Source organism: Gossypium arboreum, chromosome 7 (assembly GCF_025698485.1).
Source record: "Gossypium arboreum isolate Shixiya-1 chromosome 7, ASM2569848v2, whole genome shotgun sequence".
NCBI classification, from domain to species: Eukaryota; Viridiplantae; Streptophyta; class Magnoliopsida; order Malvales; family Malvaceae; genus Gossypium; species Gossypium arboreum.
The window spans coordinates 79,798,247-79,870,335 of record NC_069076.1 but is presented as its reverse complement, the minus strand read 5'-3'; the positions used below and the strand labels follow the sequence as shown (position 1 = coordinate 79,870,335).

Genomic DNA, 72,089 nt, shown 5'->3' with positions numbered 1-72,089 from the left:
CTTGAATTTTATATAATTTAGTAACTCAATATTTATAATGTCCTTAATTAGTCTATACGATATGTAAGGTCCAATTTCTGTCCAACCCGCTATAAACCAAAAAACAAAAAAAAATATTAAAACAATCTAGTATTACATGTCCATTACACCAAGACCAAAACAACTAAATCCTATGGCCCAAATTAAAGACCCAACTACAAGCCTGAATACAAGTTAACCCAATACCCAAATAAAACAACTCTGGCCCAGGTGGCCCAAGACCAGATTATTCACAGAAACCCTAAGGTTTCTGCTTGCGCCGTAACTGGCCTCCAACGCAGCCTCCGTACAACCACTAGCTTGCCTCCGTATGCCCCACGCCGAGTGCCAGCACACGCCCGTACCTACAAGAAAACAAAAAAACAACAGACACAAAAAAATAGGAGCAAAAAGAAAGGCTGTAATTTTCTCATTCAGCTATAAAAAAACCCTTTTCATTTGTATTTTCTTTTTTACGCAATCGATAGCAATCAAAACAAAAAATTGAAAACAGGTGATTTTCGCTTCACATTTGCTATTGATTTCACATTCAAGTTTATATATTTCACTGTTATACGAAAAAGAGAAAAAGTTTACCTAAATTGGTCGATTCATTCACCGTCGGGGAAGGCCACGCTGGAAAAGGAGAAGAAACTAGGCGTTTCTTTGTTGCTCTGCCAGATTTGGCCGGGTTTTTTGAGGTTTTAGCCTTGGACCCTTGCTCTACGTGTGAAGGAATTCGAAAAGGGGCTGTTTTGGAACTCCGACCACCGTGTACAGTTGTCGATGGGCAGTGGCCCAGTGACCAGAGTTTGGTCGGACATAGGGAGGCTAGAGAGAAAAGAAGAGTTTTTTTTTTTTGAGAAACCAAATAGAAATGAAATTTAAAAAAAAATGACTTTTATAAAGCCTAGAAACGGTGTCGTTTTAGGCCATGTGTTCAGGTGTTGAAACAGCATCGTTTAGCCATGGCTCGATCCGATTTACCCGACCCGCTACGGGATCTGCGTATTTCAGCTTTGATGGGCTATTTGCGCAAAAAGCCCTTCCGCATTTTTTTTAAATCAAATCCTATTTATTCTTTTTAGTTTTTAATTCTACACAAGAACATTTGCGCTCATTTCATTTTGATCCATATTGAAACGTTGCGTTTAGGGAGGCTTGGGAATATTGCGCATATAGCCCTCACTCGTTGTTCGCGTGTTTAGTTAGGTCTTCCCCTTTTTCTTTTATTTGTAATTTGCCCCAAAATCCCTGTTTTACAATTCGATTTAATCATTTCTGTATTATTTTCGTTTTTCGTTATTCTTTTTATTAAATAATTAGTTTAATATTATTATCATTATTATACTTCCTTTTGTTTGTTTTATTACCGGATCTTTGAATTAGTTGTTTTAGTATTATTATTATTATTATTATTATTATTATTATTATTATTATTATTATTATTATTTACTTTCATTTTATCATTTATGTACACTCTTTGATATATTTTAAAATATATTTTGTTTTTCCTTAGATTTAGTCCTTTTCTTATATTTAAAATTGTTCCTTTTTATTTTTGTTTTCTTCGTTTGTCGTTTTTTTTCTATTTCTTTTTGTGTTTTTGGTTATCAACCATTTTTACCTATTCTTGTACCTTTTTATTTTATTCTATTATATTTTAATGTATCCTTATTGTTTTTGTTGTTGCTTGCATGATTATTATCATTATTAGTATTGTTGTTGTCATTATTATTACCGTTTTCCTTGTTGTTACTACTATCATACTATGCATGTTGGAATTGTGACCTATTATTGCCATTATATTTGCAAGTTTTATTATATTTTCAAATCACGTTGCATTATCGTTCCTCATTGAACCCAACGTTTTTGTAGGTTTTAAACGCTTTTCGTATGATCAAACTAAGCATATCGTTTTAAGAGTTACATCAATTTTCACCTTAAAATTCATAAAAAAGAGATTCTTTGATAAATGCAATATTTCGTGTTTGGAAATTTGAAAAATCGTGCCCTAACATGCTGGGTTTCGTTTCACTGTTTGACCAAATAACTGAATATCCTTTCAAAATATCAATGCATGAATTTTGGAAATCATGAGATGATCATGGTATCGAGGGTTTGAAATATCGTATCCTAACATGCTGGATATGATATTTTATTTCTTCGGAACAAGAGAATCTCAATATCCACTTCGAGTTATCCAAATTTTTTAAACGGATTATATTTTGAAATCTTTTCAAATTTTCGACATTAGGACATTAATTAATCAATAAGGTACCAATTTTGGGTGCTGCGAGGGTGCTAATCCTTCCTTGCACGTAACTGACTCCCAAAATCGTTTTATTAAATTTCGTAGGCCAAAATTAATATTTTAATAAAATAAAATGTTTTATAGGTGACCCGATCACACCTAAACAAAAAGGATTGGTGGCGACCCCATATTTTTATTTTCAAAGTCGACTCCCGTTTTCTTAAAATACATAAAATATGGTTTCGACAGCTTGGCGACTCCACTGGGTACTAATAAGAGAGTCAAGCTGTAAAATTAATTATTTTCTATCCTTTTGTCGAAAAATTGAAAATTTGATTTGAAAAATCATGATTCTTTTATTGCATTTGTTTGTGATCCTTTTGGTTGCTATGGTTTAAGTCTCGTAGAATACTCTTGCATTACATTGCATGACCGTTGTGGTTATACCTTTTAAGTGGGAGTGAGAAGCTATGCCTTCGTGAGGTTTTCACCTCCGCATGGGCTAGTGGACTACTTCCGGGATACATCCGTACCTATGTTTTCGTGATATTTTCATCTCTGCATGGCCATAGGTAAATGTATTCCCCTGAACTAAACTCGATCCATGTGAGCCTATAATGGGTGAGGATTGAGAAATCTACTGGTTCAGGTACCCTTTCTTTAGAACTGAACTGCATATAGCGAACCCTAAGAGCCCACTCTAGGTAGAGCTATGCTGAACCTTAGCGGTTACCCAAATAGGTGTTTGACTATTTTTTTTCTTTGTTTGCTTTGAATTTTATCATTTGTATATGATACTGACATGTTGTGTTTTGTTTTGGCTATAATTTCATGACATTGCATATTTAAAGAGGTGTATACATCAAAATTGTGGGACTTCACCCATATCAACGTCACACAAAATGAGCTTTAAGAATTGAGAGATATATGGGCCCATTGGGATGATGAGACTAAGCAGTTATTCTACCATAATTATGGTGATCTACCTTATCTGCTCGACATCAAGGTGGATAAGCATTTATTTCAGGCTATGGCTCAATTTTGGAACCCTGCCTATAGTTGTTTCACTTTTCGGAAGGTGGACTTGGTGCCCACTGTGGAAGAATATACCACCTTGCTTCGTTGTCCAAAGATCCAAGTCGGCAAAGCTTACTCTAGGGCCACTAATGTCCCAAATTTTGTGAAAAAGTTAATAAATATTACCGGGATGAGTGAACAGTGGGTTACAGCCAAAGTTCAGTAAAAAAGGGGATGGCAAATACATTCATTGGGTGAGTTCGAAGGTTCTGGTTTTAGCACATCTGGATGTAAAGAAGAAAGTTGACATCTTTGCCTTGAGTATCTATGGCTTGGTAATCTTTCCTAAAGCTTTAAGGCATATAGATGAAGAAGTCACCGATTTATTTGATCGACTTGATAAAAGGGTCACACGTGTACCTGCAATTCTAGCCGAGACATTTAGATCTTTGAACATGTGTCTGATGGCAAGTGAAGGCAGATTTATCGGGTGCGCGTAGCTATTATTGGTATGGTTTCATGGTCATTTTTAGAAGGTGGACAAAGTCTATTATCGAGTCTTCTCTGAGAATTATTCCCCATTAAAGGAGGAAGCAGCTACGCAAACGAGGGACGACATATCAGAGGAAAGGTGCATGGCAATTCTTCAAAATCTCGAGGAGGATGTTAAATGGAGAGCCCTTTGGATGGTCCCCGACGAGATCCTTTATCGGTGTAGGAGTTTCGATTGGGTACCTTTGCTTGGAATTTAAGAAGCCATTGGATATGCCCCTTTGCTCGTATTAAGATAGTACAAATCAAGGCAGTTTATACCGGAGACACACGGGCTAGCTTAATGTGAGTTCTCGTATAAGGGGGACAATTATAAGAAAAAGGTTCGAGAGATTTCTGATGCTTGGAAGCAAACCTGGTGGATGAAGAGATTGGTTGTTCATTCAATAAAGACTCTTGAATACAACGGATGGTTTAGTAAAAGAGCTAATGATAATATCCCTGGGCCGAGTTTGGAGGGCCCTCAATCAATAGAAGAATACCTTCAAGTGGTTCCATCAGAGCTAAAGATCATAAGCAAGACTTCGAAAGGAAGAATTCAGAGCTCGGTAAGAAGATAGAACAATTGGAAGATGAAAAGATGCATTTGAGACTAGATGTTGATGTTTAGAAATTAGAGACTGAGAAATTAAGAAAATGAAAGAATAAGGCCGAGGAAGATTTGGATAGCCTCAAAACGGATTACAATAAGTTGCACCTATCGATGAGAACCGCGGGGTTGGGGAAAACGTTTGAACAATGGTGACATGAGATCTAAGAAGAGAAGGCCAAAGCTGATCGGTGGGAAAGGAAATTTCAAGAGGCTCAAATGCGAAACGAGGCCCTAGAGAAGAGTCTGTCGGAAGCCCAAAATGAGAAGATTGGGTTGAAGGCTAGAATAGCCGAACTAGAAAAATCGCTTCATCAGCATCGTAGTTGGAATTCTGTAACGGATCTAAATGCGAGCTTGGATAAAATTGAAGAACTGAAAAGGAAGGTCCATGAACTTGAGATTGCGTTACAAAACAGTGAGCTCTGGGTTGAACTACTTAAAGCAAGTAATGAGCAGTGTAATGAGCAACTCCATCGATCTTAGGGTCAAATTAGAGACAGAGACTACATTATGGGTGAGGCTGTGGCCCAAATTCAAGAGGTAGCCGACCATCTACAGACTTTAGTAATTCAAGCAGATATATTAAGTGTGAAATACGAGCTAGAATCAGATTGGGGCCGGGAATTGGCTTGGTTTCTTAGGAAAGTGAAATCTTTGAGCCTTAAGGCTAGGCCTATCTGTAATCCATTTCTATGTAAAGAACTTTGTTTTCTAGTAAAGTTTTTTAAATGGGATTGAATCAGAATCGAAGCCCTTTTGCATTCATTTCATACATCTATATTACATTACATCATATGCATTAAAGTCCACCGAAAGATCCTAATTAATTAAAAAATTGATTCAGTAATCTGGAAACCGACAAAAATCTACCAAGTACACATCCTTACAGTACACGAAGAAAAACCAAAGCAATGGATAAAGGACTAGAAAGGTTCGAACAAATGCAGAAGGAGATGCAATAACAGATGCAATAACAGATGCAAGCACAAATGCAAGAGCAATTGGCTAAAATCCAGTAAGATATAAATGACCAAATGCTGGAATCACAAAGAAACATGATAGACCAGTTAACACTACTACTGACCAGTGGGCTAGACAAAGGAAAGGGTCTTATGGTCAATACTAGGAATGATAATGAAGATCCTCTCTACCCCCTAGTTTCACCCCGACAAATGCTCAAATGCAACCCGAGATGTACACGCGAAGGCCATCCGTTACTGAAAATCCTCTCTACCCCCTAGTTTCACCCTGACAAATGCTCAAACGCAACCCGAGATGCACACACGAAGGCCATCTATTACAATCAGACCCCAACAATTTCAGGCCGATGCCTCGATGCCAATCAACTATCAAGCAGGCTCAGGCTCTAATACAGGGGATAACCCAACTAATCCTGTAGTCCCCGATCTGGATGACATGGTGGAAGCCGAAAGAGATAGAGTGGAGCTCTCAAAAGAATTTGAGGGCCGATGTAGGTGGTTAGAGGAGAAGTTCAAAGCAATGGAAAGTGCTGACTATCACAGTGAGATCGACGCTAAAGATTTGAGCTTGGTTCCAGACTTGGTGCTTCCCCCCAAGTTCAAAACTCCAGAGTTCGAGAAGTATAACAGGACTACCTGCCCCGAGGCTCATATTACCATATTTTGTAGGCGAATGGCTGGGTATGTCAACAATGATCAGCTATTGATTCACTGCTTCCAGGACAGTCTGGTTGGGGCAGCATCCAAATGGTACAACCAATTGAGTCGTACCAAGATTAACTCACGAAAAGACCTAGCTCAAGCTTTTATGAAACAGTATAGTCACGTGACGGACATGACCCCTGTAACACCCCTAACCCATATCCGTCACCAGAATAGGGTTACAAGGCATTATTGAATTTATACACTAACATTTATATAATATCGAGTCAAAAATTTGCATTCAAAATAAAAAATTTTCATATTTCACCATAAAGTCCCTATTATGGGCTTAGGGGGCCCAATACATGGTTTGGAAGTGGTTCGGGACTAAACCGGAAATTTTGGAAATTTTGGAAATTTTACCTAGAAGATAAGGGCACACGCTCGTGTGGCCTGAAACATGACCGTGTGGCCAGCCCGTGGGGTTCCCATAGCCGTAGGGCCAGGCCGTAGGTAGATTTGGCTTGCACACACGACCGTGGAGACAGCCCATGTGACTTGGCCGTGTGGAAACATGATTTTTGACTATTTTTAAGCTATTTTCACATGATTTTGACATACGGCCATGCTTGAAACCCCTGTTCTTCACACGACCAAGAAACACGGCCATGTCTTTAGCCCGTGTACTATCTTGACCTCACATTTAAGGATGCAGGGGACACATGGTCATATCACACGCTGTGGGCTTACCGTGTGTTACACATGGCCTAGACACACGCTCGTGTGTCTTACCGTGTAGAATAAAATAGGCTGTTTTAGGCCACTTTTCTCACCCTTCCATCCATTACCTACACCTAAACACAATTATATACAAATTACAACCAATCAACCAATTTATGCCCACAATATGAACTTTATATTAACACATTATTACTACTTAACCATTTAACTAACTTTCATATACATATGTCATCCCTTTATATATAATATAGCCACCTATAACTTTATACAACCAAATACTTATACATGCCATATAAATCAAAAGATATTAACCCAAAAACTACCGAAGAATGTCTGGATAGTGTGGTTTTCAGTGATGATCCGATCCTCCATGTCCACGTTAATCTACATGACATATGAAACATATACAAGTAAGCTTGTGAAAGCTTAGTAAGTTCATAGGCTTAAAAATAAACTTACCAAATATGGTAAAGCATTCTTATCATATATAATTCACTAATTTCTCCTAACATCCACAAACAAATCAATTACACTTAGTATTATTCAATATTACTCACATTTAAACTTCATTCTTTTGGGCCCATATCGCTTACCATCTCTTTTCAAATTAAGAAACTATACGGAATTGAGTACTTCGTCTTCACTTTGCCATAGTAAAACTATGGACTTACACATGATCACATTTCACTTTCCGAAACCATGACTCAACCATAGTCTTACACGAGTCACATATCATACCGATGCCATATCCCAGATATGGTCTTACACGGGAACACTTATCACATTTCTTCGATGCCATAGCCTAGTTATGGTCTTATACAGATCACTTGTATCACTTTAATCTGAAGCCATAGCCCAACTATGGTTATATACGAAAATCACTTATCACTTGTTTTCCGATGCCATAGCCCAGCTATGGTCTTATACGGATATCACTTATCACTTGCTGCCATGGTCCAACCATGGTCTTTTTCCGTCAATTCATTGTTTGTCACTGGACAGAAGTACTCAATCCGATGTTTTATTCAATTTGATTATTTCTTCAATTTCATATTTTTACATTGTTCATGGTTTTATCATAATCATATAGTATAGCTCAAATTATAAAATTCATAAGAACAACAATGATCACTAAAATTTAGCCACATGAACTTATCTGGTCTAATTTGCAAAACTCGTAGAAATTTAAGTACTATTCTTGCAATTTCTCCTTTCCACGTTTCACTTCGGTTTCTTAATTATCTATTATTATAAAATCATTCCTTCATGAGCATCCATTTTAATTCTATTCTACTTCACAATTTATGCCCTTTAATTCCCAAAATTACACTTTTACCCTAAATTTCACAATTTTTACAATTTGGTCCCTGACCAATTAACTCATCAATAAAGCCTTTTCTTCTCAATTAACACTTTCCTTAAACATTTTAAATTACTTCACAACCATTGAAATTTAGATTTTCCACATAAAACCCTAATTTCAAGTTCTTTTACAATTAGCTCCCTAAATATTCACTTTCTATATAATTCTTTCAATAAAATCAACATATAAACAAATTGAAGCTTTAATTCCATGCTAAATCATCATAAACTTCCAGCACTTATTCATGGAAACTTTCAAAATCAACCATGAAATCAAAAACTAATGAATTAGATGATAGGACCTAGTTGTAAAAGTCTCAAAAACACAAAAATTACAAGAAATAATCAAGAATTGAGCTTACATGTAATAAAAATATGAGAGACCAGCTTAAAAGAACCCTTCAATGGTGTTTTTTCTGGGGAGGATGAAGAAAAATGAAGAAAACTCTAGATATTCTAATTTAATCCAACTTTTAACTATTTAATTTCAACCTAATTACCATTTTGCCCTTAGTTCACACTATTTCTCAGCCATTTACTTACCCAACCATTCAGCCCATTTTATTTTGGGCCAATTTCCTCTTTGAGTCCCTCTTATTTATTATTAAAGCTATTTAATCATATTTCACAATTTTACACTTAATTCAATTTAGTCCTTTTTACCCAATTGACTACTGAAACCTTAAAATTTCTTGACGAAACTTTAATACTAACTTACTAACACTCCATAAATATTTATAAAAATATTTATAGCTCGGATTAATATTTCGAGGTCTCGATACCTCGTTTTTACTTTCAAATTATTTAGTATTTATTATAAAATACTATTCACTATTTCAATCATTTTCCTAACTTCACATCTAACTTATTTTCATTAAATTAATAATATTTTCTACTAATTTTTTATATTTAGTGATCTCGAATCACTATTCTGATACCACTGAAATTTGGGTCGTTACAACCTCGGATAGGATCACTTTGCAGAATATGGAAAAGAAATCAAATTAGAGCTTCCGACAATACGCCTAAAGGTAGAGGGAGGTTGCTATACAAGCCCAGCCGCCTCTCCTAGAAAAAGTGACCTCCATGTTGTTCATTAATACCTTAAAGGCTCCATTTATCACTCATATGTTGGGAAGCGCCACCAAAATCTTCTTAGATATAGTGATGACTTGTGAAATGATTGAGAACGCGATAAGGAGCGGCAAAATAGAGGCAGGGGATAGTACCAAGAGGTCAGCACCAAGGAAAAGAGAGAATGAGGTGAGCAACATGAGTACATACAACAAAGGTCATTCCAAGTCACTCATTGTAAACCAACTAAAAACGGTAACTGTCAACCACCAGAGCAATCCGAAACAAGAATCCAATATGAGGACACAGAAAGACTACAGTTTACTCCTATACCCATGACGTATAGAGAGCTGTATCAGAACCTATTCGATGCGCACGTAGTGTCTCTCTTCTACTTAAAGCTAATGCAACCCCTATATCCCAAATGGTATGACGCCAATGCTCAGTGTGAATATCACGCCAGAATCACTGGGCATTCCATTGAAAATTGTATTGCGTTCAAAAAGTTAATTGAAAGATTTATTAAAATGGGGATTGTAAATTTTGATGACTCTTCCGCACCAAATATAGCAGAAAACCCGTTACCCAACCACACTGACCAAGAGGTAAATGGGATAAACGAAGGCGGGTGCAAGAAGGTTAAACATGAGGCTGTAGAAGTCAAAACCCAATTAAGATGGGTGTGGAATGAGATAGTCAAGAGAAGATTGATTGTATTAGATTCAAAAAAGGGATCTGAAGAAAAGAGGAACTACTGTGAGTTCCACAATAAGGCAGGGCATGAAATTTAATAGAGTGGAAAGTTCAGGGCCCTAATACAAGACATGATGAACAACAAAGAAATAGAGTTTATGAAGAAGCCAAAAGCCCCGAAGAGGGAAGTATATATGCATCAGAACGAGAATTGACAGTATAGATCCAAAAGGTCAACTACCCTGTGGTCATTATATCACGACCCAAAAATAATAAAGCAAGAGCATGAATGCCACGAAAAGTCATAATCCAAAAACTTGCAGTCTTTTCCTATAAAGACAATAAGAGGGTTCCATGGAATTACGACTGTAATGTGACGATCCTGGGAAAGGAGAGCTCGGCTGACACTTTAAAAAAGGACCAAGATATGGGTTCCTATACATATAGCGGGAGGCGCTACGATTCAGCAAGTGAGAAAGTGAAACCCGCAAAAGGAAAGGCCATAGTGGTCTAACAGAAGAAGGAAAGAACGACCTGACCTGAACCCTCTGTTAATGAGCCGGTCAATGAAGAAGAGGCAAAAGAATTCCTGAAGTTTCTAAAGTATAGCAAGTACAGTGTCGTAGAGCAGTTGCGTAAACAACCAGCTCATATCTCGGTGCTAGCCTTACTCTTACGCTTGGAGGTTTATCGCAGCGCACTGATAAAAGTCTTAAACAAAACCTATGTTGCTAACAATATTTCTGTCAACAAACTAGATCATCTGGTTAGCAACATAAGCGCTGATAACTTCATCTTTTTCAATGATGACAAAATACCACCCGGTGGCATGGGATCAACTAAGGCTCTACACATCACCACCCGCTGCAAGGGGTATACACTACCGGAGGTATTGATTGACAATGGATCGACCTTGAATGTCTTACCATTATCCACACTAAACAGGTTGCCCGTGGATAGCTCTCACATGAAAGCCTATCAAAATAGAGTGAGGGTGTTCGATGGCACGGAGAGAAGGGTAATGGGCAGAATTGAAATACCTCTTCTGATCGGCCCAAACACTTATGAGGTGGACTTCTTGGTGATGGATATTAAGCCTTCATACAATTGCTTGTTGGGGAGGCCCTGGATACATTCAGTAAGGACAATATCTTCATCGCTCCACCAAAAGTTAAAATTGGTAACGGAAGGTAGGCTGGTGACAATAAATCTAAGGAGGACATCATCGCAGCAGTGACTAGTGACACTCCATATCTTGAGGCAAATGATGAAGCAACCGAATGCTCCTTTCGGTCTTTAAAATTTGTGAATGCAACGTTCATTACCGAAGGGAATAGGATTCCAATGCCAAAGATATCCAGGACTACAAGAATGGGTTTGCAGTTAACTGTCGGAAAAGAGGCCTCACTAGGAAAAAGATTTGGGAGACACCTCTAAGGAAGGGTTGAAGCGCTAATATTGAAGGACAAAAGAGACCGCTTCGGCTTAAGATTTAAACTGGATGCGAGATAAAGGAAAAATGAGCTGGAAAAGAAACAAGAAAGAAGGAAAGCACGGTTGAATAAGGAGGAAATCAAATGGGAACCAATGATATTCCCCCATATATCGAAAACTTTTGTGTTTGGAGGAATCATTCATCCCGAGCGGGGCACGCAAAGAAAGAAAGCCATAGAAGAAATGTTGGAAAACTTGGACATCAATGCCACATACGAAGAAGAGACAAGAGAAGAAAATTTGTAGGGCATTCGACCTTATGAGCCAAGGAGTGTTTTGGACAACTGGACTACAAAAGAGATTCTTGTAGTCTTTAGATCTAACACAGGGTAATGTTCAAAACACACTTATTGCTCTAGGCCTTGAAGTAATAAGAGTCTTTTTTGTGAAATAGGCCTTTGTTTAAAATTATTATTTCAATGAAATACATTTTTGCTATCATTTTTTAGCAGATATTCTTTCATTCTTTTCATTCGTAATTACCCTATGCAAATGATTATTCTTAGATCCTTTTGTTCTTTGGATTTTCTTTCAAATATTCTTCATTTATAATCATACCATGCAAATAATTATTCTTAGATTCTTTCATTCTTTGGATTTTTTCTTAACTTCCATAACAGGTCTCCGGATATGAATAATATGAGTAACGATGCTAATGGCTCGGAGTCTCCTTTTGATCGAGATATGTGTGTGGATGATTCTCAGGGTTTTGAAAATAACCAAGGTTGTGACTTATCTCCTGATTTGTTAAGGATGGTAGAACAAAATGAGAAACAAATCCTACCTCACAAAGAGTCGATGGAATTTGTAAGCTTGGGAGAAGAGAAAGAGTTGAAAATTGGAGCTAGTATCACCGCAAAAATGAAGCGAGACCTTATTAAATTACTTCACAAATTCAAAGATGTCTTTGCATGGTCATATCAAGACATGTCCGGGTTGAACACTGATATCATGGTGTATCGACTCCCCATAAAGAAAGAGTGTAAGCCTATTCAGCAAAAACTCTGAAGGATGAGGCCCGGCGTCTTGCTAAAAATAAAATAATAGGTCAAAAAGCAGTTTGACGTGGGATTTTTAAAGGTGGTAAAGTACTCATAATGGGTAGCCAACATCATCCCCGTCCATAAAAAGGATGGAAAAGTACAAATGTGTATAGACTACAGAGATTTGAATAAAGCCAGCAGGAAAGATAATTTCCCATTGCCTCATATTGACACCCTAGTGGACAACACAGCGGGTTACTCACTGTTCTCCTTCATGAATAGTTTCTCAGACTACAATCAGATAAAGATGCATCCTGAAGACATGGAGAAGACCATATTTGTAACCATGTGGGGCACATTCTGCTACAAGGTGATACCATTTGGACTGAAAAATATGGGGGCAACATATCAAATGGCCAGGGTAACCCTATTTCACGACATGATACACAAAGAAATCGAATTTTACGTCGATGATATGATCGTAAAGTCCGGAACAGAGAAGGAGCATGTACAAGTTCTGAGAAAATTGTTCTTAAGATTGAGAAAGTTTCAGCTAAAACTCAATCCAGCAAAATGTACTTTCGAAGCCAAGTCTGGAAAGCTCCTCGGATTTGTGGTTAGTGAGAAAGGGATTGAGATCGACCCAGACAAAGTCAAAGCCATACAAGCGCTATCTTCGCCGCGTACCCAAAAAGAAGTTCGAGGTTTTCTAGGAAGATTAAATTACATCACTCGGTTTATTTCACAACTAACCAAGAAATGTGGCCCCATTTTTCGTCTCCTTAAGAAATACAACCCAGGTGTATGGGATAAAGAATGCCAAAGGACTTTCGACAAGGTCAAATAGTTCTTATCCAATGCTCCGGTGCTGATGTTACCCAACCCAGATAAGCAATTGATACTGTACTTGGCAGTATTTAAGAATTCCATGGAATGCGTACTTGGCCAGCATGATGAATCAGGAAGGAAAGAAAGAGTTATTTACTATCTCAGTAAAAAGTTCACTGAGTGTGAAATAACGTACTCACCAATCGAGAAGTTGTGTTGTGCCTTAGTTTGGACAACCTGAAGGTTAAGACAGTATATGTTGTATCTGGACCCCCTAAAGTACATGATGGAGTCGACAACTTTGAATAGAAGGATGGCCTGATGGAAAATTTTGCTTTCCAAATTTGACAAAGTCTATGTGAGCCAGAAAGCAGTAAAAGGCAGTGCAATAGCAGATTTTCTAGCCAGTAGAGCTTTAGAAGATTAAGAGCCCATGAACTTTGATTTTCTGAATTAGGACCTAATGTGTGTTGGAACCACTGACGAAGGTGCTCCAGAAGAACTTCCCTGGAAACTAAACTTCAATGGGGCCTCAAATGCTGTGGGTAATGGAATCGGGGTAGTCTTGGTATCCCCAAACGAAGATCATTATCCATTCACTAGTAAATCAGATTTCGATTGTACGAATAACATGGCAGAATACGAAGCGTGTATCATGGGTATCCGTGCAGCCATATAACACAAGATCAAAATGCTAAAGATGTATAGAGATTCTGTGCTAGTGATTTATCAACTCAAGGGAGAATAGAAAACAAGAGATCCCAAGTTGATTGATTATCAAAAACTGGTCCTTGAATTGATTAAAAATTTCAATAACATCAGCTTCTGCTACCTTCTACGGGACAAAAATCATATGGTCGATGCTTTGGCTACCTTAGCTTCCATGATTAAAGTGAACAAACAAGATGATGTAAAACCCATCCAGATGGGCATTTATGAAATTCTGGCTCACTGTCACAATATCAAAGAATATGAAGAAAAAGACAATCACCCTTGGTACCACGATATATTGTGATACGTGAAAAATCGTGAATACCCTGACCAAGCAACTGAGAATGAGAAAAAGACGTTGAGAAGACTAGCCTGCGACTATGTCTTAGATAGGGAGATCCTATACAAAAAAAGAAAGAATCAAGTAATATTAAGATGTGTGGACGCCGTTGGGGCCAAGAAAATCCTGGAAGAAGTCCATGAAGGTGTCTGTGGGACACACGCTAACGGCTTTACCATGGCCAGACAAATTATGAGATTTGGTTATTACTAGTCCGCTATGGAAGGGGATTGTATTAACTACGCCAAAAGATGTCATAAGTACCAAATCTATGGAGACAAAATTTATGTGCCTCATTCACCTTTGCATGTCATAACTTCCCCATGGTCTTTCTCTATGTGGGGCATGGATGTGATTGGACCAATATCGCCAAAAGTTTCAAATGGGCATCGATTCATCTTTGTGGTTATTGACTACTTCACCAAGTGGGTAGAGGCCACTTCATATGCTAATGTTACAAAATCGGTAATAAGCAAATTCCTGAATAAGGAGATCATATGTCGATATGGAATGCTGGAGAGGATCATATTTGACAATGCATTGAACTTGAACAATAGAACAACAACGAAAGTCTGCAATCAATTCAAGATCAGACACCACAACTCATCACCGTATCGCCCTAAAATGAATGGGGCAGTGGAGGCTGCCAATAAAAACATTAAGAAGATCGTGGGGAAAATGGTTGGGACTTATAAAGATTGGCACGAGAAGTTACCATTTTCCCTTTTTGCTTATCAAACGTCTATCAGGACCTCTACCGGGGGAACGCCTTTCTCTTTGGCCTACAAAATGAGGCGGTTCTGCCGACCGAAGTTGAGATTCTTTCTCTCCGAGCTTTGTCAGAGGTAAAGTTAGATGAAGCAGAATGGATCCAGTCTCGATATGATCAGTTGAATTTGATTGAAGAAAAGAGGCTAAGGGCTATCCGTTATGGTTAGATGTACCAAAAACGAATGATGGGAGCCTATGACAAAAAGGTTCACCTTAGAGAATTCCATGAGGGGGACCTAGTTTTGAAAAAGATACTTCCCATACAAAAAGATTTCAGAGGAAAATGGATGCCAAACTGGGAAAGACCTTATGTGGTAAAAAAAGCCTTTTCCAGATAAGCATTAATTTTAGCCGAGATGGATGGTAAAAACTTGTCCAACCCTGTGAATTCAGATTCTGTCAAGAAGTATTTCACCTAAAAAGGGAGAGGCCAAGGCAAAAACCCGCAAATGGTGCTTTGAGACCTCAAAAAAAAAAAGAGAGGCCAATGCGAAAACCCGCAAATGGCGCTTTGAGACCAAAGGGGTTTTAAGTTGAAAACCCGAAAATGAGCGGCTCAAATTTTGAATATAGGGCATGTGGTAGTCTTGTTCTCCCATATAACAAGAAGGAGAAACATTACGTCTTGGGGCATCAACAAAATACTTGAGATCTCCTGGACACACATCTAGCTCAAAATGGTCTTCGAGAAGTTTGAACAGAGAAGCTCGTACTACAATATCCGAGGCACTTGTTTATCTTATTCATTTTGTATCCTAGAAAAATTCGCTATCTTGATTAATTTGTCTACTTCGAGCTTTGCTCTTAATAAAATTCTATCTTGTTCATCATAATAGTATTTTTCAAGCATTTTTCATTGACACAAATATCATTGGACTTATAATATTCACATAAAAGAAGTTTTGCATATTACTCTGAAGGTTTCTAAATAGTATAAGAACCTGAAACAGGACTGTTGTTTAGAACTTACCAAATCTAAGGGTTGGAAACATTTGAGAAATAGGAGTCTAAATCATGACTATCTCTTCGGATTTTCTGTCAAAAATATCAGTTGAATGAGGAGACAAGATATTGCTTCGATGATATAACCTCGACGAATAACAAGCAACCCAAATATTAAAAAATGATCATTCTCAAAAATAACATTCTGCATTCATGCAAATATCATTCACACATATCTAGTTAGGAGCATTTGATTCATTCTGATCATGACATCCTAATCATTGGGCATAAACATAGACCCATAAAATCGATTCTACAGGTCATGTTCCCTACAGGACGGTATAACAAGATCAATGAATCTATAAATCCCATACCCCTGAAGTTGCAGTGGGACGAATTAAAGTTATAATGGCGAATCTTATCTCCTTGAAGTTGCAGTGGAGCAGATTGAAGCCACTAAACCTTTTTCCTGAAGTTGCAGTGTAGCAAACTAAATATAGTGAATCTTATTTCCCTAAAGTTGCAGCAAAACAGATTAAAGCTATAAATAAGCAGATCTTATTCCCTGAAGTTACAGTAGAGCAGATCGAAGCCACAATTCTTATCTCTCTGAAGTTGCAGTAGAGTAGGTTGAAGTAGCAAGTCTTATCTCCTTGAAGTTGCAGTGGAGCAGACTGAAGATAGCAGATCTTCTCTACCTAAAGTTGCAGTGGAGTAGATCGAAGCCACGATCCTTATCTCTCTAAAGTTGCACTAGAGTAGGATAAAAATACACAAACCTTATCTCCCTGAAGTTGCAGTGGAGCAGGTTGAAGTTACCAATTCTTATATCCTTTAAGCTCCAATGAAGTAGATCGAAGCTACAAATCTCTTCTCCTTGAAACTATATTGGAGTAAATTGAAGCTACAAGTCTTTTCCTGAAGTTGCAGTGGGACCACTTGAAGAAGAGGAGCACCAAAGAAGTCAAGATTCGACAAGACTAGGAAAAATTGGCCCCTTTGAAGCCTTTGATCCATTCTCATTACAATACAACGAGCAAAGAGGGGCAGCTGTAAAGCCCAATTTCTGCCCGACCCGCTATAAACCAAAAAACAAAAAAAAAATTAAAACAGTCCAGTATTACATGTCCATTACACAAAGACCAGAACAACTAAATCCTATGGCCCAAATTAAAAACCCAACTACAAGCCCGAATTCAAGTTAACCCAATACCCAAATAAAACAAATCTGGCCTAGGTGGCCCAAGACTAGATTATTCACAGAAACCCTAGGGTTTCTGCTTGCGTCGCAATTGGTCTCCAGCGCAGCCTCCGTACAACCACCAGCTCGCCTCCGTATGCCCCATGCCGAGTGCCAGCATACTTTCGTACCTACAAGAAAATAAAAAAATAACAGACACAAAAAAAGGAGAAAAAAGAAAGGCTGTAATTTTCTCATTCAGCTATAAAAAAGCCATTTTCATTTGTATTTTCTTTTTTACGCAATCGATAGCAATCAAAACCAAAAATTGAAAAGAGGTGATTTTCGCTTCATATTCGCTATTGATTTCACATTCAAGTTTATATATTTCACTACTATACGAAAAAGAGAAAAATTTTACCTAAATCGGTCGATTCATACACCGTCGAGGAAGGCCACGCTGGAAAAGGAGCAGAAACTAGGCGTTTCTTTGTTGCTCTGCCGGATTTGGCCGAATTTTTCGAGGTTTTAGCCTCGGACCCTTTGCTCTACGCATGAAGGAATTCGAAAAGAGGCTATTTTAGAACTTCGGCCGCCATGTACAGTGGCCCAGTGACTGGAGTTCGGTCGGACATGGGGAGGCTAGAAAGAAAAGAATAGTTTTTTTGTTTTTTTTGAGAAACCAAATAAAAATGAAATTTAAAAAAATGACTTTTATAAATCCTAGAAACGATGTCGTTTTAGGCCATGAGTTTAGGCGTTGAAACGACGCCGTTTAGCCATGGCCCGATCCGATTAACCCGACCCGCTAGGGGATCCGCGTGTTTCAGCTTTGATGGGCTATTTGCGCAAAAAGCCTTTCCGCATTTTTTTTAATCAAATCCTATTTATTCTTTCATTTTTTAATTCTGCCCTAGAACATTTGCGCTCATTTCATTTCCACCCATATTGAAACGTTGCGTTTAGGGAGGCTTGGGAATATTGTGCATATAGCCGTCACTCGTTGTTCACGTGTTCAGTTAGGTCCTCTCCTTTTTATTTTATTTGTAATTTGCCCCAAAATCCTTGTTTTACAATTTGATTTAATCCTTTCTGTATTATTTTCATTATTCTTTTTTATTAAAATAATTAGTTTAATATTATTATCATTATTATACTTCCTTTTTATTTGTTTTATTACCAGATCACTAAATTAATTGTTTTAGTAATATTATTATTATTATTATTATTATTATTATTTCTTATTTACTTTCATTTTATCATTTATGTACACTCTTTGATATATTTTAAAATATATTTTGTTTTTCCTTAGATTTAGTCTCTTTCTTATATTTAAAATTGTTCCTTTTTATTTTTATTTTCTTCGTTTGTCGTTTTTTTTTCTATTTCTTTTTGTGTTTTTGTTATCAACCATTTTTTACCTATTATTGTACCTTTTATTTTATTCTATTATATTTTAATGTATCCTTATTGTTGTTACTTGCATGATTATTATTATTAGTATTGTTGTTGTCATTATTATTACCATTTTCCTTGTTACTATGATCGTACTATGCATGTTGGAATCGTGACCTATTATTGCCATTATATTTGCAAGTTTTATTATATTTTTAAATCACGTTGCATTACCGTTGCTCATTGAACCCAACGTTTTTGTAGGTTGTAAACACTTTTCGTACGATCAAACTAAGCATATCGTTTTAACAGTTACATCAATTTTCACCTTAAAATTCATAAAAAAAAAAGAGATTATTTGATAAAGGCAATATTTCATGTTTGAAAATTCTAGAAATCGTGCCCTAACGTGCTGGATTTCGATTTACCATTTGACCATCAATGCATGAATTTTGGAAATCATGAGATGATCTGGTATCGAGGGTTTGAAATGTTGTATTCTAACATGCTGGATATGATATTTTATTTTTTCGGAACAAGAGAATCTCAATATCCACTTCGAGTTGTCCAACTTTTTTAAAGGGATTATATTTTAAAATCTTTTCAAATTTTCGACATTAGGACTGTAATGGCCTAAATTCAAGGTTATCAAAATAGTGGTTTCGTAACCACAAATCCAATTTAAAGAGAAATTTATTTTAATATTGTTGCATAAATATTAGTAAAATAGGAAAATTGTATGAAAATATCGGTAGAAAAATTTTACCGATTTAGTGGTTCGTTAGAAAAAATTATTGAAGTAATTGGGTAAAAATAAGGTATCAAGATCTCAATCTCATAAAATCGAGTTGAAAATATTTTTATAAATATTTATGAAATGTTAGTGATGTGGTATTAAAATTTCGTTAGAAAATTTTGATGTTTGGGTAGTCAATTAAATGAAACTGACTAAATTGGAAAAAGGTGTAAAAGTTGCTAGAATGATTAAATAGCTTAAGTGTCTAATGAGAAAAGATTTAAAAGGCAATTAGACCCAAAATTTATTTGGGCTGGATGGCAAGGGCATGAAATCAGCAGGAAAACTGATGATTTAAGGGCAAAATTGAAATATTGCATAATTAACTAAATAAAGATAGGACTAAATAGGAAATATCTAGATTTCTCTTTATTTTCCTTCATTCTCATCAGCCAAAACGCCATAGGAGGGGTTCTTTAAGCTGGTATTTAATAATTTTTGCACCAAATCAAGAAGATTCAAATACAAAGCTAGATCGAGGAAAGGAAAAAGTTCGGGATTAGTCGATTTTTGTATACGAACAAGTATCGAGGTAAGTTCATATAACTTGAATTATATTCTTAAATGCTTGAAATGTATGTTATTGATGTGAATATGATTTGAATGTTCATTGTATGAAAATTGATGAAACATTGATATATTTGATAAAAAGGGGAAAAAATCCTAATTGAATGAAAGGAAAATTCGATGGATCTCTGAAAAGGAATCGACGGTAAAAAGGATCTAGCCCGAACGGGTGATTCTATCTTGATATAGCCCTCCCGAAGAATATGTGTAAAATGGATTTAGCTTGGACGGGTAATCCAAATTAGGGTTTGAATTTAGCTTTGGTGGTAATTGAGATCCAAGCTCATTAGAGTAATTGTCGTTCTGAGGATTTAGCTTTGGTGGTAATCTCATTTGTAAAGATGAGGTTCGCGGGAGTGTACTCTCTGAAATGGAAATGTGCGCACATGAATATGAATTGACGGACCCAGAAATGTACACTAATGTACACTAAAAGTGTACCTTTGAAAATCCATCGAAATTCTAAGAAATTCAACAGGATAAATATGGAAAAATAACGAGGGAATGGAAATCATAGTATTGATGAACTCATCAATCATGATATATATTATTGATATATGAAAATTATTGGACTAACTTGAATGTTGAGTAATAATGCATTGAATGGATATTTGAACATTTATTGTATTGTATTGAAAATATTAGGTAAGTATAATTCTTGTTATATGAGCTTACTAAGCACAAAGTGCTTACCCTATTTCTTTTTTTCCTGTTTTGTAGTGTTAAGAGCTCGGAGGTCAGATTTAGTCGTAGACACATCACACTATCAACTTCAAGATTTTGGTATATCAAGAAACTTTATTTTGAAAATCAATGGCATGTATAAGCTAATAAAGTGAATGTTAATGTGAAATGAATGTTAGGTCAGCCATTGGTATGGCTAACAAATCTTGGTTTTGGTATGTGATGAGGTTATCTTATAAAAATGCATGAATCTATCTTGAAAATATGTTGAATTGGATTGGTTGATGTGGATTGGTCTTGGTTTAAAATTGCAGGGAAGGTTAGATATCTATAAAGGGGCTATATTGGGTAAGAAAAAAATTAATTCGTAAACTCCAATAATGCTTCGTACCCTATTCCGGCAACGAAGACGGGTAGGAGGTATTACATTTGTTGGTATCAGAGCTACGGTTTAGCCAGTTCTATGACCGATGTAGCAAATACGGGATTACCTATGCATGCCATTTAAATTATTATTGACAGTGTGATATCTCCTGACCATTTAAAATGTGTTTTTCTTATAGTAATGTCATCTGACTAGGCTCAATCCGAGGAAGCTAGGAGTCATGCTCCGACTTCAGTACAAAGAGACGAAATTAGCAGTAGAAGGCCCGAGATAGAGGGTCGAGGGGAGGAGGCAAAAACAGTCTTCTTTCAAATGATGAATGAATGGTTTAGTCAATACTTAAGAACTAACCCTGTAGTGCAGCAAGTTCAAGCTCCCTCTCCTGCTCCTCCATCGATTCTCGAGATCCCACAGGGTACAGGTGCTGAATCTGTCAGAAAAGAGAAAGCTCCAGTAGATAAAATTCAAAAATATGAGGCCAAAGAATTTCGAACAGTAGTTGATGATGATTCTGAACGGGCTGAATTTTGGTTAGAAAATACTACTCGAGTTTTGGAGGAATTATCTTGCACATCAGAAGAATGTTTGAAATGTGCTGTCTCACTGCTAAAAGACACAGCTTATCATTGGTGGAATACTAAAGATTCAGTTGTTCTAAAAGAAGAAATTACATAGAGTTCTTTCAGAATGAATTTAAAAAGAAATATATCTGCCAGAGGTTCCTTAACCAGAAAAGAAAAGAATTTCTTGAGCTGAAACTGGGCAATAGATCGGTATCTGAGTATGAAAGAGAATTTGTTCGGTTGAGTAAATATGCTCGAGAATGGGTACAGTCAGAAGTAGAAATATGCAAATGATTAGAAGAAGGGTTGAATGAAGACATTAAGCTACTGATCGAAATTCTTGAAATTCGAGAGTTTTCTACATTGGCAGAGAGAGCTTATAAAGCAGAAGAATTGAGCAAAGAGAAGAAATAGGCTAAGAGGGAAGCTCGAATTTATAGTAAAAGACCAATGGAAAAATCTCAATTTTCTGCTCTGAAGAAATTGAAGAAGTACCAAGATCATTTTACCCCAGCCACTAGGTATTTGGGCAGAGAGCGAGGTTTTCAACGCACTAATCCAAGACCTTCCACTCCATTAGTGATCAGTGTTGGCAGTGTTGGTACCCCTAAGCCAAGATGCCAGTACTGTAATAAAGCTCATTTTAAAGAATGTTGGCTGAAAAGTGGGGCTTGTTACCGATGCGGTTCATTTGATCATTTCCTCAGAGATTGTCCAGAAAGGGGTGAAAAAGAAGCTAAACAGATATCGAAGCCGAGTAATCTAGTTTTGAAGGGTAGACCACCTCGACCATCCGGTAATGTCAGTGGTAGCTGAGTAGCTACAAAAGATACTGCAAGCAAGCCTGAGGCACGAGCACCTGCTAAGACATATGCTATTCGTGCCAGAGAAGATGCTTCAGCACCCGATGTTATTACTGGTACATTTTCTTTACTTGACACTGATATTACTGCATTAATTGATCCCGGTTCTACGTATTCATATATATGTATAAAGCTTGCATGTGTTAAAGATTTATCTATTGAGCCTATTGAATTTGTGGTTAAAGTCTCGAACCCCCTTGGCCAATCTGTTTTGGTGGATAAAATTTGTAAAAATTGTCCACTGATGGTAAGAGGTTACTATTTCCTGGCTGATTTGATGTTACTGCCATTTGATGAATTTGATGTGTATTGGGCATGGATTGGTTAACCTAGCATAATGCAGTAGTAAATTGTTGACAGAAATATATTGTGCTAAAATGTCAGAATGGTGAGTTACTCCGGGTTAAATCTAATCAGACAGAGGGGTTATCTGATGTGATTTCAGTAATGGCAGCACAGAGGTATGTCAAAAAAAGGTATGATGCTTGCTTGGCTTATGTACTCGACACCAAGGTATCCGAGTCAAAGATACAGGAAGTACCAATGGTATGCAACTTTTTCGGTATGTTTCCAGAGGAATTACCAGGGTTGCCACCAGAAAGAGAAGTAGAATTTTCTATAGATTTGATTCTGGGAACTACTCCGATTTTCATAGCTCTGTACCGAATGGCTCCTACAATATTAAAGGAGTTAAAGACATAGTTGCAAGAACTTATTGACAGGGGTTTTGTCCGATCGAGTCATTCACCTTCGGGTGCTTCGGTTCTGTTTGTGAAAAAGAAGGACGGGTCTTTAAGGCTGTGTATCGACTACCGGCAGCTTAATAAAGTAACCATAAAGAATAAGTACCCATTACCCTAGATTGATAATTTATTTGATTAGCTGAAAGATGCTACAGTGTTTTCAAAGATTGATCTCCGATCAGGTTATTATCAGCTATGGGTAAAGGAGTCAGATGTGCCAAAAACAGCCTTTAGAACTAGGTACAGGCATTATGAGTTTCTAGTTATGCCGTTTGGGCTAACTAATGCACCTGCAGTATTCATGGATCTAATGAACCGAATATTCAGACCATACTTAGACAGATTCGTGGTAGTATTCATTGATGATATTTTAGTTTATTCTCGGGATGAAGAAGAACATACAGAACATTTGAGAATTGTGTTGCAAATTCTACGAGAGAAGCAGTGAGAAGTGGGTTTTCTAAGACATATTGTATCTGCCGAATGCATCAGCGTAGATCCAATTAAAATCTCAGCTATTGTCAATTGGAGTCCACCGAAAAATGTATCTGAAGTTAGAAGTTTCTTGGGTTTAGCTGGTTATTATCGAAGATTTGTACAAGGATTCTCTATGATAGCTTCTCCAATTACTCGATTATTGCAGAAAAATGTAAATTTCGAGTGGACTGATGAATGTCAGTAGAGTTTCAACCGTTTGAAAGATCTGCTAACGAAAGCACTTGTATTATTGCAGCCTGAATCGAGTAAGGAATTTGTTATTTACAGTGGTGCCTCATTAAATGGTTTAGGTTGTGTCTTGATGCAAGGAGGTAAAGTAATAGCCTATGCTTGAAGACAACTTAAACCACATGAAAGAAATTATCCAGTTCATGATCTTGAATTAGCTGCTATGGTATTTGCATTGAATATATGGCGGCATTACTTGTACGGCAAGAAATGTCATATTTATACTGATAATAAAAGCTTGAAATATTTGATGACATAGAAATATTTGAATTTGAGACAGCGCAGATGGCTTGAACTGATAAAGGATTATGATTTTATTATTGATTACCATCCGGGTAAGACTAATGTTGTAACTGATGCTTTGAGCTGGAAATCTCTGTTTGCTTTATAAGCTATGAATACCCGGTTACCACTGACTGATGATGGTTCAATCCTAGCTGAATTGAGAGCTAAATCGACATTTCTACAACAACTATGTGAACTTAGTAGAATGATGAGAAGTTACATGTTAAACGGGCATAGTGTGAGTCAAGTACTAATTCTGAATTTCAGTTTGGTTCTGATGGTTTTTTATTATTCAGAGGTAGGGTATGTGTACCTCAGAATTCAGAGCTCATACAGAAGATTCTACAAGAGGCTCACAGTGGTACTATATCTATACATTCGGGGAGTAATAAAATGTATAGTGATCTGAAAAAGATGTACTGGTGGTTGGGAATGAAACGTGATATCTCTGAATTTGTATCAAGGTGTTTAATATGTTAGCAAGTTAAAGCTGAACATCAGGTACCTTCGGGGTTACTTCAGCCAATTACTATACCGGAATAGAAATGGGAAAGAATCACTATAGATTTTGTATCGGGGTTATCGTTGTCTCCAAGGAAAAAAGATGCTATTTGGGTGATTGTTGACCGATTGACAAAGTCAGCGCACTTTATTCCGGTATGTATTGATTATTCTTTAGATAAACTGGCTGAACTGTACATATCTGAGATTGTCAGGCTACATGGAGTGCTTGTCTCCATTATATCGGATAGAGATCCTCGATTTACGTCTCATTTCTAGGACAAATTGCAAGAAACCTTGGGTACTCAGTTGTATTTCAACACTGTATTTCATCCTCAGATAGATGGCCAATCTGAGCATGTAATTCAAGTATTGGAAGATATGCTCTGATGTTGTATACTGGAGTTTGAAGGTAATTGGGAGAGGTATCTACCTTTGATGAATTTTTTTACAATAACAGTATCAATCCAGTATTAAAATGGCTCGTATGAAGCTCTGTATGGTAGAAAATGTAGAACACCGTTATATTGGACAGAGCTCAGTGAAAAGAAGATACATGGGGTTGATTTGATCCGGGAAACAGAAGAAAAAGTAAAGGTTATTCGGGATAGTTTAAAAACAGCTTCGGATCGTCACAAATCATATGCCGATCTTAAACGAAAAGAGATTGAATTTCAGGTCGGTGACAAGGTATTCTTGAAAGTGTCTCCTTGGAAGAAGTTCTCCAATTCGGTTGAAAGGGTAAATTGAGTCCAAGATTTATCAGGCCATATGAGATCATAGAAAGAATTGGATCGGTCGCATATCGATTGGTATTAACACCGGAACTTGATAGAATCCATAATGTTTTTCATGTGTCTATGCTACGACGATATCGGTCAGATCCTTCACATGTTATTTCTCCGACAGAAGTGGAGATTCAACCGGATATGACTTACAGTGAAGAACCAGTCGAGATGTTGGCACGGGAAATAAAGGAGCTTAGAAATAAAAAGATAAATTTGGTGAAAGTATTGTGGCAAAAGCACGGGATTAAGGAAGTGACATGGGAACCAGAGGAGGCAATGAGGAAATAATACCCAAACCTTTTTAGTAGTAAGATTTTCGAGGACGAAAATCCTTAAAGGGGGGAGAGTTGTAATGGCCTAAATTCAAGGTTATCGGAACAGTGGTTTCGTAACCAAAAATCTGATTTAAAGAGAAATTTATTTTAATATTATTGCATGAATACTAATATAATAGGAAAATCGTATGAAAATATCGATAGAAAAATTTTACCGATTTAGTGGTTAGTTAGAAAAATATTATTGAAAAATTAGGTAAAAACAAGATATCAAGATCTCGATCTCATAAAACCGAGTCGAAAATATATTTATAAATATTTATGAAATGTTAATGATGTGGTAATAAAATTTCGTTAGAAAATTTTAATGTTTGGGTAGTCAATTAAATGAAAAGGACTAAATTGGAAAAGGTGTAAAAGTTGCTAGAATCATTAGATAGCTTAAGTGTCTAATGAGAAAGGATTTAAAAGGCAATTAGACCCAAAATTTATTTGGGCTAGACACGGCAAGGGCATGAAATCAGCAGGAAAATTTATGATTTAAGGGAAAAATTAGAATATTGCATAATTAACTAAATAAAGATAGGACTAAATAGGAAATATCTAGATTTCTCTTCATTTTTATTCATTCTCATCAGCCAAAACGCCATAGGATGGGTTCTTTAAGCTGGTATTTCATAATTTTGCACCAAATCCAGAAGATTCAAATACAAAGCTAGATTGAGGAAAGGAAAAAGTTCGGGATTAGTAGATTTTTGTATACGAACAGCTATCGAGGTAAATTCATGTGACTTGAATTATATTCTTAAATGCTTGAAATTTATGTTATTGATGTGAATATGATTTGAATGTTCATTTAATGAAAATTGATGAAACATTGATATATTTGATAAAAAGGGGAAGAAATCCCGGTTGAATGAAAGGAAAATTCGATAGATCTCTGAAAAGGAATTGACGGTAAAAAGGATCTAGCTCGGACAGTTGATTCTATCTTGATACAGCCCTCCCGAAGAATATGTGTAAAATGGATTTAGCCCGGACGTTTAATCTGAATTAGGGTCTGAATTTAGCCTGGACTGGTAATTTAGATCCAAAGCTCATTAGAGTAATTGTCGTTGCAGGGGATTTAGCTTGGACTGGTAATCCCAAAAATACTCTATGAGTTTATATTACAGGGGATTTAGCCTGGACTGGCAATCCCGCTGTAAGGATGAGGTTCGCGGGAGTGTGCTCTCTGAAATTGAAATGTGCGCACATGAATATGAATTGACGGACCCGGAAATGTACACTAAAAGTATACCTCTTAAAATCCATCGAAATTCTAAGAAATTCAACAAGATAAATATGGAAAAATAACAAGGGAATGGAAATCATAGTATTGATAAACTCATCAATCATGGTATATATTATTGATACATGGAAATTATTGGACTAACTTGAATGTTGAGTTTGTGCATGTTAGGGTAATAATGCATTGAATGGATATTTGAATGTTTATTGCACTGTATTGAAAATATTAGGTAAGTATAATTCTTGTTACATGAGCTTACTAAGCACAAAGTGCTTACCCTATTTCTTTTTTTCCTGTTTTGTAGTGTTAAGAGATCGAAGGTCGGATTTGGTCGGAGACACATCACACTATCAACTTCAAGATTTCAGTATATCAAGAAACTTTATTTTGGAAATCAATGGCATGTATAAGCTAATAAAGTAAATGTTAATGTGAAATGAATGTAAGGTTAGCCATCGGTATGGCTAACAAATCTTGGTTTTGGTATGTGATGAGGTTATCTTGTAAAAATGCATGAATCTATCTTGAAAATATGTTGAATTGGATTGGTTGGTGTGGATTGGTCTCGGTTTAAAATTACAGGGAAGGTTAGATATCTATAAAGGGGCTATATTGAGTAAAAAAAATTTTAACTCGTAAACTCCAGTAATGCTTCGTACCCTATTCCGACAACGAATACGGGTAGGGGGTATTACAAGGACATTAATTAATCAATAAGGTACCAATTTTGGGCGTTGCGAGGGTGTTAATCCTTCCTCGCGTGTAACTGACTCTCGAACCCGTTTTCTTAAATTTCGTAGGCCAAAATCAATATTTTAATAAAATAAAATATTTTATAGGTGATCCGATCACACCTAAACAAAAAGGATTGGTGGCGACTCCATATTTTCGTTTTTAAAGTCGACTCCCGTTTTCTTAAAAAACATAAAAAATGGTTTCGACACTCTAATATATAAAAGGAAGGCCCTAAGGCCTTCTTTGATACCCGGCTTGCTCTTTTTTTTTCTTTTTTTTTTTACAGTTTTAACAACAATGGTTAATTTTCAATTTTTGTCTTTTTACTTTTTAATTATATAAAATAGTTAAATCTCAATTATGGTCCCTATACTATGTTCAAATTTGAGATTTGATTTTATAATTGAATTTTTATATAATTTTATACCTCAATATTTATAATACCATTAATTAGTCTAAATATTTTATTACATTTAAAATGTTGACGTAAATTTAAAGAATTGTTAACATTTTTAAATTTTTGTTAAATTCCATCCATTGTGATACAATTTTTAGCGACATGATTATATAGTGAATTCTTTTAAAAAAAACATTAGAATGTCATATCAACAAAATTTCATGGAAGAATTTTAATAGTGCTGACAATTAGACTTGAACTTTTGAATTTGAAAAATAAAAAGGCTAAATTCTTTAAAAAAAATGTAGACCTAAATATCAAATATACAAAAACTTAAAGCATATTATAACCTTCAAATTTTAACTATTTAATCCCGTGATATTTAACCAAAGCGAATCTATATTAGTTATTTACTCAAACGTGAAGAAGTTGAAAGTAGGTAATTTTTATACGTTTGAACTAGAAAATAAATATCAACACCTTTTTCTATAGATGACATAGTTGGATCATCATGATTTTATAATGTCCTCATCTCTACACTTGCTGGGATCTTCCTAAGATATTAGCACCTTTTTTTTTTTTTTCAAATTTCATTGTTACAACCCTATACTTCCGTAGTTGTCAAAAGGCGGATAAAAAGAGTTGCTAAGGAAACGCTAAAAGGAAAACGAGCAATCAATGAGATAAAATAGTTGGAAAAAAAAAAAAAAAAGAGAGAGAGTTGCATCAAGTGGGGAGCCAGAAGCCCCAAAGAGATTCCTTTAATATTTGAATATAACGTAGAACCCATGTTAGTGGCCACTTTGGGTTTGTTTAGGATGGATTTATATATATATATATATATATTAATTTGTAGGTGAAAGTAAAATTTTACATAAAAAAGAAAAACACAAGATAACGATTAACGACGATGAATGCTCTTTTATCATTTCATTAAAATTAATCATATTGTGTTTGACTTCAAATAATCTCATGATTACAATGTTTTAAGTGAGAATTAGGCATGAACCTACTTTTATGAGACAAGCTAAAACAATTGCTTATGTCATAACTTAGAAACCAACACTACCAAATTAATAACCTAAGCTTTGAAGCTCAACCTTTTAAGTTGTAGACGAAACAATATTACTAAATAAAAATACAATGAATATGACCCACACAAAAAATAAGATATTATTAATAAACTTCAAAGGGTTGAAGCTAACCTAAAGGTTAAAAAGAACAGTCAATACAACCCAATCAATCTCAAATCTCACTAATGTGATAAAATACTTGAGTACGACACAAATTAATACATGGATTATCTGACCTAGTCAATCGAAAAAGATAAAGAAATTTCAATAAATATTTGTTGTCGTTTATTATGAAGACCAGGTTAAAACTCTAGTTTTTGAGTTGCAGGGTTTTAACTTATCATATCGATCATACAATCGAATTAAATGGCACGTAATACAGAAAAACACTTTAAGGGGAACGGATAAAAAATCATGGGATAAATACTATGAAATTAATAAAACTTAATCTTTAGTTTGAATCCAACATCTCATTGTTTACGTTATTTAACTTGGTTCAATTATATACATAAAAGTTTGATTTTGATTTAATCATGCATATAAAAATTTAATTTTGATTCAATTGTACACATGACATAAATATATCCATGCATTTTTTAAATAAACATAATTATTTACATATACAACATATTATTACGTGTAATTATATTTTTGGATTTGAAATTACAAGGATTTATGTCGATGATTAAAATTAAGAATGTAATATATTACATATCAATAGAGGCCACGTGATTGATGAATCCTAGTTACAATGATTACCAAGGATAGAGCTATAAGGGCATGAAATGGTGGAAGTAAAAGAAGGGAACTATATCCAGATGAGATGAATTGTTTATAAAGAAGATGATGAAAAAGGTTGGAGATTGGAGGTGGTCTAAAGGAAAAGGATGCAACTTTTCTCATGCTTTCTTTTTACTATTGTCTTTCCAAAGCATTCCTTTGTCCTTTCGTTATGTTGCCTTACGTGTGAACATTACTCCTATGTATCAATATCATCCCAAGTTTACCTTTTTAGGTGATGAGAAAAGAGAATGGCCCAGTTAGGTACATATTCTTAGAAAAAGGAAAATGGAGAGGCCGATTCCAATATTTCTTCTGCGCAATTGCATAATTATTATGACATAGAAGGAGTCAAATTAGAGGTTTTTACAAGTTTGGGTTGAATTTAAGTATCATATTGAATTATTTTATGTTAGTTTAAATCAGTTTTATTTGAAATATTAGTTTAAATTTTTGCCAAGCCCGCTTATATTTATAAATAATTAACTTAAGCCTATTTTAGGTCCACTTATTTTATTTTTAAGTATATTTTAAAAATTTTATTTTATTTTAATTTAATATTAATAATTTTATATAATTTTTATTTAAATTTTTATATATAGATAACATTTTTAGTATTTACATTATAGTATAATATATTATTATAGATTTAACTTTTGTGCTATAAATCATATTATATACAAAAATAACATAATATAATATATTCCAAAATTAAAAAATAGTTCGAGATCGGCTTGGGCCTCAAATGTTTGTGCTCGAGTTTGATCCATATTTTAAATAGGCTTGATTTTTTTATCCAAGCCTATGTTTTTGGCTTAATATTTTTACCTAAACCCTCCAAAAATTTAAGCAGACCTTCGAGTATAGACAAATAGCCCAACCCTTAAACAGAACTATGTCAAATGAAACAAAAAAAAAAAGAACTTAAAATAATTATTTATATTAAAATATACTTATTAAGGATTTATATTTAATATATGATTAGTCTATAAAGTGTTTGTACAACGATAATGAATCAAATACAAAGCCATTTAGTTAGAACTATCATCTAGGCAATTGGATTGGTTTTGGGTCGGACCAGTTCATGTTTAAAAAATTTTTAAAGTTATTCTGGGTCGAGTTAATTTCATATTCAAGTAATTTTGAATTTAAGTAGCTTCACATTAAAATCATGTAACACTCTAAACCCGACCTAGAAGTTATGACCGGATACTGATGAATTACATCAACTCATTCAAAGCTTTGTTTTAAATCAAACTCAATGCATGTTTCGAAAACATAAAATTTTGGAAAAAAAAACCTCCCATAGATGATTAGAAAAATCGAAGTTCGAAAACGCTTATTTAAAACTCAGAATTCACATTCAAAATTGTGTGTTTTGAAAGTACTAATGTTGACAGATCATTTCCAGTATTAAAAGAATCATTCGTTAAAAACCATATATTTTACTTATGAGAAATACTTAAGTGAATCTTGCAGCAGAAAATTATCAGAGTTTTAGTTATTTGAAAATCAAAATCTAATTTGTTTGCTCGTGTGATTTGCAGTTTTATGCTAGAAAACATTAAATGCCGACGAAGAAAACAAAAACCAAAACCAGACCCAAAACCAAATTACAACCCAAAAATAACTAAAACATAAACCAACAAATATTTTAATCGGTAACTAATTCGAGCTCCCGCACGCCATCTGGTCCTAGGTCAGAAGTTAACCTGAAACGTATCAAACAAACGAATGAGCTAGAAGCTCAGTGTGTGACTTAGCCTACAAGCATAATTTTGATTTAAAAATCACATATGTAAATGTCATAACAATATTTTACTTTTAATGAACAAATAGCATATCAGAATATTGTACTAGAAACATATATCAAATCATAATGTCATATTTCCAGAATATATTTCAGATCGAAATATTATATTTTCATAAACATATATAACACTAGAAAGTCATGTTTTCGAAAACACATATATCATATCAGCATGTCATATCAGACCAAAATAAATGCAGATTTAGATCCTACCCCAATCTGCTACACACCAACTTCGTCCAACCAATCACACTAATTAGGACTTCAAGAGTCCATCCATCCAATCACATCGGGTCGTGGTGGCATGCCACTCATAATAGTGCAACTGAGCTACCAAACATATATTGCGGTTTAACCGCTGAAAATGCAATAATACGGCCGAAAAATACTTCCTCCAACAAATCAGAACCCACCCCAATACATATGCAAAGTCACGTTAACATACATACATATCACATTGGTTATATGCATGCATACATAAACAGATATCATACGGAACGTAATTTACAAATAACTTATACAGATCATAACATATCATATTACAGGGTCAAATCAGATAGCTTATCAGAATAGATAACAGAATATGTATAACACACATGATTTACAAAATAATCGTGCTTAACTAACGTACCTACTTATAACATATCATATTACATTATGATACTTATTGGAACTTATTTAACATACTTCCTACACTTATCCATGTTTTTTTTATTGAAATTTATGCTTTCCTGGACCTACATAATGCCCCGGGACCCAAATTTCGAGTCCTTTAGTCGACCCATAATTGGACCTCAAAATTGGCCCAAAAGGCTCACAATGCCAAAAAAGCTACATTGTCTGCATGATTTCACATGGCCATGTGTCTGACAAGCGACCAAGCCACACGGGCTGCAAAAACACACACAGTCGTGTGCCCCTCACAACCTACCTATACGGGCCATAAAATCACATACGACCGTGTGCCACTGGGAATAATTAGAATAATTAGTTTTAGAAAAACTACCTATTATCCCCACTAAATCTGATTAGTTATCCTATTAGATTTTTCCTAGAGTTTAACAAAAATAATTTTCACTTTGCACACACAGAGATTCAAAAACAGGACTAATGGGTAAGCTGAAGCCTTACCACAAAATTAGCAAGCTCATTCTTATCATCTGTTGAGAAAAATTAGTATATAAGCCAACCATTCAAAAATAGGGGTTGAAAAAAAGGCATAATTGCAAAAAAAAAACCCTCAACGTTTGGAGGCTTTTGGTTTTGTGCCCTTAACCTTTTTATTTTTTTATTAACACCCTCAACATTACAATTTTTTCAGAAATTAGCCCACTTTTAACGGTTAACGTGAGTTGACCATTAATCAAACTATAGGTCAACATAGTAGCCCATGTGGCATGCCACATAAGCGCACTACATCATAGATGACGTCATCTATTTAACAAAATTTTTCTCTCATTTTATCTTTTTCCAAACACTATTTTTCTTCTTCAAAACACAACATTCTTGAACATGTTCTAACGTTCATTGATCTATCTTCAAAATTTCCATTCTTGAACATGAAGATTGATTAAACTTTTTCATCAGATATCATACATGCATTAAAGAAATTCCAAAGCTCTGAGTATAGATTCCAAAAATTTTCCACAATTTAATAATATACATTAGTCTTTCTTCTAAAAATAATAAAGGAAAAAAAATGCCTAAGCAATTAGTGGACAACAACAAACAACAACAGATTACGTTCAAATCAAACTCTTGAACTTATTTAACCAAATTTAAACACGAAACCCAGCAAACAGGACGTAGATCAAAAAAATCTTTCTCTGAAAAGCTTGCATCTTCAACATGTAAACACAAAGATCTGTAGGTAGCTAGCTAAAACAACATACAACATAATGAGTGAAGTACAACAACCCTCATAAATAGATTATTAGTAAGGGGCAGAGAGAGTAAGGAAACATGATGAAAAAGGAAGCAAACTTCTAGAAGATACCCTCCCAGATAGATCTTTGTCCTATAACAATAGTATCAAGGCACAGTATACAGGCCACTCTGTATCGTTCTTAATCTGCATGGATGCAAACATCAGAAAAGAATCATTATGAGTAACTTCCCGCGGCAACCAAAGTAGAAATTGAAGAGGAATAACAAATAATACACAATATTATATCGACATTCAAGAATGAAAATTTTGAAGATGAAGATCAATGAAGGACAGAACATGTTCAAGAATGTTGTGTTTTGAAGAAGAAAAATGGTGTTTGGCAAGAGAGAAAATGAGAGAAAAAAAATGGCCGCTGATAGTTGGGGGGAAAAAACAATGATTTTAAGTCGAAACTTGAATGTGTGGGGTGGGTTTAAAAAAATTGCACAAAAGCATGATTATAATCATGGTAATGGAGATTCCCATATGTTTTGAAGAAGAAAAATGGTGTTTGACAAGAAAGAAAATGAGAGAAAAAAAAATGACAGTAGCCATGTGTTTTGAAGAAAAAAAAAAGTGATGTTTGGCAAGAGAGAAAATGAGAGGAAAAAATTTTGTTAAATAGGTGATGTCATCTATGACGTCGTGTGCTTATGTGGCATGCCATATAAGCTACTATGTTAACCTACAGTTTGATTAACGATCAACTCACGTTGACCGTTAAAAGTGGGCTGATTTTTGAAAAAATCGTAACGTTGAGGGTATCAATCAAAAAATAAAAAGGTTAAGGGCACAAAACCAAAAGCCCCCAAACGTTGAGGGTTTTTTTGCAATTATGCAAAAAAAAACCAAAAATTCAAAGAAAAAATTTGGACCCAAAACCTCACACACACAAATACAACACCTATCCACTAAACTATATTAACACACTTAACATAATTGTACAATTCCAGTTTCTTCTAACCCGATTTTCAGGGTGTGACAAATTATTTTAGGTTTGAAGGACGGGTCATTTCCAATTTTAGGGTCGGCTCATATCATATTTAGTCATTTGAGTTTAATTTAATGCATAAATTATTTTGAATCGGATCATTTTATATTCAAGTTATTTGTATTTTTTTTACTCATATTTTTTTAGTTAGACTATTAAATCCGATAAGGTTCAATCTTTTTAGTTTTAAAATTCAAATAAATCAAAGTTAAATAAATTGTTTAAAAATTAAACTTATTTTTAAATTAGAAAATATTTTTGAATAAGTTCTTACTAATTTAATATAAAATCTTTTGAATTGGTGAAAATGGTTATTATTTAGTTTATTATAAAATTAATTATAAATATTTTAGTGTTAATAACGTTTTTAATCTAAAACTTTGTAATAATATTTATTTATAAAATTTTGATATTTTTATTTTTAATAACGTTAGTTTCTCGAAAATTTGGTGAATAAGCGAAAAATCAATCAAATTTTTACGATTTAAAGCAAAGGGAAAAGATTGTCAAAAATGTTTTTGGACTTTCAAATCAACCTATCACATTTCGTGTTGGCTTAATTATTAATTCGTTTTTGGATTAAATTATAGAGTAAATATTAACATATTAAAATATACTTCAAATATTTGTATTATTTATATATTTGAAATTTAGTATTGTACTCATTTCTAGAAATTTAATCATTCTATTTTTCAAGTTTAAAAATTCAACTCCAATTGTTAACAATATTCAATTGCTTTGTTAAATTTCTTGGTGCAACATTTTAAAATTAAAAAAATTACTTACTCAATAGCCATATAACAAAAAAGGCATTTTAATGGATTTGAATTTAACAAATAATTTTAATAGTATTAATAACTTTTAAAAGTTACATCCGCATTTTAATCAAAACAAATTACTTGAGCTAATCGGTGACATTGTAAGAAATTGAGATACCAAATTATGTCAAAAAGTTGAAATATTAAAGATTGAATCTTAAATTTGAGTGTAACACAGGGATCAAAATTAAAATTTGACCCTTATTATATAATCTAAAAATTGAGTGTAGCATAAGGACTAAAATTGAAAATTTACCATTTTCCTATAAAATACAAAAAATGAGGAAACTAGTCCACGTGTCTGCATGAGGAAGATTCTTCCTTTTATATATAGTTATATTCATCGAAGTGGGTTGAAATTCTAATTTTAAATTGTTTAAAGATTTAGAAGTTAAAATCAAAAGTTTTTAGGTTTTTGTATTGTATTTTGGTAAATTTTTTAATTTATTAATTTAATGTATTCAAAAATTGCTATAGACCTCATATGAAATAATCCAAAATTTACAACAATAAAAAAATTATAAATATAATTCAATTAAAACAAATAAATAATTTAGGTTATAAGTGTTATTTTATTATTTTTTCTTAAAATACATAGTTAATTTAAGGTTACATTTTTGAATACCTTATTTAAATCTTTTAAATTTGAGTCAATTGATTTAATTGAGTAAGTTGATGTTGTTGCCTTTTAAAGTTACATTGGATTGGAATATATGGGATTGCATTTTTGGTTTCATGTTCTTATACATGTAATTAGCAAAATTGGAAGTAAGTTCTTTTTGGTTTCATGTTAATTAGTAAATTTGGTTAAAAATATTTATTTATTTGAAAATTGATTATTTATATACTTTTTAAGTATTTATTTTATAATTTATTTTTGGGGTATCAACTCGATTAGTAAAATTATAATATGTATATATGTGGGATTTGAACCCATATCAATTGAAATAGTAATACCTTAAATTTATCATTCAACTACAATTTTATTTTGTTAATTTTATACATTTAAATTTAATATGCATAATTTATTACTTCCATCAATTGTATATTTATACTTACTATATATAAAGTGGCTGATTGAGTAACTCGGCGCCAATTCAATTGTTAAATTACTAAAATATTTACTTTAAAGGGTAATTAATATCATTATAGAGATATTTTATCTTTTCATACTTTTATATAATCTTCAAATAAAAAAATTTAAAAGCAAAATAGCACACAATACCAATAAATTTATATACAAAAATTTTGCCACTTGCCTCTCCACTAATAATCATTTGCTAATATATATTTTATATATATTTTAATATAAAATATTTCCGTCCATCCATGTGGTGGGTGTTATAAAATTTAGTATATATTAAAATATTTAAGTGATGTCAACATGTAGTGCACTATTAATATATAATTCATGCAACAAAATGTATTATATGTAAACCCTAGATATTCCTTAAATAAAACAGTTTCTTTTAAAGATAAATTCATTAATTCATTTCAAGAATGAGAATGTACAATTTGAAAAGAAAAAAAAAACACTTGTAGACAGTGAAGGACAAGCTCTATCAATACAATAAAGGTTTTAGCCTTAGCATCAAATGAACGTTATGGCACGTTGACAATTGGCTCTATCACAATTCAAGTACAGCATATTTAGAGTGGTTGCAAGCACTTAATACAATAATGAAATCAGCTTTAGATGGCCCAAAATGATGGGGTAAAATTGACAAAAGAACCAAGCATCCATCAAACTGGAGAGGATAGCGACAAAACCATCCCTAAAACCGCTTGTAAAAGAAAGATGACATGTGTAATGGGCCAAATCCGTCCAGGCCCAATTAAACCCAAAATGCCCCAAGCCCAAAAAATACCCTAGCCAAATACATTAAAAAATCAGAAAAAAGAAACAAAAAAAAAACCTAAGTTCAGCCGCCGTACCATCGCCATACCTTCTGCCTTCAACCACTCTCTGCCATCCTTGCAAAACAGACCAAAGAAGAGCAGATAAACACAACACGCAAACAGTAGCAGAAACATTTTTTTTAATATTTGTAATCGGCTTTAAAAGGCCGAATAATGAATGTAAAAGGGGGGCTCTTTTCAAAATTCAAAAAATGAAGAAATTAATCAAAAAGAGACCAAGAATTTCGAAAGGTTTTTTTATCCTTTTTATTTTTTATTTTTGATAAAATAAATAAATAAGCAAAACATACCTGTTGTCTTGTTTTCTCACCACGGTTAAAGGCCGTCGCCGGCGTTTTGATGCCACAAACCCGTTGGGTTCCCAACGAGGGTTTAAAAGAGGGAAAATAGGATCTGAAATAACCCTTTTTTCTTCCCTTTTATTTTTGATTTTTGGTTTTAAAAAAGGAGATAGAGATCAAATAAGGGCGGAAGAGACTTATCTTAGTAGTAACTCCTTCGAGTCCTTGCTTGCTTCGTCGTTATCGAAGCCTAGGCGAAGATTCGGAGGCTCAGGAGCACGACCCTTGGATTCGTGGTCGAACAGGGCTAGATTTGGCCTTCACTTGATGACCGTCGGCCGAATACAGAGGCAAAACAACAATTGAAGTCTTTCTTTTTTTTCGGCCGAATGAGAGGGGAGGCGGCTAAGTTTTGGTGTTGATTTCAAATGACTGAGCATTAGTTTAGGGTTTCTTTTAATTTTATTTTTATAAAGAGTAAAACGGCAACGTTTGAGGGGGACACTTAATTACGTTGGGTAAATTGCACACTCGGTCCCTCCCTGTTTTGTCGTCATCTGATTGAGTCTCATTTATGTTTCTTTTGTTTTTTTTTTAATTCTTTCCTAAAAGCTGTTTTGATTTGATCCATGTTTACATGGGCCGTTCAGAAACTTGGAATAATTGCGTTTTTAATACCCGCACATTCATGCCCATCGCACTTTGGTCCTTATTTTTATTTAATGGTTTATTTTATTTAGTTTGGGTCTGTTTTAATTAAGTTTTTTTATTTCAATAGGCATAATACTCTAGTTCTTTAACTTATTTAACATTTTTAATTATTTAAATATACATCCGGAATTATTTTGATGGTTGTGCCTTGCTTTAATTCATTTTTTACTGTTTAATGACATTTTCTATATCATATTGTTAAAATATTGTGTAACATTTAATTATTTTTTATATCATTGTATATATATAGTTTATATTAAAATTGGTTTTACCCATTTTCATGCTGATTCATGTATATGTTTTCTTCTGAATCTATATATATATATATATATATATATATATATATATATATATTTTCTTTTAAATCTATTTATGTATATATTATTTCTTCTTAAATCATCATACGTAGTATTTATTTGAGATTCTTATACGTATTTTGGTATCTTAAATTATTACATGTATACATATATTTATATATATATTTATTTTAAACATTTTTCTATGCATTATCTTACATCAAATTTCTCTTTTCACATTATTCTTTCTAAATTTTTTATATGTCATTTGAGTTAAACTCTATTTCAAATTCTTATATATTATTTAGTTACATTATTTTACATGAAAATTATTTTAAACTCTTTTATTATTCATTGTAAACTTTTATTATTGCTAATTTTAAGACTATATAGGTATTTATTTTAAACTTTTTTATATATTATTTTAGATATATATATATATATATATTTTATTATTTATTTTAAATTTCTCTTTTACACATTACTCATTTTAAGCTCTTTTGTAAGTTATTTTAAAGTGTCCTTGTTATTTTCTATCTATTTTATTTTTCATTTTTGTGCATTATTCATCTTGATTCATTTAACATATTGTTTATTTGAAGTTTGCTTTATATATATTATTTTATGCCAAAATATTATATATATTAATTATTGTTTTATATTCTTTACTTTAAATTGCTTTTTCATTTTAAAATCGTGTATGTATTATTTATTTAAAACTATTTTATTATTTTAAGTTGTTTATGTCCCTTTTAAAACTCATTTTATTTATTTTAAATATTTTATTTACTACTCATTATAAGTTATTTCCTAATATTATTACCTATTTTATACTTATATATACATATATATATATATACGTATCATTTGATCTAAAATTTTTGTAAATAAATGTATCATCTTTTCTCAAATTATTTTATATATTATCGATTTTAAAGATTCATTTTTACTTTATTTACTTTTAAAACTTAGTCATCATTATGTTGAATAGTTTTATATTCCATTCGTTTTAATTTGCCTCATACCATTTATTTTTTAGAGTGTTATATATGTTATTTATTTATTTATTTATTTATTTTTGCTCCTTGATCACTAATGTTAACATTTACACAATGCATGTTGAATGGTTATTATCACTGTGTTTGTCTTAATTCATTCACTTGCATCTTTATACTTGTCGTACATTTGTGATATTATTCTCGTATTATTATTTCATACTTTATACTCCCTTTTATTTTATTTCGTTTAAATTATATCGCACATCAACCTCAAATGTATTTGTCCAAGCACGGACTGTTTTAATCCAAACAAATAATACATGTCGTTTAAGTATCGTATTTGCTATGGTTTAAAAACAAAATCTTCTAAATAAGGCAATGATCGGTATTTGGGAATTCAAGGAAACGTGCCCTAACTTACTGGGTTTCGACTTTTCTCGTCCACCCTAAATAACCGAACATCCTCTAAAAAAGGGGCTAAAATATATGAATTTTAAATAAAGGTAAGCTTATTCTCAAAGTTCGAAATGTCGTGTCCTAACTTATTGGGCGTGACGTTTTATTATTTCGAGATGAGGGAGTCCTTAACATCCGTTTTAACTTATTCGATCATTTTTAAATTAGCATTAATTCAAAGAAGGATTGTGTTTTAAATTCTTTCAAGTTTTTAAATCTTCGACACTAAGACACTAATTAATCAACTAGGTACCAATTTTGGGCGTATCGAGGGTGCTAATCCTTCCTCGTGCGTAACCGACTCCCGAACCTGTTTTCTTGATTTATGTGGACCAAAATCGTTGTTTAAATAAATTAAACCATTTATTAAAAACAACCACTTTTACGAGGTGACTCGATCACACCTCATCAAAAAGGATTGGTGGCGACTCCTCTATTCGTTTTCATTTTCAAAATCTAAATCGATTCCCGTTTTTCCCTAAAAAAATGGTTTCGACAACATGCATAAGTAAGACTAAAAAACATGATACAATAGCAGACAAAAACTTCTCAAAGTAAAGACTTGTAACAATAATATATATATATATATATATATATATATAACTTAAGACAAAACGAGTCCAAACTGACTCTTGAAATCATTTATTATTCTAAAATACTCTATAAACAGAAATAGTTTCAGAAGTCGACGAAGAGCCACCCACTTTCCAAGAGAAATTGTTGATGACTGTTGGAGTTTCAACGACGACAGACACCATCATTTGTCCATCACAACTTGTAAAGACAACAAAAATACACACAAAATAGATCTGCAAACTGAAGAGAGAAGACACATGGAGTGAATAAAAAGAAAAAAAAAAGGAAAAAAGAGAGTTGGTGGGAGGAAGAAAAAGCCCGAAGGCTAACACCATCACTATGCAAAAAAAACATAGAAGCAAATGAGTTAGAGAAAAAAATGAAACTTTTTTAGAAGTAAATAGTTTTTTTTAAATCAAATATATAAATTAAAAAAATTATGTGTAAGAAATCTGATTAGTAGATGGTATGTTGTATAGAAAAATATACAATTATCTCTAATTTTATGTCAATAATAAAATATGTTTAGTAATTTTGTAGAAAATACGATGATCAAAGAAGAAGATAAATAAAATAAAAGAACCATGGTGTTTTCACCATTACATATCATTTTCAAACCTACTTAAAACAAACTTTTATTAGAATAGAGGTGATAAATTTCGACCACCAGCTAGTAAAACAAGCTTTAGCATGAAACTTCGTTTGTGTTTATAGTGATTTGGTTTTGAGAAACCACAAGTCGGTAATGATTTAAACTCAACATTTTGAGTTTGATAAAATTTAAGTATTAAGATAGTTTTGAGTCTGTAACAATTCAAGTTAGATTTGAGTCTGAGATATATTCCATGTAAAATTCAAATTTTTTAAATTTTAATTTAGTAGTTAGAACAAACATTAATAATTATTTTAGGGTAAAGTATAGAAATCGTCACTATATTATTGTCTGTGTTCTATTTTGGTCAACTAAATTTTTAATTTTTTCGATTTAATCATTAAACTATTCGAAATCAAATTTTTCGATCACTGAACATTAACAACCGTTTGAAATTTGATGGAAGTGCTGACGTGAGCTTTTTTAATTGGTCTCACAAAATTTTTTTTCTATAATGTTTACACTTTTTATAAATTTAATCCTAAATATAAAAAATTCAACAAATTTAGCTCTCAATGTTTACAAAATTTGTCACTTTAGTTTGAATTCTAAAAGTTTCAATAAATTTAGCACTTATGATTTACAAAATGAAAAGTTTCTAATAGAATTTTTTTATCTATTAATCACAAATTATTTAGTCATTGAATTATTCCACTAAAATACCATGACTGAACAACGATTATATACGATTACGAAAGTTACAAGTATTTAACTTTTATACAATGACTTTGTCATATGTGTGTTCTCCTCATAGGATAACCATGATCCATTTAGGTTAAATTTGTTCACCTAATTCGATTAATTTTATCTTACGGTCACTATTGTATCTTTTGCAATGAAAATGATTATTACTAAAATTAGTAATGATAAAATAAAATGACACCTAGTCAAGTTCCATTTTCATAATCCATACAATGCTAATGAGAGGATACCATTTTTTTTATTGAGTTATATGTAATGCCCTAAAATTCTAATATAATACATGGCAAAATTTCAAACTCGAATATCGAGAAAATTATGAAAAACTTTATGGAATGACTCGGATGAGAAATTTTACGAAAGATATTTGATATTGAAAATGAAAACATGTGAAAAGAATTGCAAAAGTGAAAATATGACAAAAATGATCAAATTAAAAATTTTAAAAAGTATAAGGACTAATGTGAAAATTTTCCTGAATATGAAAAATATCAATTACTATAGCTTGATGATAAGACTTGATTGGAGGAATATCTATCTCGAATCTGTTTGGTATAAATGAAATGATTCTTACAATTTGAGAGATTTATATTTTGGAAATGGCTTAGGTCCCTCGATGTGTATATGTAGCTCATCCTTGAGGTTTTGTAATTCACATTAGGGGGAGAAGTAAAATGTAAACTTTTTGTGTGTATATATAATTGGGTATGAATATTGAAGATCAGATTCTAAGTCAATAATACATGGAAATGTATCACTTATGTGAAGTTAATTTGTGAACTTTTGAGACCAGCGATTGAAAGGAATTTGATTCCTAATGTATGCAAGTTCAACAATTTCAATATAATAACTTGAAAGTCAGTGGTGTCAAAAAATGAGGTTTCAAAATCTCGTTTTCATAAACTAAGTCCTTAAATATTAAATTAAAATACTTACAAAGTTAGTATTAAAGAATATTAAAGTTTGATCCTTATTTTTGTCTATTAATTGCTTAATTAATATATAAGAACTAAATTATAAAGTCCAATCGCTATAGGTTTTAAATAGAAAATGGCTTGAAGACTTAAATTATAATTAACCCAAGGTCCAAAAAGCAATTAGACCATGTTTAATATAAAGTAGTGGGCGGTAGTGATTATAATTGATTAAATAAGCAAATTTTGATTAATAAAAGTAAAACATAATTAAATTAAATTAATTAAAGTATAATTAAATTATAAATAGGAAAATTTTAACTTGATGGAGAGATAAATGTATCTTTTCCATTAGGACAAAGAAAGGAAAAAAAAAAAAAAGAAACTCCATTTCACACCTTCAAACTTTTTATAATTGGTTAGTGCAATCAAGTCTTTTTCTTGTCATTTTTATGTTTTTGAGGTCATGAGGGTTGATTTAGCTAGCCCATGTGCCAATTTGTAGAATTTTTAATGTTTTGAAAAATGCCATTGTTGAGAATTGAAAGTTTGATAGATTTTAAGTTTAGATGTGGAAAAGGACTAAATTGTAAAGCTAATTGATAGCTTTTTTTGCATTAGGGAGCAAACTAAAAAAATGTAAAATTGAAAGGAGGAATAAAAATAGGAGGTCCCTAATGGATAATAGTGAAATCGAATTTTAATCAAAGGGTCTAACTCGAAAGTTATGCTTGTTTCGCATTTAGGGACTAAATTGAATAAATTGTAAAATATGTATGACTTTGTAATTGAATGTGATTTTTATGGAATTTGTGTTAGATCTGGTGTCCTGAGTGTATTGTATTCGTTTGTGAACTTGATTTTTTTTGAATAAATTGGTTAATAAAACAAATTCATTTTTTACAATTAATATACTTTGTATTATTGTTTTCAAATGGTTTCTACATGCAAAGCATAATAGAAACAAATGTTGCTCATTGGCTGTCTATTGTTTAAACTGATACTAAGCAGTATTACATGGTCAGATTGTAGTACGGAAAGACAACTTGTATTAATAGATGAATCTAAGCATGTCTTTAGTTTAATTGAAAATAAGCAAACCAATTAAAAGACTAATATATCATTTATAAAGTCCAATTGGGGAGATACCTTGTCTTGGGCATTAAAGCGGATGACTCCTAGAAGATAGAGACATAAATGTGATTTGCTGGACTAAAAGTACATCGAACAAGACTCAAGCAGAATAAATCTTGAATTCGTTTATAAATTTATTCACTTGTGACGTTCATAGTGTATCATACCAAAATCCTAAGTGAATGGTAGACTATCTATGCCTGACTCGTACGCTTTGATGTAAGTAAAAGCTTGAGTTCAAATAGATAAAGAACCGAAAGCTTGTTTGTTGGGTGTACGACTTCTACAGTATATAGTGTCATTTACAATAGTGGAATTCATAGCCCGAAACATAGGTAAATGATATCCTCTCATAGGCATTACATGGTTGATGGAAAGTAAACGTGGCCACGGATCATTCGTTTTTGTGATGGATGACTTGATACTATTTGATAGTGGTTGACTTTTTATGAAGAGAGATATAATGGTTACCATGAGATAAAATATGATCATATTGGGAGAAAAAATATTATCCCAAAGAGATTAATGATAAATTATGAGGGTAACACACTTATGACAAGATCATTGACGAGCACCAAGTAGATGCTTTTGTATAGGTATGTCGTTAGGGAGAGTTTAGTCACAACACTATAGTGGAATAACTTTGTAACTAAATGAGTTTATAATTAATAGTCTAAAAGTCAAAACTTAATTATAAATCATTTGAGCCCTAATTATATATGTTCAATTTGTCCCTCCGTTAGCTTGTCGAAACCAGAAATGAATTGCGTGTTTGAATAGAAATTAACAAAATGAATAGGAAAAGAGAAATGGGAAACATTTAGGAATGATTATGGGTTTTTCCAAAATGGAGAAATGGAACCATTTGGAAATGAATGTAGGTTTCCAAAATGGAAATGAAAATGATTCGTTTGCAATTCTATATGGATTACTTAGAAATGATCAGAAGAATTAGTTTATGTTTTTTAAGTTGTTTTGAAGCACGAAAATGAAAATAAACAATTCAGTCACTGTGAACATGTTGAGTTGTGAAATATTAAACATATTTTCTCGAAAGTTTACCAGGGTTAAAATCGTCAAAATTTTACTAGGGGTAAAATAGAGATGATAAAATTATTTAATATAAAATATCAAACTTTATCTTGGGAAATAGAAAAACTTAATCGGGTTGGACCGCATTACAGCGTATTGGGTCAAAAGGCCTATAAAGTACTCGTAATTGGACCCGATGTGAAAAAGGCCTAAAACTCCTCATATAACATGAAGAGGGTGACAACTCTACTAAGAATACTATAGTGTGTCATCCACCCCACTCCTACTTTAAATAGAAAGTTGTTTTTCTATTTGAAATAAATCACTATAACTCAACAAGGGTTCTACCTTCTTTTCTTATAAATAGATGGCACCAATAGGGAATGAAACATAACTTAGAGAGATTGTTACTTCGCTGAAAAATAAAGAGAATTTATTCTCAAATATTAAATATATATTTTCAGAATACCAATTCTACCTGTTTTTATTAAAGAAGAGAGAATTTTCATTTTCGCCCCAAAAAATAGAGAGAAAACCTTTTCTAATTTTTTGTTTCATTTCAATTGGTTCGAGCCCACACTTGAAACAGTTTGTGGTATAAGAATAGTAAAAAAGATCGTTTGGTTGAAAGTCATTAACAACGAATGTCCACTAAACCAAAAACACACGTATGAATTTAGTTAAAGTTATTGTTATAAATATCACAAACTAGGTTAATTTTCAAAATTTTTGTTTTCTACTATTGACCGCCTAAAAACGAGTTATCATTTATAGTAAAACTATAACACCAAAAAAATAAAAGACTAAAACAGTGATGTCCGCAAGTGAACGGGTCAAATTGTAATATAGTTTAGTATAACAAAATACTTTGGAAGTATTTCTGATGATTTTAATTCTATTTTAGAGGGTTCAGATAGAGTTGGTGGAGGACCAATTTCACGTGTTAGTTGTAAATGTTTAGCAATGACTTGTGCGATTTGGGATACAGTGGAACCAAATTCACATGGAGTAAGGGCACTTTATCGCAAAGGCTTGAAAGAGCAGTTGTAGTTCCAAATGGGACTCCTTTGCACCTAACTTATTGGTGCGCAATCTTCATCGTTTGAAATCTGACCATAGATCAATCTTGGTATCTCTAAGGCCTGATATTTCTAAAGGTTGCATGCCTTTTAGATGTTTAGCTAGCTAGATGTTGCATATAGAGTTTATGGGACTTATTAAAAAAAATTAGAGGAATGATGAGGAGATCATGAAAAATTTGGAAAGGTTCTAGATTGCAGTTCAAGATTGGAACAAACGTGTCTATGTGAATTTATTTGTAAGGAAACAAAGTTTAATCGCTGAATTGATTCGGGTGTAGAAGATTCTTGACTTAAGATCATCGTCCAAACTTCGGGATTGAGAATTGGAAATTCGCCAGAATATTAAGGAAGTTCTAAAACATAATAAGCTCCTATAGTTCCAGAAATCCAGAGTGAAAATGGATTAATTGTGGCGATTGGAATACTAGTTATTTCTATAATCACACGTTGGTAAGGTGCAAGCATAACAGAATTGAGGGGCTTATATTAGGGAATAATTGGTGTTTTGATGGGGAGGAGTTGAAAAATCATCGATGGGTTTTTTCAAGGAACTATATTTTATTGATTACTTAGTTCATGGGGTGCTCTCTTTTCATGATGCATTTCCTACAATTTCTTCGACAGGTAGAGATGGTTTACTTCTAACTGCATCAAATACAGAGATATGTAGTACAGTTTTTTGCATGGCTCCCTGGAAGGCCCCTAGTATCGATGGTTTCCATGCTAAGTTTTATCAGTCAAATTGGGATATTATAGGTCAATCAATCTGTCATATTGTGTGACAAATATTTGGAGGGAGGCTATTAGATCCCACGATGAACAGAACCTTGATAGTGTTATTACCTAAGATTTAATGTCAATAGAGGATTAAAAATATTCAAACCTATCAACTTATGTAACATAGCATATAGATTGTTACAAAACTGCTGGTTAATAGATTGAGGCCTTTGATGGTAAAGCTTATGTGGTAGAATCAACCAAGTTTTGTCCTGGGAAGAAGCATATTGGATAATCTTATTGTGGCTCAAGAGGTTATCCATTCCATGAGAGAGTTTAAAGGTAGCAAATTTTGAATGTCTTTTAAGATATATTTGGAAAAGGCGTATGACAAAATTAAATGGGATTTCTTGGAGGATACCCTCTCTAAACTAGGTCTACCATCATTATGGATCACTGTAATTATGAATTGTGTGTCTTTAACCTCATTTCAAATTCTATGGAATGGTACTATTGCAGATGTTTTTATATCGATGTATGGAACAAGGTAAGGTGACCCTCTATCACCTTATCTTTTTATGTTATATATGGAGAGACTAGGACATCTTACTGACGAAGCAGTCAAACATGGAAGATGGTCCCCATTATTTCTTTCAAGAAGGGGTTGTAACACCCCAAACCCGGCCTAGTCGTTATGGCCGAATCTGATAGTGTCACATGTTAATATGTTTGAAAACCATAACCTGTGTTGGAAAACTGAACTTTGCTTAAAGCATTTTCCGTTTAGAATCTTTTCATTATTACTTATTAATTCTATTACAGTGTTAATTAATTATTCGAAAGCTTTCAAAACGTTTATTCTATGCAGAAACTTTTAAAACAGTTTGCGTATTTGTGAGTATTTTGTTAAAATGTTTAGTTTTTTTAAAAACTCGAGTTTTCCTAAAACTAGTAGTTATAAGCCATAACTAATAAAAAAAATCTCAAATTTAAGAAAAATCCATGAGGCCATATTTACAATAAAATTCCCAAACAAAATTTAAAATCATAATTAAATACGAAACAGAGTCAAACAAGGTGGTGTGGCCACCGCTGAGCCTCTGCCGCACTGATCTGTCCAAGACTAGGGATTACCTGTACAGAATAATTAGAATGGTGTGTTTACAAAAACTCAGTGTGTAATCCCCAAATAGAACAAGCAGACAAGATGCATTTACAGTCTGGGCTTAAGCCCTTTCAGTACCAGATTCAATTTCAGTTAGAGCCTTAGCCCATTTCAGTACAGAAGCAGTCATGCATTAGACTTTGGCCCATTACAGTATCAGTAAATCAGTATAGTAACAAATATACAGTCACGAAATCCTACCTAGCCAACCTCTATACACCATCTCTGTCCAACCCTACACTCCATGTGGGGATATAATCAGCTCACCCATCCCTACACTTCAAAAAGTACCGAATGCGGCGCTAAATAGTGGTTTGCAGCTGAGTTGCCAGTAAATTAGGCCTGAGGCATTTCAGTACACTTCCTTCGAACAAAACCAACCCCCAACCTAATGTAATGCAATATACGGTAATGACATGCTATATCATGGTAATAGTGCATACAATATCAATTCATTAAATATCATCATGCTTGATAATATGTAAATATATATAACAGTCCTACAGCCATTTTAGTCAATTAGTGGTCTAGGTAAGCTTACCGACCCTACAGTAGGTTTACAGTTTTCTCGGGCAACTCGTGCAACCTTAGCAATAAAATCGTAGAGATGGGCTCACACGCCCATGTTGTCGGCCCATGTGGACCCACACTTCCTTGTGGCCCACACGGCCTATAATGGCCTTGGCCTTGTGGATCACACGGCCTGACCCAAAAATCCTACACGCCGGTGTGGTTCACCCGTGTACCTCACACGACCCAATTCGGTCTGGCCCGTATATCGCACACGGTCTGCCTCGTCGATCACATGCCCATGTTCCATTACACGGCCTACCATACGGGCGACCACATGCCCGTGTGTCATCGACAACCCTATTTTTCGACTTCTTGCCGATTAACATTTTCAATGTTGTGGTTACACACCTGATACGATTTCGGTACGCAATCACTCCCGAGATAACCAGCACCTAAAAATGACAATCCAAAGTCTAAAATCAGCCACAATTCAAAATTAAACCAATACCATTAAACCGAAAACAATCAATCTCCAAATTTGTTGCTTACCCCTAATGCTCCGAAAGATCTTAAATACGGTCCCACGAGAAACCACGTTCCTTACGATTTGCTGCTGCCAAATCAAGGATTCGACACTAACGAAGAGTTAGGAACTTCACAAACTAATAAAAGAAAAACTTCTCGGACAAAAATGACGCATAGCCTCTTACCTATCAACTTACCAACCGAACGTAGCCAATGTTGAACAAAAAGAAGACAAATTGGAGAGAAAATAAAAATCGATGAAACAGAGAGAATGTGGAAGGGTCAAGAATTCGACAACAGGGAAATGGAGAAACAACTCGCCACCAGAGAAAAGAACAAATTTAGGCAGCAAGGGGAATTTTGGATGAGAAAAAATGGCAGTAAAACTTGAGAACTAGAGTAAAAAGTCGAATTTGCAAGTAGAGAAGTAAAAGGAAGGAAACAAAATCAGCAGAGGTTTTGGCAGAAAGGGAAACTGTCAGAAAATTTGAAAGAGTGAGGGAGGAGAGCCGAACTTGCAACCACCCAATTTCGGATATTTTCAAACTTCTTACTCTTAATTTTTCTCCCCATATCCCTAGTTTTACTCCCCAAAACCGTCCACCATTTCCTCTCAACTACTGAATTTAAATTCCACTCAAACACTTTAGTATTTAGGCTAAACCAAAACATTCACATGGCGCAGACAGCAAAATAAATCCGTTGTTTGTGGAAAGACTCGAACTCCAGACTTCCAGCGTATTTACTCTCCACTAAACCACCAAGCCAGAAGACTCATTCTGACATATTTTACCAACATTTAATTATAGGCCTACTGACTAGAGATAGAGTTTTGTTCAGAAAAATAAAAATTTTTTTCCCAAGACAAGGCTTGAACTTAAGACCTCACACACACACCCAGAACACTTAACCACTAAAGTCGATACACATTTGTGTCATAAATACACGAAAACAAATATACAAACTTTGGGACGTTACAACTCTACCCCAAAAAAAAATTTTGCCTCAAAATTTTACCTGATCAGAACAGATGTGGATACTGTTGACGCATCGTATCCTCAGGCTCTCACATAGCTTCCTCCATGCTATGATCACGTCATAAGACTATAGCCAATGGAATAGACTTCCTCCTCAAAATTTTTACGTCACGATCCAATATCTAAACCGACCCCTCCTCAAAGGTCAGATCTGGCCTAACCTCGATCTCCTCAATAGGAACAATATGCGTGGGATCAGAGCGGTAGCTCCTCAACATCGATACTTGGAAAACATCGTGAATCTGGTACAGCTTTGGAGGTAGCTCTAACTGGTATGCAACCGTTGCACTCGTTTCAGTATACAATAGGGTCCAATAAACCTAGGGTTCAACTTGCTCTTACGGCCAAATCTCATTACCTTCTTCTATGGCGAGGCCTTAGGAAAAACGAAGTCTCCTACAGAAAACTCGATCTCACGATGCTTCAGGTCTGCATAAGACTTCTATCTATCAGATGCCGCTTTCAATCAATTTCAAATCAAGGTAGAAGTATCTTCAGTATTAGAAACTAATTTAGGCCCAGAACAAGTCGCTTGCCCAACTCGATCCAACATGAAAGTGTGTGACACCAACGACCATATAATGCCTCGTAAAGGTGCCATCTAAATGCTATACTGATAGCTATTGTTATAAGTAAAATCTTCTAGTGGCAGGTAATCCTCCCAACTGCCTCGGAAGTCAATGACACAGCTTCTCAACATATCCTCTAGCATCTGAGTCACCCTTTCAGATTAACCATATGTTTGAGGATAGAATGCAGTATTGAAGTTCAACCTTGTACCCAGAGCTTTATATAGCTTTTTCCAGAACCGAGATGTGAAGTGAGGGTCCAAATTAGATACGATCGATACCGGTACCCTATGCAGTCTCACTATCTCAGACACATACAGTTTAGCTAGCTTCTGCAGTGAGTTGTCAGTATGAACAGGTATGAAATGGGTAGACTTGGTCAATCGATAATCCATACAGAATCCTTCTTAGTGGGTGTGAGGAGTAACCCACTAACAAAGTCCATAGTCACCCTCTCCTACTTCCAAAGTGGAATCTTAAATGGTTGCAACAAACTCGAAGGTAACTAATGCTCAGTCTTAACTTGTTGGCAAGTCAGACATTTACCCACAAAATCGGTAACCTCTCGTTTAAGTCCTAGCCACCAGTATAACTCACGAAGGTCTCGGTACATCTTATTTTCGTCAGGATGCATAGCATAGGGTTACTATGCGCCTCTCTTAGTATCAACAGCCTTAATTTAGTGTCGTTTGATACACAGATTCTTTCACAGAAATAGAGTACCCCTTCGCTATTTAGTCCAAAGTCCTCAGTATGCCTACTTTCAACCTGTTGGAAACGAAGACCCAAAGATTCGTCCTTCAACTGCTTACCCTTAATCTGCTCAATCCATGTAAGCTTAACCTAAAGCTCAGCTAGCAAACTTCCATCATCAAATAAACTGTGGTGAGTAAACATCGCCCTTAAATTAGTCACAGCCCTACGGTTTAGTGCATCTGCCATCACATTGGCCTTACCAGGATGGTATTCAATTGTAAAGCTGTAGTCCTTAAGTAGCTTAATCCATCTATGCTGCCTAAGATTTAGCTCATTCTGAGTGAGGAGATATTGACGCTCTTGTGATCCGTGTAGATGATACACTTTTCACCATATAGGTAATGCCTCTAGATTTTCAATGCAAACACCATTGTAGTCAACCCTAGGTCATGCATCAGATAATTTTCCTCATGAGTCTTAAGCTGACGAGTCGCATACGCTACCACCTTACCCTTTTACATCAACACACATCCCAAATCGACATGTGATGCATCGCTATAGACAGTAAACTCTTTTCTAGACTCTGGCTGTATCAAAACGGGGGCCTTAGTCAGTATAGTTTTGAGCTTCTCAAAGCTCTCTTGCTACGCATCAGTCCAGTTAAATGGCACACCCTTACGTAGTAGCTTAGTTAAGGGTACTACAATCAGTGAAAAACCCTCTACAAATCGTTGATAATACCTTGCAAGTCTTAGAAAAATACGAATCTCAGATACAGTCTTAGGCTATTTCCAATCTAATACCGCCTCAATCTTTTGAAGATCAGCCCTAATCTCCTCAGCAGAAATCACATAACCCAGAAATGTTACTTTCCTTAACCATAACTCACATTTACTAGACTTAGCTTATAGTTGTTTCTCTCGCAAAATCTGCAGAACAACTCTGAGGTGTTCATCGTGCCCATCCTCAGTCCTCGAATACACCAGTATGTCGCCAATAAATACCACTACGAAACGATCCAGATAGGGCTTGAACACTCTGTTCATCAGATCTATGAAAGCCACTGGTGCATTCGTCTGTCCAAATAGCCTCACAAGGAACTTGTAATGACCGTATTGGGTCCTAAATGTTGTATTGTGTACATCAGTCTCCTTAACCCTCAATTGATTATATCCTGATCGGAGGTCAATCTTGAAGAAAATTGAAGCCCCTCAGAACTGGTCAAATAGATCATTTATCCTCGGTAAGGGATTCTTATTCATGATTGTCAACTTGTTCAATTGTCAATGTCAATACACATACGCATAGATCCATCCTTCTTTTTCACGAATAAAACTAATGCTCCTCACGGAGACACACTAGGACGGATGAACCCACGATTCAGTAACTCTTAAATCTGAGCCTTAAGCTCTACAAGCTCTTTCTTTGTCATTCTATAGGGAGCGATGGACACCAGAGCTATATTAGAAATGAGCTCAATCTCGAACTCTACTTTACGATTTGGAGGTAACTAAGTAGCTCTTCAGGAAAAACATCCAGAAAATGTTTAATCGCCCTGATATCCTTAACTGAAGAATCCTTAAAATCTGAAACACTGATGTAGGCCAGATACGCCTCACATCCCTTACGAACCAACTTTTTTACCATCAATGTAGAAATCACATTCGATAAGTAGTTCTGACGTTTCCCAATTACAAGTACCTTACTATCCTCCTCAGTTCTCAGTACAGCCTTTTTTGTGGCACAATCTAAGCTCACTCGGTGTTTAACCAACCAGTCCATATCCAGTATCAGATCAAACTCTCTAAAAGGAAGTTTCATTAGATCAGTAAAAAAAAAGCCCCTGGAACCTCTAAAGGAATGTCTCTAAACAACTTATTTACTCTTACTGATTGCCCCAGTGGACTTAGTACAGTCACCTTACTCGCAGTGCACTCAACCAAGATACCCAAGTTCTTGGACACAGTACAGGCTATATAGGAGTGATTGGATCCTATATATATCAGTTCAGTATAAGGTACATTATAAATAAAGAACGTACCTGTGATAACGTCCGGAGTATCTCCATCCTCTCGGTGACATGAAGCATAAACTAAAGCCAACTGTCTCACTTTAATATGACTAGCACCTCTCTTCGGTGCTCTCTGACCACGGCCCAACCCATTACCACATCTGGTCTGACCACAGCCTCTCAGTGGTGGTGTAACACCAGTACCCGGAGCTTGCATCTGATCGGACCTCCGGATACTCTTTAATACTGTACTCTAATGAACTGCACCTCAAACAAGGCCCAGTTCTTTTCCAACACTTGCCCTAATGGCATCTATCGCAGTCAGTACACGGTGGCTGTCCAGTAATAGCGATAGGAACCCCAACTCTGATCGACCTATCAACTCTGACGTTTTTCTTAGGCCTCTAAATGAAACTCGAGGGCTCTAAATCCCTCTTGCTCCTACCTCTCTTTAGGTTCTGGCGCTCTGCGCGCTTTACTTCCTCGGCGATATTCACCTTATCAACTAGTGCAGCAAAGTCTCGCTCCCTCTATGGAGCTATCAAAACCCTCAAATTATCCTCGAGGGCATCTTCGAATTGAACACATCGCTCATACTTAGTCGCCACCATACCTCGCGCATAGTGGCTCAATCTCAAAAATTCGGCCTTATACTCGGTCACCGATTTATCTCCCTGAGTTAGATTTAGAAACTCTCTCATATGTACATCCACTTAACTAGCCCCCATATATTTCCCCTAGAAGGTGGTCCTGAAGAACTCTCAGGTCAGTCGATCGGGCTGAGAGCCCTCCATAACAGTGAGCCACCACTGATATGGCTCATCACATAGCAGCGATACAACGTAGCAGCGATACAACACCCTTTAATTTCTATTCGGTAGTACAGTCTAGATTGTCCATAATCGTCTCTATGGCCTCTATCCAGTACTCAGCCACATTAGGGGTAACTCCAGTAATACCCCCGAAAAGCTCAGCTCGTTAGACCAAAGTAATTCTGTAACCGACCCGCGGCACTCATCTCCAGTATTGGGCCCAACAACCCTCTCTAAAACTCTCAATATGGCCTAGAACAGTGCGTTGTCCCCAGCCTTGATCATGAGATCTAGTCTCAGTCACAAGTGAAGCCGATGTCTCACTAGTATCCAAATTAGGTAGATTGTCAGATGACGAAGACCCAGCTCGAGCACCTCTACGACCTCTACCATGGCCTCTTATACCCCGTCCGCGAGTACCTCTAGTGCTCATTGTCTAATTGTGTTTTATCTATATTAACAGTTTTATGCATTAGGTTACAATTCCAGTGTTTATTAACAAATATTTTATGAATTCAATATCAGAAGTGTGAAGTTTGTTTCATCCATCACAGTGTCAATTAATGTCTATCAGTTTTACTACAGTCTTAGTATACACTATTTAAGTGTTTTCAATACAGTTTATCTATAGTAGTCTCAGTATATACTACTTATAGCAGTTTCAGGATATACTATCAAAAATAGTTTAAGTTTCAATTTAAACAATTCATAGTTTCAGAAAACTTACTGGATCGGCGCCGAAGACTCGGTGTACTACACTTTCAGTAAAAATATTTAGAAATCAGTTCTCAGAAATCACGTCTTAAAAACCCACATCTATAGTCAAGTTCTGAAACTTGACTCTGATACCACTAAATGTAACACTTCAAACCCATCCTGGTCATTATGGCTGAATCCAAAAGTGACACATATTAATGTGTTTGAAAACCGTAACTTGTGTTGGAAAACCAAACTTTGCTTAAAGCATTTTCCGTTTAGAATCTTTTCATTATTACTTATTAATTCTATTATCGTGTTAATTCATCATTAGAAAGCTTTCAAAACGTTTATTCTATGCAAAAGCTTTTAAAATAGTTTGCATATTAGTAAGTATTTTGTTAAAACGTTTGGTTCTTTTGAAAACTCGAGTTTTCTTAAAACTAGTAGTTATAAGCCATAACTAATAAAAAAATCCCAAATTTAGGAAAAATCCATAGAGGCCATATTTACTATAAAATTCCTAAACAAAATTTAAAATCATAATTAAGTACAAAATAGAGTCAAACAAGGTGGTGTGGCCACCGCTGAGTCCTCCGTCACACCGATCTGCCCAAGCCTAGGGATTATCTGTACAAAATAATCAGAATGGTGAGTTTACAAAAATTCAGTGTGTAATCCCCAAATAGAACAAGTAGACAAGATGCAGTTATAGTCTAGGCTTAAGCCCTCTCGATGCAGATTGATTTGATTAGGGCCTTAGCCCATTTCGATCTAAGCAGGTCATGTATTAGGCCTTGGCCCATTCTGATGTCGATGTCGATCGATATGAGATAGAGCAGTCACAAAATCCTACCCAACCAGCCTCTACACACCATCTCCGTCCAACTCTACACTCCATGTGAGGATATAATTAACCCACCTATCCCTACACTCCAAAAAGTATCGAATGCGACATTAAACAATGGTTTACAACTGAGCTACCAGTAAATTAGGCCCGAGGCCTTTCAGTACACTTCCTCCGAACAATACCAACCCTCAACCTAATACAATACAATATACAATAATGACATGCTATGTCATGGTAACAGTGCATACAATATCAATTCATTAAATATCATCATGCTCGATAACATGTAAATATATATATTAGTCATACAATTATTTCAGTCAATTAGGGGTCTAGGTAAGCTTATCGACCCTACAGTAGGTTCACAATTGTCTCGGGTGACTTATGCATCCTTAGCAACAAAACTGTGGATATAGGCTCACACACCCATATTGTCGGCCCGTGTGGACCCATACGCCCGTTTGGCCCACACGGACTATAATGGCCTTGGCCGTGTGGATCACATGGCCTGACCCAAAAATCCTACACGCCTATGTGGTTCACCCGTGTGGCTCACATGACCTAATTTGGTCTGGCCCGTATATCGCACACGGCTTGTCTCGTCGATCACAACTCGTGTTCCATTACATGGCCTACCACATGGATGGCCACATACCCGTATATCGTCGACAACCCTATTTTTTGGCTTCTTGTCGATTACCATTTTCAGTGTTGTGGTTACACACTTGATACGATTTTGGTACACAATCGCTCCTGAGATAGCCAGCACCTAAAAACGACAATCCAAAGTCCAAAATCAATAACGATTCAAAAGTAAACCAATACTATTAAACCGACAACAATCAATCTCTAAATTCAATGCTTACCCCTAATGCTCTGAAAGATCTTAACTACGGTCCCGCAGGAAACGACATTCCTTGTAATTTGCTACTATCGAATTAAGAATTCGACACTAACGAAGAGTTAAGAACTTCACAAACTAATAAAAGAAAAACTTCTCCGAAAAAAACAAGGCATAATCTTCTTACCTATTAACTTACCAACCGAAAGTAGCCAATGTTGAACAGAAAGAAGACAAATTGGAGAGAAAATAAAAATTGATGAAACAGAGAGAATGTGGAAAGGTCCAGAATTTAGCAATAGGGAAATGGAAAAACAACTCGCCACCAGAGAAAAGAACAAATTCCAGTAGCAAGAGAAATTTGAGAAGAGCAAAAAGGGCAGTGAAACTTGAGTACGAAAGTAGAAAGTTGAATTTGCAAAAAGAGAAGTAAGAGAAAGGAAACAAAATCAGAAGAGGTTTTGGCAGAGAAGGAAACCGTTAGAAAATCTGAAAGAGTGAGGGAGGAGAGCCGAACTTGCAACCACCTAATTTCAGATATTTTCAAACTCCTTACTCCTAATGTTTCTCCCCATATCCCTAGTTCCACTCCCCAAAATCGTCCACCACTTCCTCTCAACTACTGAATTCAAATTTCACTCAAACACTTTAGTATTTCGGCTAAACCAAAACATCCACACGGCGCAGGCAGCAAAATAAATCCCTTGTTTGCGTAAAGACTCGAACTCTAGACTTCCAGCTTATTTACTCTCCACTGAACCACCAGACCAGCAGACCAGCAGGCCCATTCTGACATTTTTTAGCAACATTTAATTATAAGCCTACTGACTAGAGATAGGGTTCTGTTCAGAAAAATACAAATTTTTTTCCCAAGACATGGCTTGAACTTAAGACCTCACACACACACCCAGAACACTTAATCACTAAAGCAGATACACATTTGTGTCATAAATACACGGAAACAAATATACAAACTTTAGGCCATTATAGGGTTCCTACTTTATCTCATTTATTTTTTTGCGGATGGTCTTCTCTTTTGTGAAGCTGATAGGTCTCAAGCATCTCAAGTAAACAAAATTCTCAGTTTATTTTGTTATCTCTCTGGTCAAAAGGTGAATAAAAGAAATCTCATATATTTTTTTCTTGTAACACACCTGCTAATTTAGCATATATGATTTGCAATGATGTTGGTATGGTGTGAGTTGAGAAGTTGGGTATTTATCTTAGTATGCCTTTGTTGTATAAAAGAGTCACAATGAGTTCGTTCAATTTTATTGTGAGTAAAGTTTGGAATAAGTTGAATGGGGGGAAGCTAGGAAGCTCTCTTTAGCAGGTAGAATAACTTTGACAAAATTAGTTTTACTAACTATATATTCCCAATTAATTTTTAGCATAGTTCGTATTCTAGTTTCTATTTGTAGTGAAATTGAAAAGACTGCTCGTAATTTCATTTAAGGCTCGACTTTGGAGTTAAAGAGACCAGCTCTTGCCCTATGGTGTGACTATTGTAGACTGCTTGAATTCGAAGGCCTATGAATTTGGAGCTTGGTTGATCAGAACAAGATTTTTTTGTTGATTAAGGTTCCAGATTTTAACCAACACTAACGCTTTGTGGATGCAATTAGTTAGGAGCAAGTATAAACTTCATGGGGTGTTGTCGAGTTCTATTTCTGTAAGCAATTGCTCTTACATATGGAAATCTTTGGCAAAAGTGTGGATGTTATAAAAAATGTGTTTTGGTCGTTAGGCGATGGACACTTGACAGATTTCTAGAATGATGTTTGGGTTTATCAAGTCGATCAGCTAAAGGGCTTATTTTAAAGAGTTGGACAACTTGATGATGCTCTACATGTGTGTAATGTGGTGACGGTTAGTGGTGACTGGGATTGGTCTCGTTTACACAACTTTCTTCCTAATAATATTGTTACTTGTATTGTTGCAATGGTGCCTCTATCTACTGATGTGGGCCAGGATAGATTAACCTGGAAATGGATGAATAAAAATATGTTTTCTAGTACGAAAACTTTTAGGAATTTGTATCAAAGGGATGCAGGTGAATCTTCTAGTTGTTGGCAATTGATTTGGAAAGCTAAAACACACCAAAGAATTCGATCATTTCTTTGGGTCTTCTGGTAAGATAGACTTCTAACGAATGGAGAATATGTGAGGAAACATATGTCGAATGAGTGTTACTGCCTAAATGTGGAAGTGTCTTGGAATCGAGCCTTCATGCTATTTAGGATTTTTCTTTCCCTAAAGTTGTCTGCCTTTCTGTGATACCAATCTTTTGTCGATGAATGTTTTTCTCCTTGATGAATAGTGATTGTTTATTATGAAACTTAAGGAATTCTACGAACTAAAGGGCAGAGGACTTTGAGTGGCATTCTTTCTTTTCCATAATATGTTAGTTGTTACAGAGGAACCGCAACTACTATGTTTTTGCTAATAGTAATAATTATGTTCAAGATCTTGTAGATACAGATATTGTTTAGGCAAGAAGTTACATGCCGACAGATTCACGGGGACCTCAACCGAATACCTCAATATTGATGAAGTATTGGTCACCTTCGGAACTAATATGGATTAAGGTTAACACGGATGGCACAATGCCATTTAATGATGATAACGCTTCGATTGGAGGGGTATTTAGAGATACGGATGGAAAATGGTTATGTGGATACTCAATGAGAATGGGCAAGGAAACAGTATTTCATATTGAAGTTCGAGCTACTCTTGAAGGTTTGCGCATCGCATGGGAGAAAGGTTATAGACAGTTGAAGGTCGAATACGATAATGCATTTCTTGTAGAGACCTTCGTAGCAGGTAGCGCTAACAGCAATAATCTGGTGGAATTACGATTAATCAATGGTTTTCTCAAACAAGATTGGAAGATAAGAATTCGACACATTTCTAGATCTCAAAATATGGTTGTTGATCGAATGGCGAAATGTGTATATTATAATCCACTGGGCCTAATACTTTTCGAGGATCCTTCAATTTCTATTCAAGATATTTTGGAGTCTTAAAGTGATATTCTTAATCGAATTGTTTGATTTTATTGTATTAACTTAATGCTACTATTTTCCTACAAAAAAAATTAATATTTTGACAAAATATTATTTTTATTAAATTAGATTTTAAATTTTACAAATTGTATTTGGGTATTGAGTTTAAGTGCTTTTTTTTTTAAATTTGGACTTAAGATTTGAGATATAATTAGTTTATTTTAGGTTTGGATAATAATGAGTATATTATGGATTTGGGTTTAGGCTAATATACTTGAATTTTGGAATAAATAAATTAGAATATGTGTATTAATAAGAAAGATAAAAATTATTTGATTGTCAAAATAGTAATATAATAAATAATAAAATAATATTTTTTAAATTTAAAACTTTTTCAAACTCGTGTTTATATATATTGTAATAATTCAAATATACACAATTTGTCCATATCATATAATGATAATAATTATGTTTATAAAATTCACATGGGGAGGATCCATTTACACCAATGTCAAATTATAGTAGTTTTACACCCTTTCATTTATTTTTTTACGATAACTATTTTAACAATTCTAACATCATATTCATATTCATATTTCATTCGTATAGATTATTCATGTGACATAAATTAAAAGTTTCTAATTATTTATTTTATGTAAAAATTATCAACCATTCAATTAATATTAATATATAAAATTTTTAGATTAATGTGATAGAAATATTGAGTTGGTTCAAAATTTTCATGAATAAAGTATAAATTATATCGATAAATTCAATGGTTGGATCGCTAAAATATTAATCTTACAAAAATATACGAAAAGGTGAAAAATTACTTTAGTTTTACTTTGTGTATGTGGATCTCTCCCATTCATATACATATCATATAATCATAAATATTACATATAATAAGTGTTTTAATTATTTTATATAAAACATCTATATAAAATATATATGTATATAATTTGTGTTTTTCTTTTAAATTAATTTGAATTGTATTACCATTGTATAAAAGTAAAAGCAATTATTATATTAGAAATTAAAATATTTATAAGGTATAACTTTTAAAATATTTATGGATCCAAATATGAAATAATTTAAATTCAAAAAATCAATAAAAATAATCCAAATTCTAAAATAATCTGATTTAAAGTCATTCGTTTGCGACTGAAAATAGCCTAGTTTGAACCTATCCTATAATAACCTGGTGTCTACCCATCCAAAAATAACAAAATTTACATCTTAACTTATACACACACTATCGCACTTTTCTTTCTCAAAAAGGAAAAAAGAAAAGGGAAATGTGCGCTTGACCCTTTTCGGAATCAAATTAGTATTTAAATACGTTAAGTCATTAGTTTTTAGTTCGATTATTTCAACCATTGCTACGCTTCAACTAAATAATTTTTTTTTTTTTAAAAATTATAAAACTCCATTCAACCGTTAGACTTAATTTATTTCTTGTCTTGGTTTAAAGCGGATCACGTTCTAAATTTTTTTAATCCTTTTATTCAGATCAATCCTTAATTCTTTCGATCTAATTCCAACGATTATCCTCTCTCTTACTCTCTCTCTCTCGTTATCAAGTCAACTAAAAATCATTATTTATTTTTTGAGTTTATTTATGAACTAATTAAAAGAAAGGAGTTGGGGCACTGAATTTTGTCTTCAAGAAAATGAGAGAAGCCTTCCATCAAAGCAGTGGGCTCATTAGTTATTTTTTTAAAATATGCTTTTAAGTTTATCAGTAAATTTAAAATTTAGTTTTTTTTATTTTTATTTTTAAGAAATTAGTACTTATATTTTTAAATTTTAAAATTCAAGTTCAATTGTTAATGTCATCTTAAAATTCTTCTGATAAATTTGTTGGTATGATATTTTGAAATTAAAACATACTCATTTAGTAGTCATGTAATAAAAATAATATTTTTATGAACTTAAATTTAACAAAAAAAAAAATAACGATACTAATAATTAAACTTGCATTCTTAAATTTGAAAAGACTGAAAAATTCTTTAAAATAAAAATAAGAAAATTATGTTCCAAATTTAAGAAGAATACAATAATATAGAACATATTTTAACCTATTTTTTAGTATGTTAGATAATTGGGGATGAGATAAATAAGTCAAGGATTGAATCTTAATTATAACATTACACAACTATCTTAACTTAGGCCCGTTTAGGCCCAATTTTGTATATTAGCCTGAACTCGTTACTAATGTAATGTCGAAATTTTTAAAAATTAAGCATATGATGCCATGGTAAACACTCATAGTAGAAGAGAATTTAGGCTTGAATTTTAGAAATAATATTATTAAAAGTGATAATTATAATGGATTATAAAATATATATGAATAATATTTTAATTATATCATTTTTTTTAAAAATGTTGATATATATAAATAATTTAATAAAAAAAACTTAAATTATAATTTATTGATTGAGTATTCATATTTCGTAAGAATGATTTTTGTCCAAATACAAAAAATAATAATAACTTGATTAATAAAAAGCAATGCGCAATAAATTGATTTGGTTCCCGGTTCAGAACTAAGCTATTATGTGACTGCCAAAATGAGGGAGAAAAAAAAGGATACAATCCGTGGTTTGCGGGTGATGAAAGAGGTATGAGGGAACAATGTGGTAGAAATTGACAGTGCCTTTGTGAATTTTGTAATCATGATAAGACATGAGACTAGAAAAGACTTGGTTCAAACATGTTCATGAATCATTTAGCCATGAAACTGAATTTCATCAAAGGCAAGGCAATGATGCAACTTTTATTCAAACACTTGACCAAATGCTGACACAAATAAAGAATTATTCATAATGCCATAACTGAGGTCATGATATAATGATATGCTATTATTTTCTATTCTATGCCACTATGCATGGGGCTAAAAGCTTGAAGACGACAGAAAACAGCACCTGGACTGAGCTGTAATCCTCCAATGTCCAATACATTCAAACCTATTTGTTGAATAATGATTTACATATGCCCCATTTCATTCATGTTTTCACATGCATATCACCTCTGTTTCTTATCTTCACAACTAACTAAAATGTCTTCCTAGAGAGCTAGGTGCCAGGTACATAAAACTAGGGGTTGGAAACGGGTCGGTTTAGAATGACTGCTGTTATATATGGATTATTCCGGGTTTGGGCTTGGAGAACTTTAGATTCAGACTTTTGACTTTTAAAGTCAGCTCCAATGGACCAAATTTAATATTGAATTAACTAAGGTAGCCTCAAGTTCAGACTTGCTTTGCTAGCACAATATATTATTCTATAAAAATTTGATTGGATCCTAAATCTATAAATTATTATGACCGTGTTTTGAAGAAATCTTTTTTTAGGAATAACTTACTTTTTTTTCTGTTATGCAAAACATTTGCTTGAAGTCAACAATCTGCATTGCAATTTGAATTGTTTTAAATTAAAATGAAATTCAGAGATACACAATAAAGAAAGAAAGAAAGACAAATAGAAAATATTTTTATAACATAATTGTTCTCTTAGAATTGGATTATCCAACTCTATTATGAGATATCTATTGTAATGTCCTGAAAATTTCCTATATAAAAGAATTCGTAAAGTATCAAAAAGTCTAAAATTTATAAAGTGTCGAGAATTTACACCAAGAGATTTTCTTAGAATGGATATTGAGTTATTTTAAAATTAGAACTAAAGCATCTAAGCTAAATTCCCAATAGTTATATTTGAAAGGAGGCTCATTCTCAAACAAACCTTAAAAATCTATCAAAAGAAATTCTGTTTTCAATTCTCTCTCAATCTTTGATTAAATTTCATCAATTCAAGTTAGGTAAGTGTGATTTATAATTAATTTGTTCATCATTCAAGAGTTTTAATCATGAAAATCAAGATTTCATCACTTCTATTTTCCTTTTTCTTAATTTTAACGTCAATCTTGATTTTTGGGGGGAGAGATGAGATTTTTGTTTTGCTTTCTTGTTGAATTCTGGTGAAATATTAGGTGTTTTTAGATGGTAGATTAACAAGAAATCATTAGATTTCATATTTAGTAAGATTAGATTGAGTTCTTGAGAGGCTTTTAGTAGAGTTCCAGAAAAGCAAAGTTAGTCTCGTTTCATCAAATACTTCATATTTAGTTTATTTAGGATTAATGTTAGTTTAATCGTTAATCTGACTTGATTTAATGTTTTAATTATGTTTGTGAAGCAAAAGAAGTGATCGAAAGTTCAAAGTCCAAGGGGAAAGCGAAGGCATCAGAGTACTTGATACTCAATATATGCTCTTTGATTTTTGAAAAAATCTATACTTTTGTCTAAATGGAATTTTTAGAAATATAAAATTGTTTAATAGTGATAGAGTTGGTCAAGTGTGACTTTGATATATGTGTGATTGGAGTATATGTTAGCTAAATGCTTTAAAATGCTCGATATAATTGGTACATATGTTAAATGAGGGAATTTGGTTGTTATTTTACGGATTAATGATATGTTAAATTGCTTACGATTTTGAAGTTTATTTGTTATCCCCTATTAAGCGGCAATGGAAATTTTTTTTTTTTTAGGTATAGCTAGTACGCCATAATATATAAAGCTCTTTAACTATATGTGTATGTGGGTTTGCTTAATGCACCCGAGAGATTCGTATATGGTGTTATGTACACTCTTGGAGTATAGGATGGCTAAGTTTTGTTAAACACATATTAGAGATTCATTCTTGTGTATTTGTATTCATTGCCTTTACGCATCACTTTTTGAGGAACAGGATGGGTATTTGTGTATCCGGATTACATTTTCATGTACAATTAATTGAGTAAAGTTTAAAATGAATTTGTTAAGTGAATCAAATTAGAAATTCATTAATGCAATTTGTATGAACATTTGTACTCTATGATGCAAATGAGTTTGTATGTGCTTGGATATATGGTATAATGAGGAACATGTATTCTAATTGAATGCATAATGTTATGATTTAGTACATTATATTCTTTATTATGTTAATTGATATTCAATTGTTGTATGTTAATGTGTGTTAACATGCTTTTAGTTTAGCAAAATGCATATGGTATTATTGGAAAATCGTTGAGCACCATTGAGATTCAAGAAAAGCTTAGTGTTTGGATTGTTGTTCCATACACAGGTTTCAAGAGGTTCAAAAGTAATTCTCAAAGTTGAGAAGTATTATTTTTCAGAATTCTCAACGAATCGTTCACTTTGTAAATATCATTTTAGCTTTTTAGTAGCTTTCGACATGTACTTAGATCTTTAGATTGCCTTTATGGATGTTTGTGTTGAAACCTTATATTGTGTTTGTTATGACACTATTAGTTACTTTTGAAGCATTTACTTCGTGTTTACGTCAAGGATTTATCAATATGCATGAAGTAGGAAGTACTTTCATTTTAGTGGGATGATCAAATTTTAGTTTAGATTGTGAATGATCTATGATTTGCATGATTTGAGTGTTTATTTAAATGATAAATGTGTTGGGATAAGTTTGGTCATATGTTAGCATGTTTTTATGCAATTAAGGCATGATTTCATGGTTTAAAGTCTTATTTTTTTACAATTCAAGGCTTAAGTCTTGAGGAAGGACGAACATGTCTCAAGACATGGCACACAAGTCTCGGGCCATGTGTAACATTCCAAACCCAGCCTAGACGTTATGGCCGAATCTGGTGGCGTCACATGAGAGTGTTTTTAGAAAATTTTAGCAAATTAAAAATCGTTCAGTTCATTATCGTTACTTAAGTCGTGAAATCTCTAAACTGATTATTAGGTAAACACATTTCATTATCGCGGAAGCTAAAACATCATTATTTCATTAATCGATAACTTAATAGTTTAAAAACCCGAAATAACTTAAAAATAGTTCAAGTTCAAAGACATTTTAATCCCAAAAATAAATATTTAAAAAAATAGCAGACAAATAGAATGTTACTCAAAAATCCATAAATGTCCAACAGTGGTCACCATCGAGCCCTCCGTCGTACCGGTCCATCTACTGCTGAGAATTACTTGACAGGCAAATAAACAGAGGGGTGAGTTTTCGTAAAATCAATGTGTATATCCCCTCAAACAGCATGCATACAAACAGATAACAGAATACAGATAGTTTGGCCTTCGCTATATAGGTATCACATGCATAACAAATCAGATATCAGAAAACATGCCCACCAACCCTGCACACCATCTCCGACTAACCCAACACACCATGTAGGGATAAAATTGACCCACCCAACCCTACACACAAGTATGGGGATATAATCAACCTATCCAACCCTACACACCAAGAGATACCGTAAAATAGTACATAATAGATATATGCAGCATAGCTGCCAGATAACAGGCTAATCGCCTCTCAGACTTCCTTCTCTTCAAAACAATCCTAACCCAATGCAATGCAACATACATATCATGACATGCTTATATGCAGATATCAGATCTTATCAAAATCATGATAGAACAGACATAAGGAATCAGATAGATACACATGCTTATAATAACACGCTTTTGCATTTAATTCAGTAATGAATCAGAGTATGAGGTTTAAGTAACGCTTACAGCTCCTATAGTTAGGTCATAGTCGACTTAGGCGACCTGTGCCTCCTTACAGGACATTTCAAACAAATTGGGCTCACACACCTGTGTGCCCTGCCCGTGTGAGCCCACATGCCCGTGTTGATCACACGGTTTGGGCCAAAGTCCTACACGCCTGTGTGGTTCACCCATGTGACCCACAAGCCCGTGCGACCTACATGGCCTAATAGGTCGAGCCCGTGCCTCGCACATGGCCTCACCAGCGTTACACGCCTGTGTCTATCACGCCCATGTGGCGAGTGTATGGCATGGCTCGTCAGTGACACCCCTGTATCTAGCGACGCAGGCTACCATATGGGCAAACCACACGTCCATGTGGCGTCGACAGGCCACTTTTCGACTTTCGTCTAAACTCGATTTCTACGCAATCATAGTACACACCTAGGTCGTTTTCACTGTTAATCCAACCACGAGCACTCCAAAGCCTTCAACGAAGAATGGTGACTCCTCGCTGTTAAAAACTCAGTTAGTGATCCACAGATCCTTGAATATTTCCGAATCGACAGACCTGCTAGCTATACGTCTAAGCTTATCGAAAAAGAAGAAAAACAAAATAGAGGGGAAGGAGAAAGATAATTTTCAGCAGCAAGGTTTTTTTGGGGGAAAACAAAAGAAAAGATGATAGAAAAGAAAAAGAATGCCTTTATTCCAAAAAGAAGGGAATAAACCCTAATTTCCCTTAAAACCCCAACTCAGATTTCTGATAAGCTCAACTCTTAATTACAACTTGCAACAAAAATAATCCTATCACCACTGCAGGGAATCGAACCTCTGACCCTAAGCGCATTCCCTTGCCACTTAACCACTAGACCAGGATGCCCATTCTGTTAAGTTTTTACCCATAATTCATTATAAGCCTACTGACCTCAAGTCAGGCTTTATTCAACAAAATACCAAAACTTCCCCAAGTTAAAGGTTGAACTTAGGACCTCTCAAACACACCTTAGAGCACATTATCACTTAACCCACATATATTTAAACCAAAAATAACTCGGAACATAGATTCAGACACTTCCAAGCCCAACACTTACAAAAGTCAAAACTATAGAAATTTGGGGCGTTATAACTCTACCCCCTTGAAGAAAATTTGTCCTCGAATTTTACTTGATTAGAAAAGGTGAGGATACGGCTGACGGATCGAATCCTCTGGCTCCCAAGTAGCCTCCTCAGTGCTATGATTCCACCACAACACCTTCACCAAGGGAATAGATTTCCTACGCTAAATCTTAACGTCGTGATCTAAAATCTAAACTAGCTCATCCTCAAACGTCAGATCCGGTCTAACCTCAATCTCCTCCATAGGCACAATGTAAGTAGGATCGGAGTGATAGCGTCTCAACATCGACACGTGAAATACGTCATGTATACGATCCAACTTTGGAGGAAGCTCTAACTGATATGCGACTAGTTCCACTTGCTTTAGAATCCAGTACGGCCCAATAAATTGAGGACTCAACTTGCCCTTACAACCGAACCTCAGAACCTTCTTCCATGGCAAAACCTTAAGAAAAACCATGTCTCCTACTCGATGTCCTTCTTTTTCAAATTCGCATAGGACTTCTGTCTATCAGAAGCCGCTTTCAGTCGATCCCGAATCAAGTGGACCTTATCCTCAGTCTCTAATACTAATTCTGGACCCAGAATACGTTGCTCACCTAACTCAATCCAGCACAAGGGAGTGCGACACTTTCGTCCATATAGTGCCTCATACGGTGCCATCTGAATACTAGACTGATAGCTGTTATGTAAGCAAACTCTGCCAATGGCAAGTACTCCTCCCAACTACCTCGAAAATCCATAACACAACCCCTCAACATATCTTCCAGTACCTAAATCACCTTCTCTGACTGACCATCTGTTTGAGGATGAAAAGCAATACTGAAGTCAAGACGAGAACCCAAAGCCTCATGGAGTTTCCCCTAGAACTGAGACATAAAACGAGGATCCCTATAAAAAATGATCGAGACAGGTACCCCATGCAGCCTCCCTATCTCAAAAATGTACAGCTTAGCCAGCTTTTACAAGGAGAAGTCCGTCCTAACAAGAATGAAATATGCAGACTTAGTCAATCGATCCACGACGAGCCACACAGAATCCTTCTTAGTGGGTGTTAGGGGCAACCTACTAACGAAGTCCATCGTTACTCGCTCTCATTTCCATATCGGTATTTTCACTAGCTGTAGCAAACCCGGAGGTAACTGATGCTCAGCCTTAACCTGCTGACAAGTCATACAGCTAGTAATAAAATTGATCACTTCAAGCTTCAACCTTGGCCACCAGTACAACTCTTGGAAGTCTTTATACATCTTATTCCCACCAGGGTGCATAGCATAAGGACTACTATGTGCTTCCCTCAAAACCGACAATCGCAAATCCTCATCATTAGATACACAGATCCTACCTCGGAAACACAGTACCCCATCACTATTAATCCCAAAATCAGTAGTAGTCCCAGTCTCAACTTGACGAAATCTCAACTGAAAAGACTCATCTCCTAACTGCTTATCTTTAATCTGACCCAGCCACGTCGGCCTAACCTGCAACTCAGCCAGGAGACTCCCATCGTCATAAAGACGCAGTCGAGCAAACAATGCTGTCAAATCAGCCACATCCCTACAGCTTAATGCATCGGCCACCACATTGGCCTTTCCAGGATGATACTCAATACTACAGTCGTAGTCCTTGAGCAGCTCAACCTACTGACGCTGCTTAAGATTAAACTCCTTCTGAGTGGGGAGATACTTGAGGCTCTTGTGATCAGTGTAGACGGTACATTTCTCACCGTACAGATAGTGCCTCCAAATCTTCAATGCAAAGACAACTGTCGCCAACTCCAAATCATGTGTCGGATAACTAACCTCGTAAGTCTTAAGCTATCATGATGCATATGCAACTACCTTACCGTCTTGCATCAAGACGCAACCCAAACCCATATGTGACACATCACTGTAAACCATGAAGTCCTTATCAGGTTCAGGCTATATCAGAATTAGAGCCTGAGTCAAAACTATTTTTAGCTTCTCGAAGCTCTCCTACTGTGTGTCAGTCCAAACAAAAGGAACTCTTTTACGCAAAAACTTGGTCAACGGTGCTGCGATCAACAAGAACCCCTCTACGAAATATCGGTAATATCCAGTCAGTCTCAGAAAACTATAGATTTCCGAAACATTCTTTGGCTGCTTCCAATCTATCACAGCCTCAATCTTACAAGGATCTACTCGAATCCCGTCAGTAGAAACCACATGCCCTAAAAAGGTTACCTCCCTAAGCCAGAACTCACACTTCGTGAACTTCGCATTCAACTGTTTCTCATGAAGAATCTGCAGAACCACTCTTAAATGCTCGTCGTGCTCGTCCTTAGACTTGGAATACACCAAAATGTCATCGACGAACACCACTACAAACTGATCCAAGTAGGGCTAAAACACACGGTTCATCAAGTCCATAAATGTCACTGGTGCATTAGTTAACCCAAAGGGCATAACTAGGAACTCATAATACTCACAACGAGTCCTAAATGTCGTCTTATGCACATCGGCCTCCTTTACCCTCAACTGATGATAACCTGACCGCAGATCGATTTTAGAAAATACTGAAGCTCCTCTGAACCGATCGAATAAGTCGTCAATCCTTGGAAGTGGGTACTTATTCTTAATCATCAACTTGTTCAATTGACGGTAGTCGATACACATCCTCATTATACCATCCTTCTTCTTTACCAACAGAACAGGTGCTCCCCATGGAGACACACTAGGATGAATAAACCCACGATCCAACAACTCCTGAATCTAAGCCTTCAGTTCTACCAGCTCCTTTGGTGCCATTCGATAAGGAGCGATAGACACCGAAGCTGTACTAGGAATCAACTCAATCCCAAATTCTACCTTACGACTCGAAGGTAATCTTGGTAATTCCTCTATGAAAACATCTGAAAAGTCCTTCACCGTTCGGATGTTCTTAACCGAAGAGTCCCCAGAATCTGAGACATTGATGTAGGCCAAAAATACCTCACATCCTTTCTTCACCAGCTTCTCTGCTACCATCGCAGATATCATATTACTTAGATAATTTTGTCGTTCTCCAATCACGACTATCTCATTATCCTCCTCAGTCCCTAGAACCATCCTCTTTTCAGCACAATCCAGACTTACACAACGCTTCACCAGCTAGTCCATATCCAGAATTAAATCGAACTCCCCAAACGGAAGTTCCATCAGATCAACAGAAATACTGTTCCTTGAACTTCCAATGGAACGTCTCTGAACAATTTACTAACCCTAACAGACTGTCCCAACGGACTCACCACTGAAATCTCACTAGAAGTGCTCTCGTACCGTATTCCCAAAGTCTTAGACACCGAACATGCAACATAGGAATGCGTAGATCCTATGTCTATCAGTGCAACATAAGGTACTTTAAGAATTAAGAACGTACCTTTGATGACATCCGGAGCATCTCCATCATCACGACGACGTACAGCATAGACAAGTACAGGTTGCCTCGCCTCAGTCGGCCCAGCACCTCGCCCCGGTGCTCTCTGTCCTCGGCTCATACCATTACTACCCCTAGCCTGGCTTCGGCCCCTAGGTAGTTGCTGAACTACCCTCGGTGGCTATGCAGTCTCAGTAGCCGGAGCTTGCATCTGGTTACACCTCAGTAGACAATCTTTAACTTGATGCTCAGTCGACCCATACCTTAAACAAGCTCCAGTAGACCTCCAACACTCGCCTGGATGGCGTCTATTGCAAAGCTGACAAATCGCCACCACAGCAGGTGCAACAATAGGCCCAACTCTCACGGGCCCATCAGATCTGGCCTTTTTACTAGGCCTCATCCCAGTACCAGAAGACCCAGAATCCCTCTTAACCTTTCTTTTCTCACGGTTTTGGCTCTCAGCGAGCTTGACCTCCTCCGTAATCTTGGCCTTCTCGACCAACACGGCAAACTCACGCTCCCTCTGCGGAGCTATTAGGACCCTCAAATTATCCTTAAGGCTGTTCTCAAAACGAACACAGCGCTCATACTCAGTCACCACCGTGTCTCGTACATAATGGCTCAGCCTCAGAAAGTCGGCCTCATACTCGACCACCGAATGATCTCCCTGAGTAAGATTCGGGAACTCACGCCTCCTAGTATTGATATAACTAGCCTCCACATACTTGCTCTAGAAGGTCGTCTTAAACAAATCCCAAGTCAACCTATCAGGTTGAGTTCCCTCCTTAACGGTCAACCACCACTAGTATGCCTCATCGCGAAGCAGAGACATAGCTCCATTGAGCTTCTGCTCATCAGTAAAATCCAAATCATCCATTATGCGCTCTGTGGCCTCCATCCAATACTCGGCCACACTCGTAGCAACTCTAGTAATGCCCCTAAATATCTTAGCCCCATTCAACCGGAGTCGTTCCGTAACTGACCCACGACCTCCAAATCCAGCATTAGCCTCAACAACCCTCTCCAGGATTCGCAACATGGCCTAGGACAATGCTTCATCCCCAACTACACAGTCCTGAGACTCAGCATTAATTTTAGTAATAGGTGACACCGGCATCTTGCTAGTGTCCAAATTAGGGATCGCATCAGATGCGAAGGACTCAGCTCAAATCCCTTTACGGCCTCTACCTCGGCCTCTAGTACCCCGTCCATGAGTACTACATTTGCTCATCATAATTATTGAATTAATTTGTATTTAGAAGTTTTATGCACATTAGTTTACAGTTTCAATAATTATTAGCAGATATTTTA

The 72,089-nt window shown here is 34.8% G+C and overlaps 1 protein-coding gene and 1 long non-coding RNA gene across 2 annotated transcripts; both read right to left on the bottom strand.

The window, feature by feature from the left end:
- Window positions 1-37,030: 37,030 nt before the first annotated feature.
- LOC128295289 (uncharacterized) lies at window positions 37,031-38,241 on the bottom strand. Its single transcript, XR_008285640.1, has 2 exons — window positions 37,778-38,241; window positions 37,031-37,541 (listed from the first exon to the last, which is right to left on the bottom strand). It is a non-coding gene; the product is annotated as an uncharacterized LOC128295289 (long non-coding RNA).
- A 32,715-nt stretch (window positions 38,242-70,956) lies between these two features.
- On the bottom strand, window positions 70,957-71,817 carry LOC108477398 (uncharacterized). Its single transcript, XM_017779935.1, has 2 exons — window positions 71,590-71,817; window positions 70,957-71,508 (listed from the first exon to the last, which is right to left on the bottom strand). The coding sequence occupies exons 1-2, from the start codon at window positions 71,815-71,817 to the stop codon at window positions 70,957-70,959; spliced, it is 780 nt and encodes a 259-aa protein (XP_017635424.1).
- Window positions 71,818-72,089: the final 272 nt, after the last annotated feature.

Coding starts and splice junctions, on each gene's coding strand:
- LOC108477398 (XM_017779935.1), bottom strand. CDS start 71,817: ATGTTGCGAATCCTGGAGAGGGTTGTTGAGGCTAATGCTGGATTTGGA. Junction 71,509..71,589: donor TGTCTCTGCTTCGCGATGAG/GCATACTAGTGG, acceptor ACGACCTTCTAG/AGCAAGTATGTGGAGGCTAG.